This window comes from Arvicola amphibius, chromosome 8 (assembly GCF_903992535.2).
Source record: "Arvicola amphibius chromosome 8, mArvAmp1.2, whole genome shotgun sequence".
Taxonomy (NCBI): domain Eukaryota; kingdom Metazoa; phylum Chordata; class Mammalia; order Rodentia; family Cricetidae; genus Arvicola; species Arvicola amphibius.
Window position 1 is genome coordinate 52,088,487 of NC_052054.1, and position 71,497 is coordinate 52,159,983.

Genomic DNA, 71,497 nt, shown 5'->3' on the forward strand with positions numbered 1-71,497 from the left:
TTCAGGAGCTGTCCTGGCTTTGGTCCCATTTTTTACCATAATTAGTCATGATCCTACTTAATTGTCTCAGACCGTCAGAGTCAGGGACTCCTAACTTGCCGCTTTGCTGTTACTGGGTGATCCTTATCCAAGGCGTATGTTATGAAGGAAGTGGACTGATTAAGTATCGGCCCAGGCCTGTTGTCAGAGATCACTTGTTCATTTCTGGCAGCCCAGACTCCTGAAATAATCACACAGAAACTATATTATTTAAAATACTGCCTGGCCAATGACTCTAGTATATTTCTAAAAAAATCTCTTACACCTTAATTTATCCCATTTCTATTAATTTATGTTTACCACGAGGCTCATGGCCTACCATCAAAGTTCCGGTGCGTCTGTCTCTGGTGGTGGCTACATGGCATCACCCTGACTCTGCCTTCTTTCTCCCAGCATTCAGTTTAGTTCCCCCCCCCCCAAGCTCTACTCTCCCCTATCAGGCCAAGCCAGTTTCTTTATTCATTAACCAATAAAAGCAACACATATACAGAAGGCCTTCCTATATCACAAGCCATCACTGTTTCATATGTAATTTTGTAATACCCAGTTTGCAGAGATATTCCATCAGAGCACTGCCCAGGCAGGTTGGTGCTGTGGTTGAGAATGCCCCGTACAGACTCAAGTCCTTCAGAAGGCTTAGTGCACCTCATTCCTGAATTCTCATCTGTAATGAATATATCCAGAAAGAAATGTCATAACAATCTCTCATCTTCACACCTGCTCTTTGTTTTGGAGCCATTTTTGTCAATATCATTATCGTGAGCTGCCACGTGCATGCTGGGAATCAAACCCTGGTTTCGAGAAGAGCAGTCAGTGTTCTTAACTGCTGTGCCATTTCTTCAGCCCCGGATCCTAAATGCTTACATCAAGATCCTTCTAGATCTCTGGACAAGGTCCTTCATAGAAAGACCAGCCTTTGTTCATCCACCAACTTAACCACTGTCTTTGCTCTTTGCCTTCTTTCTACTGTGTTGGTCCCATGTGGGGAACTAGGTATGCTTCCAAGACTAGGCTTCAAGGAGGGTCTGGGCCTGGAGACCACTTGGCTCCAGGGAGGCAGAACACTTCCCTGCCAAGGGTTCAAGTTACCCAATTTAATGACTTCTTCTACAGAGACGAAGCTGCACACACACAAACACTATAAAAGCTGGGGCATGGGGAAAGAGTCTCCTCCTTTTCCCACCTGCGTCCTCCCACATCTCTTCCAGCCACCGGTTAACCCTGTCTATGTTTCTAAGGAGAAGCATACTGTTAGTAGATTCCTCCTTAGGAAGTCTGACCCGTGTCGGGTCCTGAATGAAGTTTGTGCTAGGCTTTTTCCTTCTTCCACCCAAGTGTGGGAAAACAGCTATTCTTAGGGAAGATGCTTAAGTTTTGTGTAATTTCTTATACGTAGATCTGTGCCCATTTGTTCGTCTAACACATATTTATCGAGCACCTACTACGTGTTAAAGTGGTTCCTGTCATGGAGATTATATCTTACAGAAGTGAGATCAGGTGCTACATGTTGTATTACCTGTGTATCAGGACAGAAGTGAGATCAGGTGCTACATGTTGTATTACCTGTGTATCAGGACAGAAGTGAGATCAGGTGCTACATGTTGTATTACCTGTGTATCAGGACAGAAGTGAGATCAGGTGCTACATGTTGTATTACCTGTGTATCAGGACAGAAGTGAGATCAGGTGCTACATGTTGTATTACCTGTGTATCAGGACAGAAGTGAGATCAGGTGCTACATGTTGTATTACCTGTGTATCAGGACAGAAGTGAGATCAGGTGCTACATGTTGTATTACCTGTGTATCAGGTTGAAGAAAATTTAAAAGAGGCCAGGCAGCAATGATGACTAGTGTTAGAGGAGCAAAGGCAACATCTAAACAGTGGAGCGACTGAAGAGCCAAGAAGTTTCAGGTAGAAGGAGGAATGAGGGTGAAAGTCCAGAGTTTTGGGTGAGGGCTGTGGGTGAGGCCCGTGAGGAGGCCGGGTGGCCAGAGTGAGGCAGAGTGTAGATGAGCCAGAGAAGCACTGGAGGGGGGATAGGGGTGGAGGAGGAAGGGAGGGAGAAGAGATTCTAAGGGCCAGAGGTGTGTGTGTGGGACCTTATCAAAACAGTATTGTCTGGGTGTGACAAGACCATTGACCACTACACCCAACAACTAACGGTGGCTGCGGTTCCCCATACAAGCACAGAGGGGGAGTTCACCAGTTCGTTTCCGTTTGAAATTATCCATGTGTCTATATCTGAGTGTGTGCACCTAAGTGCAGGTGCCTGTAGAGGCCAGAAGAGGGCAACCAATCCCTGGAGCTAAAGTTATAGCCTCCAGTAGCGGTTGCTCCAAGCAAGCGCTCTAACTGCTGGGCCATCTTTCCGGGCTCTCAAGTTCTATTTTAAAGGTTGAGCAACAAGAATGTTCTTCAGGAAAAAAAGGTTATGGAGTGTGAAAGCAAAAGGGATTAAATTCCAAGTGGGCCTGCAGTCCTAACACCAACACAGTGCTGGTGTTGGGGGTGAGGGGCGGGCAGGGTAGGCAGAGGCACTTAAAACCCACTATACGGTGGATTCTTAAGCAAGACAGCTTAGGAAGCAAAAACGTGTCCTGCTGATGCTCTTGAAGATGGGATGCTCTTGAAGACTCTAGTCAGGCTGGTGCTTCCTGGATCATGGGGATATGCGAGGAGCGTGGAGGGTGTGGGAAACTATCCGGCAAAGTTGAAGGCATGTACGATGGAGCATCAGGGTGTGTGCCCCGCGCCGCCATCCCAAGACTCGTGGGCTTCTGGGAAGGAAGGTGGGGGTGGGGTGGTGCAGGGGCGTCCTGTGGGCAGGGCCGGTGGGGCGCTCGCAGCCCAGGGCATTCCTATCCTCGAAGGGGACATGGAGTCGTGCAATGTGGAACTGATTTTTGACCACGTGGGACACTTTGGCAAGTAGGGAGGCGAAGGATTTGGGGCCAGAGCAGGGGCGGCTGCAGAGGTGTCTGTTTCTGTCGGTTGGGATGGGGTTCTACAGCTTCTCCACGCCCTCTTTGCCCAGCGCTTGCAGAGGCCTGGCCCACAGCCCATGGCCTGGCTTGTCCTCTTGGCTTCTGGCCACAGGAGGTGCTAGAGTCCGCTTGGACTTGGGGGGTACAGATAATTAGATGTTCCCCTATGGGGAAGTTGGGACTTGGGGTGCTCTCTAGACCATCAGCTGGAAAATCACGATTGGGAGGCATGGTTTAGTAGAAACCCTGCCAGCCCAACTAGCTTCTCCTACCGTGTTCAAGATGACTGTTTCTGCCCCAGTAGGTTCTCCCTCTGGGCCTGGTCGGGTCTCTGGGCTGGTTGCTACACATATACCCGACATGTGCCAAGTACTCTGTGTAAGGAGCTTATACACAGTTCTTAATTTAATACTCACTGCAAAAGACGTGTTAGCATCTTTGAATGACTGGGAAATAGAGGCTGAGCCGTCTCTCCAGCTCCTCCATCTTGCTTCTTAAGACAGGGTCTCAGCTGGGCGGTGGTGGCGCACGCCTTTAATCCCAGCACTCGGGAGGCAGAGGCAGGCGGATCTCTGTGAGTTCGAGACCAGCCTGGTCTACAAGAGCTAGTTCCAGGACAGGCTCCAAAGCCGCAGAGAAACCCTGTCTCGAAAAACCAAAAAAAAAAAAAAAAAGACAGGGTCTCTCACAGGATGAGGAGCTCACTGAGAGGCTGCCCGTGGTCAGCAAAGCCTCAGGGTCTTCCCGATCACCACAGCAACATCCACAGCAACATCTGTATTATACCTACTGGCTGCCTCACTTGACTTTTTAAGTGAGTGCTGGGGATCTCAACTTGGGTCCTTGGTGTGGGGTGTTCTTATGTATATGTGTTGCTTTTATTGGATAACGAAGAAAGAAGCTTCTTGGGCCTATGACAGGGCAGAGCAGAGCAAGGCAGGAATTCCAAACAGAGATAGAGGAGAAAAGAAGGTGGAGTAAGGGAGACACCATATAGCTGCCAAAGGAGACAGATGCCCTGGAACCTTACTGACAAACCATGAGCCTCATGGTAAAATATAAAATAATAGAAATGGGTTAGTTTAAGATGTAAGAGCTAGCTAAAAATACGCGTAAGCTATTGGCCTAATAGTATTGCAGTTAATACGTTTCTGTGTGATTATTTTGGGTCTGGGTGGCTGGGAAACGAAGGAGCAGTCTCTGCCTACAGGTCCTTCAGCTTGTGTGGCAAGGTATTTTACCGATGGAACCATCTCTGATTCCACTAAATTTATGTTTAATGGTCACATGAATGAGAGCAGTATAAATCTTTCTAGGGCAGCATATCATTATTTATAGATAGAAGAGGAGGCTGTGTGTGACTGTTTAGTTTCCTACAGAAAACTAGTGAACACACTATGTGACAAGCCCTGATTTCCCCTCTTGTCTCAGTGGGTGTTGCTAGGGAAAGCACTATGTAAATCTCTGTTGAGACAGACATGGAGTATGAGGTCTCAGGTAGAGCCACTCCAATAGGATGAGATTGGTTAGACACAAGCCCAAAGGTCTCAGGTAAACAGTATATCTAGTTTTCTCTTATTGTTATGATAAAAAATACTGACTAAAACCAGCCTGGGGAGGAACAGCTTTATTGGGCATAAATATCTTGCTTGGGTCATAGTCCACTGAGGGAAGCCAAGAACTCAAGGCTGGAACCCTGAGGCAGGAGCTGATGCAGGGGCTATGGAGAGATGTTGCTTACTGGCTTGCTCCTCATGACTTGCCTGGTCTGCTTTCTTACACACCCCAGGACCACCAGCCCAGGGATGGCATTGCCCACAGTGAGGTAGGCCCTACCAAATCAAGAAAACCCACCACATAGATGTGCCTACAGGCGAATTCGTTGGAAGCATTTTCTCCATTGAGTTTCCCTCTTTTCAAATGACTCTTGTGTCAAGTTGACAGAAACAGTAACAGGGACACTGTTCATGGCTCTCTTTGAATTTCAAGCCCAGAGTCTGCATCTCCCAGGCTGCCAGTGCCTGCCGCTGTAACTTAACCAGCCATTCACCGAGAAACTCTTAAGCTTTCAATGTTCTGTTGGGGACCAGCCACGACAAAATACCTCTCGCCAGGGTAAAGGCTTGGGGATTAGAAATATAGTAAAGAGCATGAAGATGTGAATGAAAATAATAAAACAGAGAAACATAGGATAGTATCAGGAGGGAACTCCAGTGAATACTGAAAATTCACCTGTGTTTAATTTCCAACTGACCCTAAAAGGTAGGAATAAGACAAAAGACTGTATTAACATGATACAAGGAAATGAACAGATCAATTGAAAGTCATGGACCACATTCACAGTTAAACATTCTGTTGCTAGAACAAAAACAAGTCTTGCTTAGACCAAAACTGTAGGGAAACCACTCTTTGGAATGGTGTGGAATCCCAAGTTATCTCCATAAAGGGAAGTGGAACTTAGTTGAATCCTTAGATTCTTGTTTGAGGTAGGAACAATCTACTTCTCTATTCCTGGAGCCCAAAGTCTAGCTATTAGCCACACCTGCTGACAATAACCTTGTGTTTGAGGCTGAAGCACAATAATCTTGAAGGAACTAGAGGCTAGTTTGTACTCTCTGGCCTTTGGTCAACATGGAAATAGGCTCACATTTTTGGGACTCCACAATGTTCTGCGGTTAGAGGCAGAATGAACAATCTTAAATTTGGGGCCATGGATGTTGATCTCTGGTCACAGTGCGAGAAGGCTTTATTACCTTCAAGGGTAAATAAATGGTCACACCCAGTGCTCGAATCACAGGTTGAAGAGAAGAGATACGCTCATGTTTGGTTTAGAAAAATTAGTACATATGACGCTTTTAAAAGTTAAACTGGCTTTCCAATCTTTTCTGTGACTTATTTGCTGGACAAAGGTTGATTGGTCCATAAACTTGAGCTAGTTAGCAAGCTTGTATGTTGGAATGACCTAATGAGATGAGGGTGGAACTAAAATTTAGTGCATTACTTGAAATATATACATATGTAATACATATTTCACTTGTATGAGAGAGAACCACCTACAATTATTTTTGTATTTACCCATCTATACGTGTATAAGTGTATTAAGGTTGACCAGATGGAGTCCCTCTATACTTATTTGTGTGCTTGTCCCATCCATAGGCCAGCTATAACAACCAGCCCTCTCTTTTCTTTACAGGTTCCAGATAATCCTGTATCTGATATGTGCCTACCAGAACGTCTCCTGTGGCATCCACTACTTGGCTTCTGTGTTCATGTTGAGTATCCCTGAGCATGCCTGCAAGCCCCCAGGCAATATTCGGAGGGCTTTTTCCCATAACTTATCTGCTTGGAGGTTGGAGGACATACTGGCCCTGCGGTCCCCAGACCAGAAAGATCACATTACAGTGGAATTGCAGAGTGGGGAGATCTGGGAGCTCACAAGATGTAACAGGACCTGGAGGGAGAACAAGTCACACTTGGTTGGCGAGTCCGGTGGCTATGGGCTCCAGAGCCCTTGCTCTGATGGCTATGTGTATGACCAGAGCAGATGGAGAAATTCTTTGGTAGAAGACTTGAACCTGGTCTGCGAGCGGAAATGGTATGCATACATGATCCAGCCCTTGTTCATATCTGCCGTGCTGCTGGGATCAATTACTTTTGGCTACCTTTCTGACAGGTAAAAATGAAATATTTAGCACTGTTGCACGGTGTAGGATTCAGTTTTCTGTCTGGGTTTCCTGGTGGGACAGAGCATCATGTCCAGAGCTCCAGTTCTTTTCACATGCCCTGTCTAAAGTGCACCCTCCAGCTGGCCCATCACTTAGGAGTGCAGAGTAGCGCGGGGTTAGATGACTCACTGAGCGGCCTGCCTGGGAATGGATGCCGCTTGTGCTGCCAATCAGCTGTGCTTGCTGGGAAAACTGGCTCACTCACCTGTTTCAGAATCCTAGTTTATAAGCTGAGCTCCCCTCCCCACCCCAGTCATTCTCCCTGAAGCTTTCTTGAAAAGAGAAATACAGAAGAAACTACTTGATGGATAATGGCTATTTCTTTATTTTTCCCTTAAATAGACTTGGTTTTAAAGAGCTGGCCTGGCCTTAGGTCCTAATATCTATAAATGTGAAAATCTGGCCGCCAGGTTTGTTGTAGTCTCTTTGTGCTGTCTTAGCAAGAATGTCATATACTGGTAATTTATAAACAGCAGGGATTTATTTCTCACTCTGGGGACTGGGACGTCTGAGATAAAAGTGTTAGCAACACGAGGACTGCTCTCTGCTTCCACGATGGTGTCTCGTCACTGCAGCCTCCAGAGATATAGTGTCCTCACACAGAAGAAGCAACGTGAGGACTGGAGAATTGTCCCGTCAGTCTTGAGCCCTTTTATAAGGAGGACGGAGTCTTCATGACATGATCATCTCTGGCATTTTGGGGGACTGTATTTCACCATTAATTTTGGAGGGCATACTATCTTGCAAAGCACAGAGCAGCCATATTTATAAGCATCCACACTAAAATAAATGTAGAACTCTAAAATAAAGCAAACTTCATCTTGGAGATACAGACCCTGCTGCATGCCGTATGTGCCTCTGTCTAAACAGAGAAGGATATTTGGTCTTGGCAGCTGTGAGTTTACAAGCATGTTTGGGGCCCTGGGGACTTAGAGACAGCAGCTTAGATCAGCAACCCTTGGCTCTAGGGGATAGCAGCCTAAGACAGCTGTGAAATCCATGTGAAGAGAAATGTCGGGGCTCTGTTGTGGCCAGGGCCATTCCTATGACTATGAATGCTCATAGGTGCTGAGTGTTGCTGTTTTCATCTGGCAGATGGGTGTACAAATTATCTTCTCAGCATTTTCTGTTGAAATGTGCTCAGCGCTCGAGGCTGAAACGAAACATATTTCAAGCAGGGGCAGTCTGTGCACCGAGTCAATGTGCTGAAATACCTTTGCTCCATATAATGGATGCCTAAAAGCCCGCATCAGAGAATGAAAGATGTGAACTCAAAGCAAATCGAGTTCTTTCCTTTGTGTCTGGTAGATGCAAGGAAGGTTTGGATGGCAGAAGAGACAGGTGGATACAGAAACGACCAGATACAGAAGCAGGGCCAGCAGAGTTTACTTTCTAGAGATGTGGGTGGTGCAGTGGTGTGAGGTGAGAGAGACCAGCTAGAACCAGTGACGTAAGCGACGGAGGGTTGAGGGAAAGCAGGGGAAGTGGACAGGGAAAGATGAAGGCATATCTGGGAGGCATTTTATTTATTTATTTATTATGTATACAATGTTCTGTCTGTGTGTATGTCTGCAGGCCAGAAGAGGGCACCAGACCTTATTACAGATGGTGGTGAGCCACCATGTGGTCGCTGGGAATTGAACTCAGGACCTTTTGGAAGAGCAGGCAATGCTCTTAACCACTGAGCCATCTCTCCAACCCCTGGGAGGCATTTCGAAACTGAAAATTGTAGTGATGAATATGCAGGGAGTAGGGGAGGCTGGTGTGTATGTGCACGTACATGCATGCATTCCATGCATGTGTGCGTGTGTATGCATGTATTAAGGTTTAGAAGCCTGGGTAGCAGGTGATGTTGCCAGAAAATACCAGGAGAGAGAGAAAGAGAGAGAAGGGCATGTCTGGATACTTTCAACAAGCATGCACTTTCTCTGGATTATGGAAAGGACAGGGATGGGATATTCAAAATTAATACCACCTTTAGAGTGGGGAGGGCAACGAAGGTCGAAGATAGGAAGACAGGCAGCAGTTGGTGGTGCGGTCGGTCTGTTACTGATGATGAAGTAAATGCAAGGTGGCTGTAGATGCCTTGGGTTCGAGAGAAGGTTATCATTCAGGGTGATGAGATTCAAACTGTAGGGAAGGGGCTAGAAGAGGAAAAGAAGAACCAGGTAGATGGGGTGAAGAGGAAGGTGCTGACTGCGCAGGCGGGTGGGCAGGACAGGAAGCTGAGGGTCGTGCTCTTTGATGGTCTGTGGTCATTCAGAGGTGGCTGTGCTCCTGCAGAGAGTGAAGACATCCGTGTGGTGGAAGGGCTTCCCAGCAGCAGTTAACAATGCTTTTCAGTGGTGTTCAGGTCTCAGACGGCACTGGGAAGCACCCCACCCATGACTACGGGCAGTCGTCCCTGCTGATGTGTGTGGACACCGAGAAGCCCGAGGAAAGCTGTGCAGGAGACTTTGTGTCAACTTCACACAAGCCACAGTAGTCTGAAAGGAGGGAACCTCAGCTGAGAAAATGCCTCCGTAAGATCTGGCTGTAGGGCATTTTCTTAGTGATCGATAGGGGAAGGCCCAGCTGATTGTGGATGTACCACCCCTGGGCTGGTGGTCCTGGGTTCTATAAAATGCAGACTGAGCAAGTCATGGGAAGCAAACCAGTAGCAGCACTCCTCCATGGCCTCTGCATCAGCTCCTGCCTCTAGGATCCTGCCCTGCTTGAGTTCCTGGTGGGTAATGATGAGCTGCGCTGTGGAGGTGTGATCTGGACAAACCCTTTCCTCCCCAGCTTGCTTTTTGGTCATGGTGTTTCATTATAACAATAGACACTCTAACTAAGACAAATTGGCACCAAGATGGTGGCATATTCCTGTAACAGGCCTGACCACGGTTTTGGTCAGATTGCAGAAGGACTTTGGAACTTTAGGATAGAAAAGCCATTGAGTGTGCAATGCTTGGCGAGCTGTTCTGTGGGATTTTGGAAGAAAAGAATGTTGAGGGCAGTGCTGAGGACGGAGGTTTGGCTTGTGACATTTCAGAGGAAAGTTCAAAGTTCAAAGACTCTACTGGGGCCTTTTGTTGTTTTGAATTAAGATTCCGTGGTTCTGATTAGCCGTGACTGAAGAGCCAGCCGTGATTAACAACCAGAAGCACTAAAGTGAGACCTTTGCTTTTTGCTGGGATGCTCGCTGCTGGTCAGCTGGAGCTGAGGAATTAACGGAGTTTAAGAAGAGACCAGCATCTTTGAGGTAGAATCTGTAAAGTGTTTCATGAGAGTCAGCACACAGAAGCTACGTTCTAGACGCAGCCAAGGTTGTACCTTGTGCTGGCAGCCAAACTTGGTAAGGCACGAAGGGGTCCTGGAGAACAACCGAAGTTCAGTACGAGGAGAGGCCAGGAGAGGCCACTGGTGAAGGTACAGCCTCGGTGGCAGCTGAAGGCCCAGGCCGAAGGGATCACGCCGAGAAGATGAGGCTTGGCACCGTGAAGAAAGCCTGTGAGAGGCTATTGGTGAGCCTGCAGCCCAGTTGCCGCAGAAGAGCCAGCATTTTGGAGATGCCAGCATCATGGGATGGCCACCAAGAAGAGCAGCAGCGATGGGAGCAAAGTCAGCTGGAGGCTGGAAGACAGGCAGTGTGTGCTGCAGAGGGCAGTGTGTGCTGCAGAGGGCAGAGCTGGAGAAATGACTCAAGCTCCCCGGAGGAGGCCAGAACCCCCGTAATTGGACATCTGAGTATCTCTTGGAGTTTGCTTTTGCTTTGATTTGATTATGACTGTGTTCTGGCTCTTCCCTCTTGAAGCATTTACTTTTGATTTTGCAGGAGCTCACAGCTGAGAGACTTTGAATTAAAAAGCTTTGGATTTTTAAAGAAACTGAAGTTTTGGAACATTTTATATTGTGATATTCATACTAATGTGAGAACTTGGGGACAGACAAGAAAGGAAAGGTTGTGGCTTAACAGTGATGAGTTTGTGTGTCGAGTTGGCAAGGGGTCGATTGTCCTGGCTAGTTTTATTTCAGCTTGACACAAGCTACATTTATCTAAAGGGAAGGAACCTCAATTGAGAAAATGCCTTCCTAATATCGATCCGACTGCGGGACATTTTCTTAGTTAGTGATTGATGTAAGAGGGCCCATTGTGGGTAGTGAGTGCCATCCTTGGGATGGTGGTCCTGGGTTCTATAAGAAAGCAGGCTGGGAAATCCACAAGGAGCAAGCGAGTTAGTAGCACCCCTCTATGGCCACTACGTCAGTTCCTGTTTCCAGGTTCTGGTCCTGCTGGCGTTCCTGTCCTGACTTCCGGGGATGTGAGAGTATAAGCCGTATAAACCCTTTCCTCCCAACTTGCTTTTAGTTATGGTGTCACAGCAATAGAATCCTTAACTAAGACAAAGGCCACGACCATGACAATTTCCTGTTTGTTTACCTTTCATTTGCTGTCTCAAGTAAACCTACTGGCCAGAATATGTAATCCATATTTGTATCTATTTCCTTAAAATGATTTGCCAAAGATCACACACAGGCAAAAGTATATTTTCAAATCATATCTCTGCCAAGGATTTTGTATCCACAATATAGATAATTCTTTTCTTCGGTGGTGGGTTTGAAACATAGCCCTTGCTGTCTTGGGATACATTATGTAGACCAGGCTGGTTTCAAACTCACAGAGATCCACATGCCTCTGTCTTCTAAGTACTGGGGTTAGAGATATGTGCCACCACACTCAGAAAATATACATGACTCTTAAAATTCAACATAAAAAATTAATTTAAAGCCATGCAAGGACTCTGATTGATGTTTCTCTAAGAATAAGTGCAGATGGCCAATTGACACTTGAGAAGGTTCTCGTCATTGTGGATCACTAGAAAAATGTAACTCAAGGCCATGGTGAGATATTGGTTCATACTCACTGCTGTGGCCACAGGGAACCCACAGGCATCGGTGAGGGTGCTGGCAGGGCAGGAAAACCAGGGCAGTCATCTCGGAAAAGATTTTGGCAGTGCTACACAAAAGTCAGATGGAGTGGTGAAAACAAAGTCCTCGCAAAATCTTGGACATGAATGCTCAGGACAGCATTGAAAGAGTCAAGTGTGTGCTCACTGAGGGGTAGAAAACCCGAGGGAATATTACTCAGCTTTGAAAAAGGAGTGAAGTGCTGAGTCATGATAAAAAAGGACTGAAGTTCTGAGTCATGCCAAAAAGGAGTGAAGAACTGAGTCATGCCAAAAAAGGACTAAAGTGCTGAGTCATGCCGAAAAAGGAGTGAAGAGCTGAGTCATGATAAAAAAAGGAGTGAAGAGCTGAGTCATGCCAAAAAAGGAGTGAAGAACTGAGTCATGCCAAAAAAGGACTAAAGTGCTGAGTCATGCCGAAAAAGGAGTGAAGAGCTGAGTCATGCCAAAAAAAGGAGTGAAGAGCTGAGTCATGCCAAAAAAAGGAGTGAAGAGCTGAGTCATGCTGCGACAGGTGAATCAGGAGACCATGACACCGAGTAAAAGAGGACAGACAAAGGCCACATATTGTTTACTCCATTTATATGAAATTTCCCAAAACAGCAAATAAGAGAAAATGGTGGTCTCCGAAGGCTTGGAAGACAGGGAATGGGGTTGGTGTCTCCTAGGAGCACAGGGAATGGGAGGGGCATTCCTCAGATCACATCTCCTTGGAAGATGATGTATAGGTTTCAGAATAAAACAGAGACTGTGGTTGTCCAACTTTGCAAATCTACTAAAAGCCCCATGTTTACCTGGGAAGGCTTTATTTTAAGGTATTTGAATCATATGGAAATGTCAGAGTTTTTCTTTTTCACCCCTAAAAATCCTTCTCCCAATTATAATACCACTCCAGAGTAGAAGCTAGCATGATGTCAGTTTTGTTTGGAAAGATTTATTTATTTTAATTTTCTGTGTATGAGTGTTTCACCTGCATGAGCATATGCACAACATGCATGTGTGGTGCCACAGAGCCCAGAAGAGGGTGTCAGGTGTCCTGGGACTGGAGTTACCGACAGCTGTGAACCACCATGCCGGTCCTGGGAAGTGAATCCAGGTCCCCCACAAGAGCAGCCAGGGCTCTTAACCACGGAGCCATCTCTCAGGCCCCAGGGACCAGGTTTTAAGGTGGTTATCTGCTGCAGCCTTGGTTGGCCAAATCAGCTAGCGGGGAAAACAAACAAGCAGGGTAGAGGGCTGGGAAGGGGCGAAATTTCCCTTGGTTCTAAGTACAAGGCCCAGAGTGGTTCCATGGTGCATCTCAGCAGCTTAGCTGGAGGCCTCCCCACCGAAAGGCCGGTTTCCTGAAGATGCGTGTTGATTCAAGATTTGTTTAAAGCAAACAGCGAACAGAAATCAAATGCATGATGTCAATGCTCGTCTTTCAGGGACCCTTCAGGCAACTTAGACTGTGAAAGCCACGCCGGTATTCCCACTGTGCTCTCGTTTTTCAGGTTTGGAAGACGGATGTCTCTGTGGTGCACGAGCATCGGTGTGTTCTTTTTTGGAATAGCGTCCATCTTTATATTTGATTATTTCAGCTTCATGGCGGTACGCTTTTTCCTTACCATGGTGAGTTGTACTTATTGAATAGTAAGTTTAATGCCTTTAGGGTTATTTGTCTGTTAAGAATCTACTGAAGAAGATCATGGGCTGACCAATCTTCATCCACTGCAGAAGACTTTCTGTGAATATTAATGCCTTCTGTATAGAATGGCACTCATGAAAAATGTTGCTGCTTATTTAGGAATAAATCTTTTTTTTGTTTGATTCTGCTTGGCATGTGGCCTGTGTTAAGAAAGCAATATTTAATTCCTAAGTGAGTGTATTGGACTAGTTGGAACCTGTGTGCACACACCAGACAGGTGAAGGGTACTATCAAAGTCATTCATGTAATGACCGCAGAATGAGGAGGAGACAGGAAGCCTGTGCTGGTTATGGAGAACAGGGGAGAGCTGAAGGTAGGTGTGGATTTGACAGCTTTTCCCATCTGAGCACAGGTTATAGTCTATAAACATTAGATGATTAAACCTGTCTCACTGGATTGCCGATGGACTCAGTGGGATGGAATGTAAGTATCCACAGAGATGGAAGCTGACACAGGGCAGGTGGCTACATGGTAATGTCCTCGGAAGTATGTCAGCGAGCGAAGATACTTTTCCATGCTGGCTGAGTGTAGTGATGTGGTGAGCAGGCCTGCTTTTTATCCCATCTGGCTCCCACATAGCTAGCTTATGCCCCAAAATAACAACATACAAATTGTGTTCATTTAAACACTGCTTGGCCCATTAGCTCTAGCCTCTTAATGGCTAATTCTCACATCTTGATTAACCCATTTCTAATAATCTGTGTAGCACCACAAAGTGGTGGCTTACTGGGAAAGATTCAGCATGTCTGACCTGGTAGCTGGCTTCATGGTGATTGCCTCACTTCCCTTCTTCCCTGTTCTGTTCTGTCTACTCCACCCACCTATGTTCTGACCTATCAGGCCAAGCACTTTCTTCATTAATTTACCATTGAAACAATAGATAGATAGAAACACTTCTACATCATTTCCCCTTTTTCTGTTTAAACAAAAAGGAAGGCTTTAACTTTAACATAGTAAAATTACATATAACAAAATAGTTATCAAGCAAGAATTACAGTTACAATATTTATATTTACTTTTTAAATCAAAACTAAGGAAAACAATAACTATCTATATATTCTTCAACTCCATCAAAGAATCCAGAAGGATATAATATTACCTAAGTAAACAAGAAATAAGTAACTTCCAAAACTCTAGAAATGACAGAGACATCTCGCTGCCTGGACAGTCACCAAAAGTTCCTCTGTACCGTTGGGGCATCCATCTTCAGCCTACAGGCCCATAGTTTCCAGCAGACATTTCCATGAAGCAGGACATTTCAAAAGTGGTTCAGTCAGTATCTGCTGTATTCTGCAGAATGTTTTGAAAACTCTTTCATGAATCAGGAACCCCGAAAGATCATCTCACCTTTAGACAAGTTCAGCAGTCCTCTCTCTGTGGGTTCCCTGTGTCCAGTTTATGCAACAGTCCAGGCAAGAGCAGTTTCTTGCCCAAATGGCTATCAAACTCCATAAGGAGCCTCTTCGATGCCCATCTTCCTCTTGAAGTAGCTGCTGCTGCCAGGAGCAGACATGTCTCATTGTCATGAAAAGCCCTAAGTTATTAAAACATTTAAAATGCCATATTCTGTAGTCTTTGGAAGATATGAAGAATGCCTATCTAACTGAAATATATCTCTATATATCTAGAAAATCTAACTAACATGACTACAAGCTTGACTATTATCGATGATTATCCATTAACAACCTATATTTCTAATTAAACATTACATTTTTAAATGAACTACACAATCACAATACCTTAATCAAGATCAGAAATACATATACATATAACAAAATTGACCTTAAATTTAAATCACTAAAGCAAAATCCATATCAATGCAAATTATTCATATCTATATCATATCCCCCTTTAAATGTAAAAGAACATTTATAAACCATTTTTGGGAATATGGGCGCAGTTATTTCTCTCCAAACTGCTTCATGCTGTATGGGGGTGCTGTTAATCAGATCTTTCTTGGTGTAACCTGTGTGCTAGATTCATCTCAGTCAGTGTTGGGGAGGCTGACCAATCCCTTGTCTGAGGGGCGTGACCCCTCCAAGGCACAAAATACCTTTAAAAGAACTGTTTGGGTAAGCTCCGCCCTCTTGGTTCCCTGCTCTTCGCTGGAACCCTGGCTCTGTAAGTTTGCCTCATTTCCTTCCTTTATTAAAGCTGATTATTTCGGACAAGGCTAGTTTGATTATTTCCCATTGCCGACCACCACGCTTCATTTTGGCGTCCAACTGGGGCATTTGAGAGCCTTCAGCTCCTGATGCCAGCCACAGGGCGTTGGGCTTTTGTTTGACTCAGCTGTCGCCCCAGTGAGCTTGGGCAGCCACTGTTTAACAACTGCTGAGTGGCTTTTCCACCCTCCCCGCCATTGCGCAGCTTTTGCGCTGTGGGGATCCAACATTGATTCTAATTCAGCGGATTGCCAGCTCGCAGTTTTTTTCCCCAGGAGCTGCTTGTGTCTCATCTGCCTGCGAGTGCACAGGCTGAGGACAGAGCCCAGGCTCCAGCTGCGCCAGGTCCCGTGGTCCCACTGAGCGCCTGCCCAGAGCTTTGGGCCCCCCCCCCCCCACCTTGCCAGCCGCGCAGATTGCAGATTACACCCTCTCAGCGCAGTTCCCTCCCCTGCAGGTCTGTAAGCGTGCCCGTGCACCGCCTCAGTTCCCGGTGCTATCTTTGACTTTTTCAGCCACGCGGATCCAGGTGCACCCCGCCATCTACTGGCAGACAATGGTTATTACAGGTAAAATTTCTTTCGATTAAAAATAAATATATAAATACATAAAAATAAATACAGATCTGATTGAAAATGCCTGATAATATCACCGTTGAAAAATTTTATAGCTTGTTTGATTGCACAATGTCTGAATTATGGAGTGATGTAAATGCGGTTTCCTTTGGTTGGATATTTACAGGGCTTGGTGTCTTTCTTATTTTTATTTTTTTGTTATAATGTGGTTGGACAATAGAAAAATGATAGAGTCCTTACAGGCAGAAGTTGAAAAATTAAGGAAGGGCACGACTGTTTTGAGAGGCAACTTCCAAATGGTTGAGGCAATTTCAAAAACAATTCAGATTGACTATAACCACATCAAGAAACAGTTTGAAGTTCTCGAGGAAAGGAATAGATCTTTGTCTGATATGACTCTGTCAACTGAGCAAAATCTGCAACAGGTTCAGTCTGATATTCAGAAAAAATTCATTGCTGTGGAAGAGGGAACAGCTGATTTGAACCATAAATTTCAGTCCCTGTCTGTAGGAACTGAAACATTATCTGAGAAGATTCGAACCATTGAATGTATTAATAAGACTTTATCAAAGGGCTATGAAAGATTAATGGACAGAATTTCAATAGAAGACGGCACAATTCATGCCATGAAAATTCTGTCCAAGGATGAGATATTATCTGTATTGGACAAACTTCATATCTTAGAATCCTCTATGAAGGCCTTGGAACATAATTCTGGACAAGAGATTCAGGCCTTGCAGAAGGCAATGGTAAACAGATTTGAAAAGATTGAGGACATTATAGACTCTGATGAACAGGAGCAAATGGTACAAAGGAAAATCTTAACCCCATCAGTGAATAGAACTCTCCAGGATAATTTCCATAAAGCTCTACCTGCCTTTCCAGTAATAGCAACAGAGAAGGTGACTGGTTCTAAAAACCCTAGGGTCATCAAGGAATATACATGGGAACCCGTCCATATAAATGATCTCAAAGAAGTTAAAGAAGCCGTTATGAATTTTGGGCTACATTCATCCTTTGTTAGAGAGATGCTCAAAACTTGGTCTATAAGCAACAAGGAAATGCCCCACGATTGGGTACAATTAGTATCTGCTGTTCTAAAGAGCAGATCGCAATTAAATTGGAAGTGTATGTTCAGACAAGAGGCTAGACTTTTAGAACAGTAGGAAAGAGCAAAGGGAACTGACATTACCCTAGATCAAATTCTAGGTGAAGGACTTTTTCTCTGATCCTCTAGAACAAGCTAATTATGATGAACACACCTTATCCATATGTACTACAGCAGCCTTAAAGGCTTGGGACAGGGTTCAAGACCCAGGACAGAGAATAGAATCATATATCAGAGTTAAACAGGGTCAGAGAGACCCATTTAGTGACTTTTTACAAAGACTAACTAAAGCTGTACAAATAGGGATATCTGACCCAGAAGCAAGGCGTATAATAATTGAGTCTTTGGCTTATGAGAATGCCAATGTGGAGTGCAAAAGGATTTTGGGGCCTTTAAAGATCAGATCAGCACCCTTGGATGAATGGGTCTTGCATACAATGACTGTTGATACGTTTGACTATGGCACTGAAGCATGGGTAGAAGAAGCAATTTCCAATGGTAAAAGAAGGCATCAAAATACCAAATGTTTTAATTGTGGCAAAATGGGACATATGAAAAGGAATTGTAGACAAAGGATTTCCAGAAATAATAATATTGCTTCTTGTAATTTTATATTATCTATTCCCATTGTATATAGTTGTATTTGGTTTTGAATCTGTCTTATTTAGACAAAAGGGGGAGATGTTGGGGAGGCTGACCAATCCCTTGTCTAAGGGGCGTGACCCCTCCGAGGCACAAACTACCTTTAAAAGAACTGTGTTTGGGTAAACTCTGCCCTCTTGGTTCCCTGCTCTTCGCTGGAACCCTGGCTCTGTAAGTTTGCCTCATTTCCTTCCTTTATTAAAGCTGATTATTTCAGACAAGGCTAGTTTGGTTATTTCCCATTGCCGGCTGACCATCACGCTTCAAGTCAGCAGTTGAGCAAAGTAATTGCTTGAGGGTGTTCACAGCAACCTTTCAGGAGGGCATGGTCTATCGTACCATATTGGGATAGAAGCAATCCTCTTCTATTTCACAGAGGTCTCATCCTCTGTGAAAACAAAAGAAGAAACTCTTTTCCAAAGCCTGATATCCTTAGATCCAAATTCTGAAGTCAAGGTATTTTCAAAATATCTATCTTGGATTAGTTCAGCAGCATTTATAAACAAATATTTTTTAGCAGCTGTTGCTCCTTCCTCAGCATTCAAACAATTCAAAGAGAGCATAATAACATACAGTATCAAGATTCTCCGTGCATTTTCTATCTTTGCACGGCTTTATTTTAACCTCTATTTCATTTATTTTTACTTTTATTTTTTGAGACAGGTTCTCTGTATATCTTTGTCCTGGAATAACTCTGTTGACCATGCTGTCCTTGAACTCACAGAGATCCATCTGCCTCTGCCTCCCCAGTGCTGGGATTAAAGGTGTGTACTGCCACCTCTCTCTCTCTCTCTCTCTCTCTCTCTCTCTCTCTGTCTCTTTCTTTCTTCCTTTCCTTCTTTCTTTCTTTCCTTCTTTCTCTTTCTTTCTTTCTTTCTTTCTTTCTTTCTTTCTTTATTTCTTTCTTTCTTTCTTTCTTTCTTTTTTACTTTTAAGAACTTTAACCTTTAGCCTGCATATATTTTTAACACACTGTAAACCATTTAGACGTTTTCATTTTTGAATCTCTCTTTACTGTATCTCTTTTTTTCTGACCACATGAGCCTTTAAATTACCAAACAATATTGGTAGGACTAAAGCCGTGACTTTGGCGGCTGGATCCAGCCCATTCCTTAGCTTTCCAGCCTCATGTCAGAGGTACCCGCAGGAGCCATGTTTATCGCCACAACTCTATGGCATTTCAAGGTCCCTGCCAGCAAGCAAGCTACAGCATTCTGCTCACAGACCACAGCCAGTCAGACTGCCTGCCTGAAAGAGTCATAGTTTTCCCTGGCAGGACGGACCAGAACAACGGAATTTTAAAGCAGCACAGCTTTTTTCCTGCTGTGGCTGAAAACCGAAAAGCATGCAGTTAATTTTCATCAACAGCATTTAAGTGTTTCATGGCAGGACCTCTTAAAAGAGCTGCAGGGTTTTGCAGCTAAAGCTGAGCCAGGAAGCCTCTCTTAGATGAGAGTGTTTGCTTGCCTCTAGCAAGCAGAGCAGACCCAAGAGACTGCTGCTACCAAGAAAACATGCTTTACTCTATTCTTTCCCAAGTTTTCTCAAGCTTTCTGTGGATTCAGTTATCCATGTGGGCGCCATTCTGTAGTGATGAGCTGTGGGCCGGCCTGTTTTTCATCCCGACCGGATCCCACACGGCTAGTTTTACACCTGAAATAACAACACACAAACTGTATTCATTTAAACACTGCTTGGCCCAATAGCTCTAGCCTCTTACTGGCTAATTCTCACATCTTGCTTTAACCCGTATTTAGTAATCTGTGTAGAACCACGAGGTGGTGGTTTACTGGGAAAGATTCAGCATGTCTGACCTGGTGGCTGGCTCCATGGCATCTGACCCAGAGAGGAGAGGCATGGCGATTGCCTCACTTCCCTTCTTCCCAGCATTCTGTTCTGTGTACTCCACCCACCTATGTTCTGACCTATCAGGCCAAGCAGTTTCTTTATTAATTAACCAATGAAACAACAGGTAGATAGAAACACTCCTACATCAGCTGAGACTTCTAGACAGGTTTCCTGCAGCAGCAGCACTGATTTTTCTAAAAGATTTTATTTTTAAAATTATGTGTCATGTGAGAATGAGTGCACATTTATTTTTTTATTTTTTTATTTTTGTCTCAAGACAGGGTTTCTTTCTGTGACAGCCCTGGCTGTCCTGGAACTCATTTTGTAGACCAGGCTGTCCTCGAACTCAGAGATCCTTTTGCCTCTGCTTCCCGAGTGTGGGGATTAAAGGCATGTGCCACCATTGCTTGACCAAGTGCACAATTCTTTTATGTCAAATAAATAAAATTTGCACACGAAAGCACACAAACTATAAATGTCTCGGGTCAGTGAGATAACTTAGCTCATCCTGTGGATCTACCCCACCTCCTATGGCTGGGGGAGTCACCAACCCTTCAGGAGACTCTCTGCCACCACTTTCCTAGCCCAACATAGCCCCTAACTGTGTTCTAGCACTGATCCTCATACCCATAAGTCTGTGTGTCTCTCACCCCTCATCAAAGAAGCCTCTCTCTGCAGCAGATACAGACCGCCACAGACACCTCACTCCTGGTCACAATGCAGAAAACAACTGACCACGGAGTGCCTAGCAATACATGATACACCTACAACACCATCAGGGAATATCACCAAAGAGGGGCGGAAAGCCTGGAAGAGCCAGAGGACAGGAAGTCGGCTTTGAGATAGTCTTCTCTACCCAAAGGGGAGGTGTACCCATGAAACCCTGATGGCCTGGCCACCTAAACAGTCTTGCACAGTGACAGCAGCAGTTGACATTGCGGTGTCGATGGAAATAGCCCAGGCCCCCATCCCTAGATGAATGATTGAAGGAAATGAAATGGCTACTGAGGGGCGGGGGTGGGGGGGGGATGACCGTGCTCTTGAAGAATGAGCCTTCCTGGGAGGTTATCAAATCCAAAGGGGTCAACCTTAAGCACATATGGATGCCAGCAACATCAAATTAACTCATCAGATTGTGTGTGTGTATGTGTGTGTGTGCGCGCACGCGCACGCACGAGTGTGAGTGTCTATGTGTGTGTAAAACAATAATTGAAGATGAGATCGTGAATTTGAGAGGGGGGCATGGGAAAGGCTGGAGGGTGAGAGGAACAAATAACATAGTACCTATGTATGAAATTCTCACACATAGAGGATTAGGAGGGACCTTTGGGAAAATCAGCGCTGCTCTAGGATAATTTGGCAATAAATCAGTAACTGTTCTAGTTTCATCTCTATTGCTGTGAAGAAATGCCTCCTGCCCCAAAGCAGCTTTAAGGAAGAAAGGATTTATTTAGCTTACGATTTCAGAATAGAACCCACCATTTTGGGGAAATCAAGGCAGGGGCTTGAAGTAGCTTGTTGCATCCATAGTCAAAAGTTGAGACTTAATGTGTGTATGGACTGGAGAGATGGCTCAGCAGTTAAGAGCACTGACTACTCTTCAGAGGACTTAGGTTCAATTCCCAGCACCCACAAGTCATCTCACAACTGTCTAACTACAGTTCTAGGGATCTGGCACAATCTTTTGACCTCCTTGGGCAGTGGGCATGCACTTTGGCTTACAGACATATAGACAGGCAGAATACCCATGTACATAGAACAGCAGCAATAACGAGAGCGATACTTACATGTCTTAGTTTTCCTGCTCCTCTTCCACTCAGTCCAGTCCACCAGCTGGGGGAGTGGTGCTGCCACTTTTAGGCTGGGTCTTCCCATGTCAATGAACGTAATCGAGATAATCTGCCAGGTTTGTCTGCAGGCCAACCTACTCCAGAGAATCCCTCAATGAGACCCTCTTCCCATGTGATGCTAGGTCATGTCCAATGGACAATTAAAACTGACAGGAAGCAATGCACACTTGCGTTCATTTCCCTCTGATCCTGGCTGGAGGAGATGTGGCTAACTGAAGTTCTTGCACCTCGTTTGTCCAGTTAAAACAGACTGGAACCTCGAATTGTAAGCGAAACGAAGTCTTTTCTACTCTAAAACATCCAAACCCAAACCAAACCAAAATCCTAGCAATTCCATTAATTTTACTTTTTGTTGTTATAGTCCAACATGAAATAACTATAAGAAAAGTTCATCTCTGCAACCACTCCTAACTAATAAATTATTTTGTGTTTTTTTCTGCTACTGAGGCTTACTATGCAGTCCTAGCTGGCCTTGAACTCAGAGATCTGCCTCTCTCTGCCTCCCCACGAAAGGCATGTGACTCTGTGACCATCTAGAACTGATCATTTGATTCGATCTTTGTTCATCCCAAGAACATGGAGGACACTGCTTTTATAATCTGAGTTTTGTTAAATTAAAGTTAGGCATATTTTAGCCAGGGGTGGTAGTGCAGGCTATACTCGCAGCACTGGGCAGGAAGATCACAAGTTGGAGGCTAACCTGGGCTATGTGGTGATAAACAAAACAATGGCAAAACAACATTATTTTCAAAATAAAAATATTAACAAGTTTCTATTGAGGTAAGTTATATCTAAGTACGGTTGTCCTTTACAAGATCAAAACTTTGGTCATTAAACAGTGATTCGTTCATAAGCACGACATTTTGCCTTTGCGATGCAGGCTTACTAGACACTATCTCCAGTGGCACAGGACAACTTTTGTGCTTTTGTAGCTCTTCTTGTTTCACGTGTGCAGTATCCTCCAAGTTAATTCATCTTTAGTATAAACCAGATTTAATTTGCATTTAAGACTGTCCAGTGGTTCTCTGTCTATCCGCAGATGTGTGTATTCATCTGAGGATAGGCATCTGGATGGCTTCTGTATTTCAGCCACTGTGAATTTGTTGCTGGTGTCATGGGTGCATGAACACTTCTCTAGGATCTTGCTTCTCTTTCATTTATTGGAGGGGGTTATATACTAAGGAGTGGGATTATGGGATCTTGTGATATTTTTAATTTTTTAAGGAATTGCCATGCCACTTTCCACAGAGGCCATTTTACATTCCTGTCAACAGCGCACAATGATTCCAATCTTTCTACATCCTTTGCATTTCTTTCTTGTTTTTTTAGTAGGTATCTCTGAAAAAATATTTATTTTTATTTTATGTGTCTGAATGTTTTGTTCGTCTGTGCACCACATGTGTACAATGCCCTCAGAGGCCAGAAGAGAGCATTAGATCCCCTCAATCTGGAGTTACAGATGCTTGTGAGCTGCCATGTGGATAGCGGGAGTCAAACCCCAGTCTTCTGGAAGAGAAGCCAGTGCTCTTAACCAGTGAGCCATTTCTCCAGCCCCCGAGCCCTGTCTCAGAGGATGTGAGCCTGTGTCACCACAGATGTGGCCTGCATCTATTTAACAGTGTTGTCAAATACCTTCGTATGTGCTTTTGGCCACTTTGATAGCATTTGTGAAATGCCCACTCAAAAGTCATTTGTCTGTTTTTCAACTGAATTGGTCTTCTGAGTGCTTTGTTTTACTGTAGGAGTTCTCTGTAAAATCTTTTACCAGACACATGTATTTTTCTCTAATTCCATAGGAGGTCTTTTTACTCTGTTGACAGTGTTGGTAGTATTTTTTTAAGTACAGAAGTTTTGATTTGATCAAGTCCAATTTGTTTACTGTTGTTGCCTATCAAAATAAAGCTTTAACCAAGTCTAGTTTTCTTCCCACGAGTTCCCATAAAATCTTGTCCCTATTTTAAGATTAGCGTATAACAACAGCATACTGATACATTGGTATGTGCTTTCAGAAGAAAGTGAGAAATAAGTCCACCTTATACTGGAACTCTTATTAAACAATGTGGCATTTAATATGTTTATCATAAATAGCCTTTCAAATTTGCTGATGAGGTAGCGAGGGATGCTCATAAAGAAGAAAAGGTATTTCTTTCTAAAATGAGTTTGCGAAGAACTCAGACCTTTTAGTCATTGTAACTGTACCCTAATTACTGTCTCCTTGTCTCTCAGGCTGCAAGTGGCTATTTTGTGGTGGTCATTGTCTATGTGATGGAGATCATCGGCAAGAAGTCTCGCACATGGGCATCCGTGCATCTGAATACTTTCTTTGCTATTGGAGTAATGCTGGTGGCTTTGGTAAGCTCCTTGGTCAACACCTGGTGGCTTTATCAGGTCATCCTGTGCACAGTGACCGCCCCTTTCATCCTGTGTTGTTGGATGCTCCCAGAGACCCCTCTTTGGCTGATCTCAGAGGGAAGATACAAAGAAGCACAAGGGGTCATCAATACCATGGCCGTGTGGAATAAATCCAGCCCCTGTGACCTGGCAGAACTTTTATCACTGGACATGAGAAGTTCCTGTGATCAAAGCTGTACAGGCATCAGGAAACTCAGCCTAGCAGATCTCTTCCATGACTGGGATGTTTCAAAAAGGACTCTCATTGTTTGGCTGGTTTGGTTCACAACAAATTTCGGATACTACATATTTTTCACGGAGGCTGTTCGGGCAAAGGAAAATCAGCAACTGTACCTCTTCCTAGTGGGTGAGTGGGAAATAGATGTTCCTTACAGCCACAAAAGTCAAGTTTCTGGCGTGTTTTTATGATCTTCTAAAGCCACAGTGCTGAAAGAATAACACGGGTGGCCGCATTAGTGTGATATCTTTCAGCGTCATTATACTATAGGATGAGAGTCATATTTGTCTGGAAAAAAGGATGAGTAACAAGGGCTTAGTTCCTTTTTTTTTTAATTCCCCGTTTTCATTCCTGGCTTGCTTCCTTCATCTCTAACTTGTAGCTCTTTCCAGAGGAAAAAATCGAGAATGTTTGGCTTGAGCAGACTCAGCCCTCTTTCTTGCATCTCAACCTACATGCACATAAATGCTCCATGGCTTGGCCTGAAGACATCTTTACTACCCACCGTTCTGGGTCAGTTGCCTTTCTTTTGATCTCATATGCCTTGAGCCCATTCACATGCCCTTAAATTGTAAAAAGAACTCCATTGCAAGCAACTATTATTGTTGTCATGTTTATTAATTTTAGTAAAAGCTAGAATGACTTTAGATAAGGCAGATCGTAGCTCCAAGGATAGCCAAATGTTACCTAAATGGACAGGGTGGGGAGACATAGACAGACGTTAGAAATTTGTGTTTCTCCATCTGGTCTGCATTGGTTGTTTCTGTGTGGGCTGCTGCATTTTATATTATCCTCAGAAAAATATTGCTTTTACATTTTTATACGTATATATTGTACTTTTTCCATCCAAGTACCCTGATGATAATATTTTGTTTATTATCATTCAGCAAGAATTATGAGAAAATTATTTTAAGAAGCACATGTTTTTGGGCAATGTAAGAAAAGCCCATCAAGCTGGGTGGTGGTGGCACATGCCTTTAATCCCAGCACTCGGGAGGCAGAGGCAGGAGAATCTCTTGTGAGTTCGAGGCCAGCCTGGTCTACAAGAGCTAGTTCCAGGACAGGCTCCAAAACTACAGAGAAACCTTGTCTTGGAAAAACAAAACCAAACAAAAAAGAAAAAGAAAAAGAAAAAGAAAAGCCCACCCCTATTCTGTCCATCAGTTTGAGAAATGATGTAGCTTTTCTGGAATGGCAGCAAACGGCAGCAGAGGCAGGGGGAGTGCAGTGTCCATGGAGGGGTTAGGAAGCTTCGTGGTACAGCTGTATCCAAGAGTTTCACGCTTTGGATCTAAGAGGCAAGCTTTGGTCCTATAAGGTAAGGGATTTTTGCATGAATGGATCTATACATTTTATGGACTCGGGCTTTTTTTTTTTCACTCTAGCTAAGTAAAGAGAGATCAGAGACAAAGACCCTGCTGCAAGGAGATTATTAGATTTTAAACGGCTTTATCTTAGGTTTAAAATCTAGTAAACTGGGATTCATTCGGGTTATAGCTCAGTTGGTAGAGTCCTTACCTCGCATACATGGAGCCTGGGTTCCGTGCCCAGCATTACATCAGTAAGGGTCTGGAAGTTTGCACCTGGAATTTCATCACTCGGGAGGTGAAGGCAGGGGATCAAAAGTTCAAGGTCATCCTTGTCCTTGGCTAAACAGTGAGTTTGAGGCTAACCTGGGGATGCGTGAGACCCTATCTTTATATATATATATAGTAGTTGCTATTAATGTATTCAGTTCTTACTTCAGTTAATAGCTTACTACTTTAATTTTGCCAAAAATTTAAATCACATTTTTTTAAGTTTAGAAGATTATTGTTCCACAAAAAAATAGTTTTGAAGTGAGAGACAGCAGTGTCTAAATGTAAAGGGGGGTCGCATCTTGACCTCTATTATGACCGACTGGCTGTAATGTAATGCCAACCAACGTTCTTTTCAGACGAGGAGAGCTGTTGAAGCAGGTTTGTCTAAGGTGGACTGGTTTGATTTCCCCCATCTCATGACAATAACTATGTCAAACTGGCCTTGTGTTACTTTTCAGAGTAGAGGCTGATGGCAGGAATCAGGGTGTTTGAACTAAGTTGTCTCTGGGCAGCACACAGGGTCCCAGTGAGCTCAGCTCCTAGGACAGCATGAAAGGCTTCGGTGGATTTTGTCAGCCTAGGGTTTCACAGGAAACACTTTTTTTTTTTTTTTTTTTTTTTTTGCCCAAGTGAGGAAGAATGTTTAACATTGTGTCAATGCTCATTAGTGCCGGGAGGCAGGGCATGGGCTGCCGGCTCCTCTGGGTGGTGGGCCGATGTGGGGGCGACTGCGGGTCTGGGCAGCAGTCTCACACAGGGTTCTTCGGTTCAACAACAGGTGCTACGGAAATTCCCGTCTACTTCTTTATATGCGTCTGTTTGGACAGGATGGGAAGAAGATACACTGTGGTCTCCTGCCTCCTGCTGGCATCCTTATTCACTGCCCTGTACGTGGCCATGCCCCTGGTGAGTCACTCTGTTTGTTTATGGAATGGCTGTGGCAGTTTCACGGAAAGACTTCATACTTTAAGTATGAGGATCAATTCAGCCATGTAGACAGAAGAAATAGTATTTAAAGGTGTCTTCTTAAAAAACACAGTCTTTGTCTTCATATAAACACTGTGTTTGAACCCTCACACTAAAGAGGATGCGTGTGGTATTTTAGAAAGGCAACAGTTCCTGGGAGAGAGGTTGATTCCATCTGCCAGGGACTCTGGAACTTTCTTTACTGTGGCTCAGGCTGGTCTCAGACTCAGCATAGAGCCAAGGAAGACCTTGAACTCCTCCCCCTCCTGTCTCGGGATTTGAGGCTTACACCATTGTGCCCAGATATATCTAGTGCTTGAGACTGACCCTCAGGGCCTCACGCAAGCCCAGGAAGTCCTCTGCCAACTGAGCTCTTCTCCCCTCAGGCCACCAAATGGCCCTCCGCTGAGTCACTCAGCAAGGGTGGGTCCAGCAAGAATCCTGCAGCATGAGATGAAGACAGTGAGCCAAGGTTCTGTGAATGAAATGCAAAGCAAAAAGGACTAGGGCAAGGGAATGACTGCATACTTATAGGAAGTGTGAATCAGAGAGGGAGGAAGGGGCCTAGGGCCATAGGCCTCTCAGAGCTGACACAGGGTTAGCGATAAGCTAAGGAGAGCATTGTAAGAGCCCGCACTTGCTTACCAGGCCAACGCCACCTGATACGGCAGCGAGGAATTGAATCAGGTCAGATTGGAGGGCCATAGCATGACCGAGGCTGTGACAATTTTATTGAGAGCAATCGACATTTTAAACCCTTTTCAGAAACAGAACATATTGGCGATTGCCAGGATCAATACAGTTGTAGCTGCCAGGATACGATGAACTTTGCAAGTCACACAGGGTACACAAGATTAATGTCAAAGACCAATTGTCCTGTCAAGTTTCCAGGCTTCTCTGACTACTAAGGGAACATACTGAGAAACACAAAGCTGCCTGGGTGCTTCACTGCCTGAGGGAGTACACTGAGACACACTCTACCCCAAGAGCCATGGACTCTAACCTGAAAACCCATGAGGCATGCCTCCCAAGGCATCTAGGTCAGGCCAACCCCGTGGTTCCCTGCAGAGCACCACCACCTCAAGTAAGGGGGCTGGCACAGAATCCCATCTGGGTGTGAGGCCCATTAGAATGGATGAACCTGACGATAGATGAAGAAAATGACAGAGCCCCACATTGGAGCACCGGACTGAGCTCCCAAGGTCCTGATGAGGAGCAGAAGGAAAGAGAACATGAGAAAGAAAGTCAGGACCGTGAGGGAACCTCCAGCTGGCGACAGATGGGGAAGGTGACTGAGCCCCACATTGGAGCACTGGACTGAGCTCCCAAGGTCCTGATGAGGAGCAGAAGGAGCGAGAACATGAGGGAGAAAGTCAGGAACGAGAGGGGTGCGTTCACTCATGGAGACGGTGGGACAGAACTAATGGGAGATCACCAACTCCAGTTGGAATGGGACTGATGGATCATGCGACCAAACCCGTCTCTCTGAATGTGGCCAACAGCGGGGGCTGACTGAGAAGCAAAGGACAATGGCTCTGGGCTCTGATTCTTCTGCATGGACGGGCTCTGTGGGAGCCTTCTCAGCTTGGTCGATCACCTTCCTGGACCTGGGGGGAGTTGGGAGGACCTTGGTCTTAGCATAGAATGGGGAACCCTGATGGCTCCTTGGCCTTGAGAGGGAGGGAGGGGAGGTATGGGTGGAGGGGAGGGGAGGGAAGGGGGAGAAGGAGGGGAGGGAAGGGGGAGGAGGAAGAGAGGGAGGGGGAGGAGGAGGGGAGGAGATGGAAATTTTTAAATATAAAAAAAATAAACCATGAGAAAAAAAAAGAAAAAAAAAAAAGAATGGATGAACCTCAAGGCTATAACTGGGCTTCCGGGTGGGAGGTGGGGCATTAGACAGAAACAGTACAGTGTATGTGCATCTAAACATGGTAGGACCTTAAAGGGAAGGAGAAACTTCTGGAGAAAGGGGCTTCATTAATTGTGAGAATGAGAGAGAGAGACAGACAGAGAGGAAGAGAGATAGTGGCCATGAGAGAAATGATAGGGTGCGGGGAGACAAGAGGAGTCTCCAGCTCTTCAGAGCACTTCCTTGACCCATGTCTCTCCTCCCCCCCCCCCCCCCCCGCCCCCAAGAAATCTCTGGACCAATCTCCTGAACAAAGGAGAAAGGAGGTAGCAGGAAGTTTCCCATCATGTGATTTAGTTCAGCAATAATGTCTGTGCCAAAGGGTATGGGGGAGCCAAGACCCAGGAATGGAGAGCTGCCAAGTGACAGCACAGACTAACTTAAATCTGTCCCAGAGAGAGCTGCAGGAGGGTGTGGCTTAGTCTAAACATACAGGCCAGTTTCCTGAGAGTCAGAAACCTGAATACAGGAGCCGTGGGGACATCTAAATGACCTGATGAGTCAAATATTCAGATCATTTCTGCTGCCTTTCCCATAGCCGACCAATGATTTCAAGTGTAACATACATCAGTCATCTGAGAAACTTGGATTTGAATAATTATATTTTATTACTTAAAAATTACATAAATGTGTGTGTATATGTGCCTATGTGTAGCCCATGTGCATGGTGCCTGTGGGACCTAGAGGCACTGGATCCCTCTGTAGCCAAAGTTATAGGCAGTCCTGAGCCATCCGATAGTGCCGGGTCTTGAACTTGGGTCCTCTACAAGAGCAGTACCCATTTCTAGCCACGGAGCCATCCCTTCCACTCCCTACCCCAAACCATGGCTTTTAAAATGCCGTTTAATGAGAGGGGCTCCTTGGCATGATGGGAGAAGCTTTTCCACCCCATATTTCGGTGAAGCACAGCACATACAATAACCATGGCATCTGGAAGACCCTGGCCCAGTGCTAGGGGAGCCTGAATTTTAACCCCAATTTGGAAACTGTGATCACCACAACTATATTTTAAAATAGTTTGTATCATTTTCTTCAGAAAATATTGAATGATAGTGCAGCAATGTTTAGAGCAAAGCATTTTAACTTTTGCATATTGCTTGAAGGTTAGTTTAAGCCGTAGGTGACATTCTTTAATGGCAACACGACCTAATTATCAGGGCCAATGAGCCAAATGTTTCACATCCCTGAATTTACAAGTGATTGTCACACAGTTATTATGAGTAAAACTACTCAGACGGGGAAGCCTCTGCTGGCGTGAGAGAGCTTTATCCATCCCTTTGCAAAGGTGGCTGAGCTGGCTTGGGGGCAGCCGCTTTTGGATCTAGCAGATTCTTAAAAACTTTCCATTTCTTAGTAGTAGGGAAGAAAAGAGAGTGACTACTGAAAACTTCTAGAAATAAAACAGTAACTCGTAAATTTAAATATATTTCCTTTAAGAGAATTTCTCCCTCAAAGATAATGTCAACATAGTAAAAATAATGATTTTATTTATTTATGCCAATTGGGGCTGTAGCTTAGTGGTACTGTGCTTGCTTGGCATGTGGTCCAGCACTGGGCAAGCAGAAACAAAACAGGAACCAATTCATTTAACAAATATTGCCCACAGTAACAGTGACACTAGCAGTCTTAGAGGCACCCCAAACCTTACGACGTAACATAATATGAATTATGTATATCCTCAGAGGAAGTTCATGTGGTGTATCAGTACTGCTGTTATTATTATTATTATTATTGTATTTCCCGTGTAAGGGTGTTTTGTCTGTGTGTTTGTCTGTGTACCATGCATGTGTCTGGTGTGCTGGGACGCTAAAACAGAGTCTGGATCCCAATAATTGGAATTACAAATGGCGGTAGCTGCCATGTGGGTGCTGGGAACCAAACCCAGGCCCTCTTGAGGAGGGGTAAGTGTAAGTTGTCCCCATCGCTCATCTGTCGTGTGGCAGCATGGAGGGAGGGAGATGCCCCCATCAATGTCTGAGGCAGGTGGGAGAGCTGGCCCTGAGGTCACAAGAGTGGGAGAGCTGTTCCTGCATCCTCTCCCATCTTTCCTCCCCCCTCCATCTCCCTCTTAGGCACATACTTAGCTATTTTGTTTCAAATAAAAATTTGAAGGGCTATAATATTGTGAAACAAAACAAAACAAAACAAAACAAAACAACAACAACAACAACGAAGACCCAAAAGAGTTCTCCAGCCTCAGGGCTACCATTGTGAACACAGGAACCCTTAGGTTAGAGTACTTGACATCTACCTACCAGATAAAGGAGAGTGCAGACCGTGGACATCCTCATGAGCCACCCTGGAAGTGGAACCCATTGGAGACGGCAGAGAATGGGTCGGAGACCCTGAGTGAGAGCTGTGGACGGGTGCAGCAGCTGATGCTCACGAACAGTTGTGTATGGAGATAACTTCCAAACCTGGTGTGCTTTCCCCAAATGCACACAGTGCTCTGAGGGCGCCTTCCAATCTGCTGCTCAGTGACTGGTGCTGGTACCAGCAATCCATACCATTCAGGTGACTCTCACCCCAAAGCCTTCTTCCTGACAGGCTTCCAGTCCCTCCAGGGTTGGGGGAGGGCGCCGTTTCCCCAAAGGTTCACGATAGAAAGCTTTTGCAGTCTATGAGTTGAGTTTACAAAATAAATCCAAATAGGCCAATTAAAACTCTTTGTTGTTACAAAACATATGGGTGGAACAAGAAAGTTTTAGGTCATTTTGATGGTGACATATTTCCCTTGTGTGCCTTCAGAGTCACAAGACTTTGAGGACAGCGGCGGTTTTGGTTCTCAAAACTACTGCAGGGTCAACATTTGCCTTCATTTTCATCTACACAGCGGAGTTGTATCCCACAATCGTAAGGTAAGGGGTCGTGGGTTTTGTTGGAGTCCCGTTGCTTTTCACTTTGGCATTTCATCATATTTGTCTTTAAGTACAGACGCTCTTTCCATGGGTGGTCCCCCATCTTTAAATACAGTTGTATTCTCTCCATGGATGGTCCACCAGAGCGCTGAGCTATGGGAACATTACACAATGGTGGTAATTTTGACTTCGAGGCATTGTTTAAAACTCATTAGCAAGGAAATGAAGGGATTAATATGATGTAACACCGGAATCTCAAATAAAATAGGTGTCTGCTGTCTCTGGCTGTTTTTCTCAGATGTGCCTCTCGGTGTTCTGATGGTGGTCATATGAACTTGCTAGGGTGTGGATGGCTAAACAGTAGACACTTTCTCATGGTTCAGTAGGCACAAAGTCTCCGGTCAAAGTGTCCAAATACTGGAGGCCACTCTTGGCTTATCACAGGCATCTTATCACCATGTCTTCACAAGGTCTGAGCTCTGTGGCCACTCTGGGTGGCTCTCTGCCTTCTAATGGGGTACCAGTTCTATTGAATTAGAATCCCTTATTTCAACGTAACCTCTTCTTCAATCACCTCGTCTCCAAAGTCTAAGACATTGTGTGGGGAAGAGTAAGAACTTCAGCGCCTGCATGTTTAGCCCCTGACAGCATATCCTCATCAGGATATACCTCATCAGGAACATCCCCACACTATAAGAACCTCTGAAGCATCTGATACACAATATCAGTTCTGGGTCTCCATAGTATACCTGTAGCCCCTTCAGGAGGAGAGCAGGATGCTAACCAAGTTCGAGGGTGATTCTGAGTTGTCACTGGCTGTCTTGGAGACTGTCTCGGCAATCCAGGAGTCCAGGACCCTTCCAGATTTTGGAAGACTCTTCCTGCCATTCCCCATGAAAATGACACAGGTCCTTTGGAAGCTCTGGTCAGGTGCTGGAGTCTCCATTTGTCTCCGCTCCCTTTGTTCTGGGTTGTTGCATGTCTCAGGTTTTCAATGGCTTCGACAAAACACCATGACCAAAAAGCGACTGAAGAGGAAAGGGTATGTTTGGCTTCTGCTTTCACAGCACTGTTCATCATAGAAGGAAGTCAGAACAAGAACACAAACAGGACAGGATCCTCGAGGCAGGAGCTGATGTAGAGGCCATGGAGGGGTGCTGCTTACTGGCTTGTTTCCTCTGCTCAGCTGCTTTCTTATAAAACCTAAGAGCACCAGCCCAGAGTTCTTTCAGTGTCTGCTGAGAGAATGTGTATAATATGCAAAAAGACAGTTATCCAAACAAACCATGTTGGTTGGCTTTGCCATTAAGTATATGATGGTATTTTTTATATTATTTTTAGTTAGTTCGTTAATTTATAGCCACAGATACATGCCTCAAAAATAAGCCTGCCAAAGAAGGAAAATAGGAAGAAAGGAAGGAAGGGAAGAAGGAAGTGTAGTGATATTTTGTTTATGTTTTAACAAATAAAGCTTGCCTGAAGATCAGAGCACAGAGCTAAGCCACTAAAGGCCAGGGAGTGGTGGCATGCACCTTTAATCGCAAGACTCGTTAGACAGAGGTAGACAGATCTCTGTTAGTTCAAGGCCACTCTGGGCTACATGAGATTGAACAGGTATAAAAGAGAAACAGAGCTCACAGAAAGATGATCCCAGCACTTGGGATAAGACACCTTTAATTCTAGAACTAGGGAGGTGGAGACAGGAGTGGTGTGGCTGGGTGGAGAGAGGAAGATAAGGCAGAAGGAGACAGGAGCTAAGGGCAATCTGAGGTTTGGTGGAGACAGTTGCAGTCTGAGGTTTGGTGAAGACAGATAGAGTGTGGAGATAGTCTGAGGAAAGGATCACCCTTCCAGTTTGAGCATTGGTAGAGGTAAAAGAAATCTCTAGTGACTGGCCTCTCTGCTTCTCTTAGCTTCAGCACTAAACCCTATATCTGACTCTGGGTTTTTATTACTAATACCAATTAGAATTTGTGCTACAAGGAAGGGAGGGAGGGAGAAAGTTAGGAGAGCCAGGTATGTGAATATTTAATACAAGTCATCTTTAACAATTCTGTAGGCTTCCCGAACATCTTAAGATTATTTGTGAAACTACTTACGTGTGAATTCTCAGAAGAGTGTCACACTTTAATAAATTAGTTATTTACCGATGTGCATGACCTAGAAAAGATGAAGTGCCACTGAACTTTTGTTGGCAGTGGTCCTTTGAGACAGATTCTCACATTGTGCCCCAGGGTGGGCTAAACTTGTGGCAATCCTCCTGCTTCAGCTTCCTCACCAAATGCTGGGACTGCAAACATGAACAGCTATGCCCAGCAGTACCAATGACTCAAAAGATTCATGTGGAAAGCCATCTTCATTGGGCTGGTGATGTGGCTCAGTGGCAGAGCATCTGTGTTAGATTCAGTTCAAAGCTTTCCCCAGTGACACCCTTCATCTAGCAAGGCTCCACCTCCTCAGTCCCCTATCTTCCTAAACAGTGTCGCAAGCTGGAGACTGAGAGTTCAAACAGAAGAATCCACAGGAGATACTTCCTATTGAGACTATAACATTCCTTCCCGGCCACAAAATGTTTATGGCCTTCTCATGATGTTTAGCCAAACCTGAAAAGTCCTTGTAGTCTTTAATAGTCCCAACAGTGCTTTAAAGTCCAAAATCTCTTAACTGTGACACACTGTAAAAACAAACAAACAAGACCAAATTGTCTACTCCCGGTATATGGTGGCATAAAGCATACATTTCCATCCCCAAAGGGAGAAATGGAGGCATAGTGAATTGAAAGATTGGACCAAAGCTAGCCTGAAATTCAGCTGGACAAACACCAAATCCTGTAGCTTCCTGCCCAGTTTCTAGAGACTCATTTTCAACAGCTTAGGTGGCTCCACCCATTCAGCATTGTGGCCGGCAATACCCCTCTCTTTTTCTTGTGCTGGTTCCACCCTTGTATGCAGCACTCCTTGGCAGATACCCCACAGCTCTGGCATCTCACAATCTTGCATCTTTCATGATTCAAAAAATCAGAGTCATGGAAACAGCACTGACAAGTTCTGCTTCCAGCTGCGGATGGAGGCTGGCTCCTGCAGACCACGGTTCCAGCCCCTTGCACGTGCTCAAGCTGGTTGAAAACTTCCCTGACAGTTGCTACTTTCCAGGAGCAGAAATGCCCTGGGGCTCCTTGTCCACAAGCCTGGGACGGGAGCCTTGCCCTCTAGGTAACTTTTCCTGTTCTAGCGAAGAGCAGGCAGCATCTCTTTAATACAGCCTCTTTCTCAGAACATGCCCTGGCCACAGTGTAAGCTTCCTAGAGTTACTTTCCTCTCTAAGCTGCACATGTTTTGATTATTTTCTGCCCTACTTATTGCTCATTTTAACTACAGATCTGCAGAAGAGTAACCAATAATAACCTTCCACTGACTCAATGTTATGCGGTCATGGAATTAGTCCATTATTTTTACATCTGGTCTCATGTAAATTCTTAGAACATGAACAGAATGCAGCTAGATCCTGTGCTAAAATAGCGCATGAAGCTAGTTCTCAGCTCAATTAATTCTCACTCCCCTCTCAATTCCTGAGCTGGGCATCCTTCTCAGTTAGGGTTTCTATCACTGTGACGAAACAGTATGACCAAAAAGCAAGCTGGGGAGGAAAGAGTTTATTTGGCTTACACTTCAGCATTGCTGTTCATCACTGAAGGAACTCAAACAGGGCAGGGTCCTGGAAACAGGAGCCGATGCAGAGGCCATGGAGGGGAGCTGCTTCCCGGCTTGCTTCCCATGGCCTGCTCAGCCTGCTTCTTAAAGAACCCAGGACCACCAGCCCAGGGATGGCACCACCCACCATGGGCTGGTCCCTCCCCTATTGATCACTGTTGGAGCCACAAGTATTATACAGTAAATGTACAGGGGACAGATTCTTAGACAGATCTACAGGTGTACAACTTATGGGGTATAACTTATGGAGAACCCATAAATTCAGCAGAACTGCAGGAACACTTGTCTTTTGCATAAATCACTGTGAATTCTGCAAAAAAAAAAATCATGTGAAATCATGGCATTTTTCCCATCAAAATGACTTTCATTCCCCAAATACCACAGCAGTGTAACTTCCTCCTGCACAAGCCATGAAGTGGCCTTCCATGAGGCCTTAGAATGATAGTATTTTCTCTTTGTTCTAACAGCCAAATTTACATAAATCCAACCCCCCACATTTACCTTTGCTAACAGACCATATAGGAATTTCAAAAAGATAGGTGGACAGGTGCCAGACCAACAGGTCTGGGCCTGGGGGAGTCCAGGGTTCAGGGATGTTTAGTAACTTTATCTAATGCCTGGGAATGTCAGGTATTAGCTCTTGGATGCTGGCTCTTCATGACTGTTGTCACCTGCTCCCAGATCACTGCTTTGTCAGGTTCTACCTGCTTTTTTATGATTCCAAAATATATATTTATATTGTTGTTTTTCCTATGGAATTGTTTTGACCATGCCTGTAAAAACTAAAAACCTGGTGGAGGTCATCCCTTCTCCTTCTCTGTTATAGTGGCATTTCATTTGTATTTTAATAAATAAAGCTCACCTGAAGATCAGAGAGTAAAACAACCCCACTGCCCAGCCTTACAGAGGAGGAAGTGTAATACACACCTTTAATCCAAGAAGCCACACTGGTTTGAAATAGAAACTGGGTGGTGCATGCCTTTAATCCAAGTGGTGCCTGCATTTAATCCCAGCCCTAGAGAGGAATGTAAGATGGGAGGAAACAGCTGCCAGACACAGTCTCATTTTGAGATTCTTTGAGGCAGGATCACCATTTCAGACTGAGGTTGAGGTAAGAGCCAACTGGCTGCTTTGCTTTTCAGATCTTCAGGTTGAACCCCAATTTCTCTCTCTGAGCTTCATTTGGTGGCCAACATTTGGGGCACTAATTTATGAAAAAGCTGTTCATTTAAGACTTTTTAGCCACCAGCCCAGGCCAGAGCTGGTATTGCAGTTTCAGCTCTGGGAACTGAAACCCAAACCTAGCCACCTGAATTTGGGAGGAAGATTAGTGCTCCTAGCTCCCATCCACCGTGGCGTAGCTTCCTCTCCTGCTGTACCTGTCCTTGCTGCCACCCCATAGGACACCCACATGACTTCCTGCAGCCTCTATGGCTCCTGTAGTCCCATGACTTGCCCCAGCCCCATGTGTGGCTCTCATGTGGCTACCACAGCTTCCCCTGACTATTGTAATACATGTGCAACTGGTTGCTACACGGCTGCCCTGTCCAATTCTTTTTAACAAAATTCTGTTCAGTTTGGTTTTTAGTTCTGCTTAGAAAATCTGCAGGTTTTTCTGGCCGACATCTTTATTATACCGTAAAAGTCCCAACTAAACCAGTGTTTTAACAGAAGTAAGTCATCCTGTAACTATAATTTTTTTTGCAATTTGTAAACTACTCCTAAAATAATTATAGATATGTCCCCATCCAAGAATTTAATAACCTTTTTGTTTCTATTATGGTTGGAATTCTGGGAGGTATATGACCTGCCTGGGACTTACACATTCTTAGCCATAGCTGCTATCATTTTGATAATTCTTATTGTATTGTTACAGAAATGATTTGATAACAGAGTCAAGAATGAGAAACTTTTAGAAATGATACAGACTTTATAGACTAGTAATGAGAAGTTGGATGAAAGGATTCATACCATTGAAAATGATAACCATAGTTTGACAAATAAAATTCAATCCATATCAGTGGATTATGAAACCTTATAGAATGGTACTGAGAGATTATCCAAAAGGAGTCATATTGTTGAAATTGACAATGAAAATCTGTGGAAAAGTTACAACAAGCTAGCAGACAGAACATCCCTCCTGAAAGGCAATCTACATGCCATTCTCTCTAAGGGTGGAAAAATGTAAAAAGTTGGACACGTGTGCAGAATGAGAACCAGAAATTAATTGATTTGATGAAATCATTAGAAATATCCACAGGTCAAGAGACTCAGATTTTATAAAAGACGGTGATAAAAAGATTTGAATCAATTGAGGAACTTGTCAGAACAGATAAGCAAAGAGAGGTGGCACAGGCAAAAGGCAATAGTAAAGACTGAGCATTACCAGTACCTCTCAGAGTCAGAGATGACTTACCAAGAGCTTTGGTTACTTATCCTGTTATTACCTCTGAAAAGCCACCAAATACTCAACACCCAAAAGGATATACAGAATGTAAATGGAAACCTATATGTATGATCTAAAAGATGTTAAGCAAGCAGTAGTCTCTTATAGCATGCATTCACCATATGTGAGGGAGTTGGTAAAGACATAGACTTCAAGAAAAAAGGTTACTCCACATGATTGGATCCAACTAGTCTCAGCTGTACTAGGCCATGGTCCAAAGCTTCAGTGGAAGAGTTTTTGGAAAGAAGAGGCTGAGGTCCTTGAAAATCAAGGTAGAGTCAGAGGTTTCAAGACTTCCCAAGACCAAATTCTTAGTGAGGGCCTTTACTCTAATCCAGATAATCAAGCTACATACAATGAACACATATTGTCCCTATGCCATACAGCAGCCTTGAATGCCTGGCACAAGATTCAAGAACTAGGAAAAATAATTGAATTGTATACTAAGGTTATACAAGGCCCAAGAGAACTATTTAGTTACTTTTTGCAAAGGTTAACTAAAGCTGTACAAATGGGGGTAGCAGATCCAGAAGTTAAATGAGCCCTTATTAAATTTCTAGCTTTTGAAAATGCTAATTTAGGATGCAAAAAGATACTTGGGCTCTTAAATGTCAGATCAGCACCAATGGACCAATGGATCCTACACACAGACAATGTTGAGTCCTTTGACTATAACAAGGAAACTTGGGTAGGAGAAGCAATTTCCAAAATAACAAAGAGACATCAAAATACAAAATGCGTTAATTGTGGGAGAATAGGCCATAAGAGAAGGGATTATAGGCAGGGCATTCCTAGAGACAATGTTTCTTCTGGGAATCTCCCAAATGGAAGGCCTCAACCTCTGGGTTATGCAGAAGATGTGGCAAAGGCTGGAACTGGACCAATGAATGTAAAGGAAAAAGAAACAAACAAGGTAACCAGTTATCAGAAAACTCCTTGAAGGACCCCCTCACAGGCCTCCACGTCGAATGTGCTCCAATCATTCCCAGTCATTGTAGAGGACACGCCTCCCCAGGAAAATTAGAAATCCCAATATCTGTTATAAAAGAACTGTGCTACTCTGAATGACAGAATAACCATGGAAGATGAATGAAAATTCCAACAGAAAATAGTAAATTTATATTTTTGGTAGACTTCTATAAATGATCAAAGACCAAAGCTGAGAGTACAAATAAATAACATTATAATGGAAGGATTATTAGACACAGGTGCAGATGTGGCTATTATTATTACAGAATCATGGCATCTGAATTGGCCTCTTCAGGATGCAGATGTTCAATTCTTAGGAATTGGAACCCTATCTAAGGTAAAACAAAGCATGGGATGTGTTGAATGCATAGGGACAGAAGGACAGAGAGGAAGGCTGAGGCCATATGTGGTTAATATAGCAGTGAATCTATGGGGTAGTGATCGGTTACAACAATGGTATACCCAGATAAACATTCCTGCAGTCTCAGAAACATACAGCAACTCGTGTTTTTGGGAAGGATAATATAAGATACTATAAAAAATAGATACTGACCATTTAGGCAGTACAAAATCGCAGAACAATAACCAGCAAACTCTCAGAGGTACCAACAGCTCTACCTTTAAAATAGGTAACAGAAAAACCTGTATGGATTAAACAATGGCCTTCAACAATAGAGAAACTGCAGGTTTTAGAATAGCTGGTACAGGAGCAACAAGATTCTCAGCCTATTGAGGAACCAACCAGCCCTTGGAATTCTCCTGTATTTGTTGCTAAAAAGAAATCTGGAAAATGGAAAGCAGATCTAAGAGCTTGTTAATAAGGTGATTCAACCAATTAGTCCTCTACAATTTGGAATTCCTTTGCTTTCCTTATTGCCTAAAAAATGGCCTCTTATAGTAACTGATTTGAAAGATTGCTTCTTCACTATACCTTTACAAGAAAAGGACAGAGAAAAATCTGCCTTCACAGTGCCTACTTAAGAATTCTCAGTCTGCTAAAAGATATCAATGGAAGATTCTCCCACAGAGAATGTTAAATAGTCCCACCCTACACCAATATTTTGTGAGTCAGCCATTGGAAATGATACATAAGCAATCACTGAATCTATAGTTTACTATTACATGAATAACATTTTGTTATCTGATTCAAATGTAGATACTTTAGAAAGAATGTTTGAAGAAGTAAAGAAAAATTTGCCTCATTGGGGATTACAAATTGTTCCTGAAAAAAATACAAAGAGGAGATTCTATCAATAATCTAGGTTATAAAATAGGTTTACAGAAAATTAGAACACAAAAAGTGCAAATTAGAAGAGATCTATTGCAGACTCTTAATGACATCCAAAGTTTGATATTTCCAATCTGTGGCTCACTTCTAGAATAAAACTTCATCAAATAATTCATTTAATCAAAACCTTAGATGGTGACAAAGACTTAAATAGTCCCAGGGAATTACCAACTGAAGCTGAGAGAGAACTGGCTTTGATTGAAAAGAAATTATCTGAGGCACATGTGAATCATGTGGGTCAGAATCTTAACTGCATCATGGTCATATTACTCTCCAAACATTCCCCTATAGGAACTTTAATGCAAAGGGAAGATAGTATCTCAGAATGGATCTTTTTACCATATAAACTGAGCAAAAACTTAAAAATTTATGTGGAAAAGGTCTCTAAATTAATTATAAAAGGAAAATTGAGACTTTGTCAATTAGCAGAAATAGACCCAGCAGAAATTATAGTACCTTTTCTACATTGTCCTCTTGAGTTATATCCTGAGTCAAAGAGGAACCTGTACATCAGCCCTTACAACTTCAGATTATAAATGTAGCTCCAGGGGATCCAACACCTGCCTTCTTCAAGAAATAAAATCTCAAAGGTTTGTTTGACATTAATAGAGCAGTCTATGGACAAATATTTTGTTCTTTCAAGTTACCATACCCTCCTCTAAACAAATCTGTCTGGTCCTTGACATTAATCTGGGTCTGTATTCCTATGGGCCTCATTTAAACAGCAGATTAAAGATGGTTTATACCTTTCTTACATGTATGCTTGATAGGGAAAGCCTTGTTAACCAATAATCTTTAAGAGGTGGGTCTAAGTTAAGGTGTGGCTTTGCTGGGACCCAGGTAAAAAGGTGTGTACCTCTGTGTGCACCCTCTCTGCACCTTTTCCTGTATGACATTGCTGTGCTTGGATTTATTGTTCCCTGTTTAGTGAGTTTTCCCCTTATAATAAATAAAATATAATTGTTTTATCCTTAGCTAGCCTGGTTATTTGCACACATGCTCATATACACAATCGTTCACAGAATGAAGGGAGAAGTCATAGCTGACTTGGGAAACATCTGACTTATTTCTGAATTTTATTGTTTTTCCTCATTGTGGGGGAGTGAGAAGGGGGTGGCAGGTGGTGAATCTGTCATCCTCAGCACCCTTTTGCTTTGCTTGTCCACTGTTGCTACCAGTGTCTTAATTCTTCTGGTGTTTTCAGGTGTTTGGCTGTGGGGAGCAGCAGCACGGTGGCACGAATAGCAAGCATCATCATCCCTTTCATCAACCAATACTGGATCGTCCTACCACAGGTCCTTATCACCGTCTAGACACTGGGATAATCGAGAGGCAGGGCAGCCAATAGACACTGGGATAGCAGAGAGGTAGGGCAGCCAACAGACACTGGATAACAGAGAGACAGGGCAGCCAATAGACTCTGGGATAGCAGAGAGGCAGGGCAGCCAATAGACACTGGGATAGCAGAGAGACAAGGCAGCCAATTCTGCCATTTATGGTTTTGTTCTTGGAGCCCAATATAACCATTATATAATGGAGTTTTGTTGAAACAGGAGAGCTCATTCGTGGGTAAGTAGGGAAGTGGGGATGGCTGACTGTCTTCAGTCCCTCTGAGTTATTATTCATCCCACTCTGCCCCTAGCCTGGAGTCACCAGCACTTCGGAGGGAGGAGCTCTGCTTTGTGTCAGCTCTCAGGCTTCTCCCCACCTAGCTCAAGCCTTGCCTCTGCACTCCCACAGTGGGTCTCTTGCTCTGGAAAAATCTTAGAGGCTGCCTCCTCCCTCAGAGAGTCTGTGGTGCCTTGGGAGGCTGTTCATGGACGAGGCTACCCTCATGAGTTCTTGTGGCCCTGGCAGTGTGAGCTGTTGGCTTGGGTTTGGAGAGGGAGAACAGCTATGTTCAGAGCCACACAGAGGAACAGAGAGGATCATACACTGGTGCCCCTGGCCCTTCCAATCAGGAGGAATATGGAGCTGGGGAGGACGAGAGCAGGTATGGTGGTGCACGGCACTGCATTACAGGGACTTGGGACCCTCAGCATAACGGTCTCTTTCCCCCAGATACTCTTTGCAGTTTCCCGTCTACACACCACCACCTTTTAAAGCACCGCTTCTTTTTCTGCCTGCTCCTTTCTCCAGGATTGCAACGAGCCTCTGATACATTCTACTAAGTTCTCTCCTCTCTTCCAAGCTGCAGACGCATGTTGCTGCTAGCCTTGTGACTATTCTGTCTGGATATCATTGGAGCTGATCAGCAATTTAAAGTCCATCCTCCTGTCTTACACTTTTAGTAAAGGGTAGTGAGTGACCTCAAGCACACTTGGACATGGCCTTTTAGTTATCCCATTGTGTGTGTGTGTGTGTGTGTGTGACGAGCACACATGCAGGTGCATGTGAACTTTGTGCGTGTGTGTGTATGTGTGGTGTACATGCATATGTGTGCAGAGGCCAGAGGTCACCCTCACGTGTTCCTCGGGAGTCACTCATCTTTGAGGCAGTATCACCCAATTACCCGGGCATTACCAAGTAGTTTAGGTTGGATGGGCAGCAGCTCCCATGGATCTGTTCAACTCTGCCTCCCCAGTGCTGGGAAGACAAACACGCCCTAATACTTCTAGCCTTTCCATGTGGGTTCTCAGGAGCAAATTGAAGTCTGTGTGTGTGCAGAGAACATTTTGTTGACTGTGCTTTCTCTTCAGCTCCATACTAATGTACTTTTGTAAGAAACATTAGTGTGACCTCAGAAGACAACGGTGTGGAGTCCCACTTGTATCGTCTTGTACGCACAAGTGGAATGTGGATTTTTCTCTGGGAATCAATGGCCTTTTGGAGTGTCACCCACCTCCTGGGAGCAAATGCTCAGTCCAGTCTGCTTCTGGTACTGGAGCCCAGCCTCTTTCACCAGACGACTCTGAGGTTGAGAAATAGCTTTGGTCAGTGTGGCTTGCCTTTCTTCTACTCTGGATACATGGGCAGTGGCTCTTGGTTGGGGACTATCCTGTACTTAAATATTAAAGGAAAGTGGTGGGCACAGAAAACATGATAAGGGAGGTGAGTTACCTATAAGCTCCAGATTGTGCAGAGTGAGAAGCATTTGCTAGGGTACAAAATAAATCACGAAGACGATCAGATGAGTTAAGTGGAATTGGTCATCCCCGCCAATAATTGCCTCATCTAGTGGTGAAACGATGAGAAGTCCGCCATGTTGGTGAAAATCGATGCCCACAATTACAGTGATACAGGAGACACCACACTAAGTACCGCGCTCCTAGTGATCAAAGTGATTTTGAAGTCATTGATAGCTTGCCAGAACAGACTAGAATAAAGTTACCTATGCAAGTTTCAAGTGCAATAAGACCCGGGAGGACTTGCTTATAGAAAAATAAAGAATATGGCCACCTGGTGTGCAGAGGTGTTCAGGGAGCGTCCACTACCCATGTTAAGGCCTGGGGTTTTGTGAAAGCATCTCCTTTAAGCTAACACTTTGTATCTTAACTTATCTTGAACTGGGTGGTGGGCCCCCAAAGAGTAAAAGATTTAAAAAAATAACCATCTTTATAGGTCCCATAGGCTCTTATATTTGAATGCTTGATCATCAGGGAGTGGTACTATTTGAAGGATTAGGGGTGTGGCCTTGTTAGAGAAAGCATGTCCCTGGGGCTGGGTTTTGAGGTTTCAGAAGCTCAAGCCAAGCTCCATGTCTCACTCTTCCTGTTGCTTCACATAAAGATCTGGGTGTAGAACTTCCTGCTTTATAGCCCTATGTCTGCCTGTGATGTAGAACTCTTCCTGCTTCTACAGCCCTATGTCTGCCTGTGTGCCACCTGCTCCCCACCATGATGATAATGGACTAAGTCTCCAAAACTGTAAGAAGCCCATATCAAACACTTTTTCTTATAGGGGTTGCCATTGTGATAGTGTCTCTTCATAGCAATGGAACAGTGACTAAGACAGAAGTGGGTACCAGGGAGTTTGGGTATTGTTGTGACAGGCCTGATCATGATGCTTTTTGGCAGAATGTGGACTTTGGATTAGGAATGCAGTTGGACACTTTAAGTAGGGCTTAATGGGCCATACTAATAGGAGTGTGGAAGACAATGTTGCTGAGAGCAATGTGTAGTTGGTTTTTTTTTATTCTTTTCTCTTTGCTCTTTTGGGGGCCCATCACCAAGCTCCAAATAATCACTTGGAAGCTTATTCTTTTTCATGAATGCCTGGCCATAGCTTGGCTTATTTCTAGCCAGTTTTGCTTAAATTATCCTGTCTATCTTTTGCCTCTGGGCTTTTATTTTTCTCTAGTCTATATACCTTTATTTACTTTTTACTCTGTAGCCTACTGTATAACTGGGTGACTGGCCCCTTGATGTCCTCCTATTTATTCTCTCTGCCTGCCATCTCTGCCTATCCTTTCTTCCTGCTGAGCTATTGGCTGTTCAGCTCTTTATTAGACCCATCAGGTGTTTTAGACAGGCAAAGCAACACAGCTTCATAGAAAAAAAATGTAAAAGTAAGCAACACAACTCTGCATCATTAAATATTCCACAGCAAAAACAAATGCAACACATCTTAAAATAGTATTCCACAACAGCAATGCATATTATAATGGCCCAGCTCAAGAGGTTTCAGATGGGAAGAAAATTAGCGAGTGGTTTCTCTTCTTGTGATATTTTGGTGAAGAATGTGGCTGCCTGAGGATAAATGGGAGAATTTGGATTAATGGTGTTGGCAGAGGAGATTTCAAGACAGCCTCGTATTGACTGTGTCTCATGGTTGTTAGTGACCATTCTTAAGTAGATCTATAAAGAAAAGGAGCAAACTGAGCAAGGGAAAATACAAAATGTACAGTTTGAGGAGAAAAGGAGCACCAGGAAGGGTAATGGAGCTAAAGTCCAGTACTCAAAGAGATAAAAAATTTAAAGAAAAGCCCAACGCTAAATGGAATAAAGGGAGTGGTGACTTTAGAGCAAGACCCCACCCAGCTAAGCTTCCAACTTGTGAAAAGGAATTAAATGAAAGTTTAAAAAGTGAAGGAAATTGTCTAAAATAGAAACTGATGAAAATGTATTTGAATGAGGTGAAGCTGTGAAGGTGAATCCTTGATTGTGTTGGAAATGCCAGAGCCATAGAATACCTTCCAAGGAAAGCTGCTAACAGGGAATAGAACCAGCCCAAGAGGAAGGTGCATTACAGTGAGCAAAGTTAGAAGGGGGTGAAGTTCCAAAGAACTTTTTTACATCAGACATGGAGATGCAGAATGTGGCGTTTGCCCAGCTGGTTTCCAGTCTTGCTCTGGTCCAGTATTTCCTCACTATGATCCCTCTCCTCCGTTTTAGAATGATAATGTATATCCTGTGCCATTAAATGTTAAAAGTATGTGATCTTCTTGGTTTTGATGTGTGTGAGGTTACAGATTGCCACGAGTATCAGAAGAAACTTTGAGTGTTGAGACTGGGATCCACAATGGGAACTTTTACAATTAGACTGAATGAGTTTTTATATTATGGCATGGTTACAAGTAGAGGCAAGATGTCTTGTGCACACAAATTAGCACTGGAGAAGCCGGGAAGGTTAAACACACAGCTCACCTCTTCAGTGGAGTAGGATGGAGCTGATCTTCCTGGAATGCCAGGAATGCTGTGGTTTTACAACCTGCTGATCCTTTGCTGTCTGATGGGACAGGCTCTGCCCATATCTTCCAGAATTTATGGTTTAACTTATCCTAGACCCTTTCCCCTAAATCTTGAGCATTGCTTTCAGACTATAAAACCCATACTTACGAGTGATGTAACCTGTGCTTTACAAAAGCCAAGGTGACCTATATGTTATCTTTGGGCCAGGCCAGTCCTGACTCCCACAGGCATTCTGTTTACTTCGGTTATTATCCCTACACTCTTATCTTGAGCATATGTGCTTTGCTGAGAATGTCAATGTAAACATTTCTTAAGCATTGTTGCACTCATGGGGATGAGTTAATTGTTATCTGAATACTTTTTTTTCCCTCAAAATTGTGGCTGTACTTAAATATGGCTAAAATGATCTGGGCAAGGCTCTAGAGTCTAGATCCAGTGCTGGCTACAATAAAATTGGGCTGAGCCGAGTTTCATTCTTACCTTACTCTGATCCTTTCTCCCTGCCCGCTGTAAAGCCTTTAGGAGAGCTGTCACAGCTACAGGTCTATGGGGGCCAGAAAGTAGGATGGGGAGGGTTGAATAAGAAGAACTCCCTAAGTCTCATCGATTGATTGCTTAGTCATCAGGGAGTGGCAATACTTGAGAAGGTTTAGGAGGTGTGTCCTTGATGGAATAGGTATGGCCTTGCTGGAGGAGGTGTGTCACCAGAAACTGTAAACGAGCCCCAATTAAATGCTTTCTCTTGTAAGAGTTGCCTTGGTAACGAACAGTGTCTCCTTTCGGCAATAGACACTGACTAAGACATGGAGCTGAGACTCCAGCCTACACACTGTGTCTCTGTTACATTAAGTCAACCAAACAAGAGATTGGTGATAAAGGAAATGTGGCTGCAATCAGTTCCCCCTTCCCTTCCTGCCCTGAGGGTCAGTTCCCTTCTCCTAGATAGTGTCTGGCTGCAGGGACTAATCCATGCTTAGGGGAGCCTCTTGCGAATGTGCCTTTGTGGGTACAGTAGATTCTGCCTGCTCTGTGGAATGAGTTTTACAGCACAATTACTTTCCCATTCAGTTTGTTCATTGATGTAAAATTGGTTGGGGAGCCAGTGTTTTCACTAAAACACCAGCTCAGAAGCTTTTATTTTCTCCTTTGAAGGGGATCACTTGTTTTGGTGCTTGTGTTATTGGCCATTACTTAATCAAATAAAGGGTGACCAATGAATTCATTTTTCTGTGCTCATAGGCTCACTTGGCAAGTTGTTGCTGTTGTTGTTTTTAAGGGAGGAAAGAATTACTTCAGCTCACATCTTCAGAGGGTTCAGTCTGTGGTCGTTTGGTCCCATGCACTTTGGTATTATGTGGTGGAGGAGGTGGGCAGGGAGCAGAGAAAGCAGCAATTGTATCTTCAGTGTTGATGTTAAATTAACCACCCTGCTAGGTAAAACAGAGCAAGAACGAAAGAGACAGCCTATATCCCAAGATTTCGAGTCGGTGGAGACTGCAGAAGAGCTAAGATTGCCTGCCAGAGATATAGCTAGAGCATGGGGCATGGGAGTGAGCCGCTAACCCAGGCTAGGTTCAGAGAGGCTTCCTGCAGAAAGGGACGTTGTCTGTATACAGGAACGCACATACACGCGCACACCAGGCACAGGGAACAGAAAAGCAGAAGTTTTGAGGGAAAGGCGCACTGGGCATAGATACTGTGGCTAATAACTTGTACAGAGCCTGGGAAGATATCAAATAGTCCAGAAGAGTACGAAAGTCATATATCCACCATTTCTGGTGGTTCTTGGTGACCTGGTGTGTGTCTGAGGCCAGGAGGAGTCACTGTAAGGGCTGGAAGGATCCCAGGAGAAGAGCCAGTATGGAAGAAAGACCTGTCAATGTGATGTGGGCAGGATGTCTGTCCCAGGAGAGGGGCAGAAGGACAGACAGGAGCAGTGACTGAGCTCCACGGGGCAGGAGGGGAGGGGAGGACCACAGCTAGGACAGAGCGGGACAACAATCTCTCTCTGAATGCCTGGGGAGATCAGTGTGTGGGGGGAAGGGCTGACGAGCTGCAGAGGCCCAGGACCAGGAGAGTTGAGAAGGGGGACTCAGGAGGACCTGGGGACGGGTGGGCAAGGGGAGTCAAACACATGTGCTGCTTGATAGGATGTCACAGCAGAACTGACAGAGCTTGAGAGTGTTTGTCATGAGACAGTAATAACGACAGCTGTGTGTATGGGTTGTTTATGACGAGCCGGGCGTGTTCTCAGCGTTACTTACATCAATATCTTAGCAGTTCTTGTGGGCAGGTGCTACCTTCTCTGTGTGTGTGCTGTGTATGTGTTCCTGGGAGCGCATGCACAGGAGGTTGGATGTGTGGAGGCCAGCGGTTGTCACCAAGTGCCTTCCTCAACTGTTCTCCACCCTCTAAAGACGTTGTTTGTGGTTGTATGATGTATGCAGACGGGCACGTGCACCACAGCCAGTGTGCAGGAGTCAAAGGGCAGCTCTGTAGGGCCAGTTCTCTCCTCCCGCCTTTACGTGGGTTCTGGAAATTGGGTTCAGGTTGTCAGCCTGGTGCGGCAAGCAGCTTTACCTGCGGATCCACTTTGCTGGCCCTCGGCATTGTGTTTTGAGACAGGGTCTCTCTCACTGAACTAGAGATAACTGACTTACCTAGGCTGGGGCAGCAATCCAGGGGTCCAGCTTTCTCCAGTTCCGTAGGGCTGGAATGATGGGCGCCTGCTTTTTCTGTGCACTGAGGATCTGTCCTCCAGTCCTCACGCAGCAGGTACTTCATTGACTGAGCTATTTCATCAGCCCCAGTGGATGCTGTTCTTAGTCCCACCTTACAGACAAGGAAACCGAGGAGCCAGGATATTAAGTCGCTTACACAAGATCCCAGAGGTACCAAGTGACAGGAACCCAAGCAGAGTGGGTAACAGCCACCAGGAAGGAAAAGGTCACATGGAGGTGGGAAGGAGGAAGAACTACTGGAGGGTGACAAAGGTGGCCGAGGGGTAAGTGAGGGACTAAAGAGTCTGACTAGAATGGAGGGATTTGTCCGACCAGGAGGCTGGAGAGGTAGGAGCCTGCTGGGGTAGCGTGAGTTGTTTGGGGCAGCAGGGTGGAGGAAGAATTGGGGACTTGGGGGCTTGTCTACTGTCTGGCCAGGAATTATTGTTACATGGCATGGTGAGGAAGTTTGCCTGGGATCCCGGAATTCTGGAGGTGTAGGCAGGAGGATTGTGGATTTGGGACTAGCCTAGACTGAACAGTGAGATACCATCTCAAAAACATTGAACCTTTCCGGGAAACCGGCTGCACACTTCCCACAGTGCCATGCATGCGGCAATTCATTTTCATTATCTCTGTTTTCTCTCCCCCTAATCTCTGGAGGTTCTAACTCATTGCAAGTTTCATGTATTTATTTGTCCCTCTCCCTCGTCATTTACTGGTGATGGCTAACAAGACTCTATTTTATGCTCACCTTCCATCTTGGTACCCACTACCTGTTTGCTGGTCCCTGGAAGACAAATTCCCAGGAACCCTGACTCAGTGACCTGCACCCAGAGATGTTTGGCCGTGACCATTTACTTGTTATGTTATGGCTGACTGCTTTTTGGCTCTGTAGCCTGCTTATTCAGACATTCAGGTTGCCTGACTACCTAATCTTGGCAGAGTAAAACAGCTTTTGGCTTGCTTGAGTGGATACGCAAGGTGTTTTTGTGTTTGTCACCTTTAAAAACCCTTCTCCCACCCCCCTTCTCTTGGCAATCTTGTTTGGCTCAGAGATTGTTATCCTGCTAGCAGTAATCAATAAATTAATTATAATTGGATTGAGTCTGTGGTCTTTTCCCAGAGGTCAGGAACTCCCAAACCCTGGATGATACGGCAGGGCCGATGAACTCGGGGCTCAGCACTCTGGGGTCTAGAAAAAAATGCAGGGACTTGTTTTTTCCTCCGCCACAGCTCCTAAGGCAGAGCCTGCAAGGGAACTAATGCAAGTGGGAGCTGGTGCTTCTTGGCCAGAAACCCTCCGTGGTTTGTGAATGACTGAACTTAGATTAAGTCTTGATGATGCCAAAATAAACTCCCACCCAAGCACAAGTAACCTAAAGACCTCAGCAAGGGCCCAGAGACACTAACTTAATGTCAGCCCCAGACACTGTTGCCCCCCTGAGAAAAGGGTCCAGTAAGTTCTTATTCTCTGAAGGGTCCATTTCTTTTTTGTGTGTCACTTACTATCGTTGTTATTTATTTATTTATTTATTTAGTAACATTTCTTCTAGATTTTGTTTGGGATCCTGGCAGTACTGAGTGGACTGTTGTCGCTGAACCTCCCGGAAACCCTCAACAAACCCTTGGCATCTACCTGGGAGAAGACTAAACAGCAGGCACCAGAAAACAAGGACGGCTCAGGCAAAGCCCCTCCCACAGCCAAGAAGGGCGGTTCAGGTGAAGCCCCGCCCACAACTGAGAAAACTGAGATGAAAAACACGAAAGTGATTAACCCGGGGAAATCCTGATGGTGATCAATAAGTCTTACATGGCACCCAGCACTTGGGATGTTGACATCGGCGACTTTCTGTTAGAGAGGTCTTGGGTATCTGCATAAAATATGTTGTGAGAAAGTTTGAAACAATTGTTTTGTAAAAGTCAGTGAAATATAAACCGGTAGGAGAATTCTAGTTCTTTGAAGCCGTGGATTGTTGCTTATTTGTTCCTCATTGACTTTTCTTTGTGTTGGTTTCCCTACCCACCCCTTGCCATCACACAGGTTTGAGAGATCATGGAGTAGGCATCTCCATGGGTACTAGTTCTCCCAAACCCAAGGACCACCAGCTAGGAAGGGGGTATGTGTGAATTTTTGTTTCTTCTTCTTGCCCCATCCTGGCCTCTTCTGTCTTCTTTCTTTTCTTTTTGTTTTTTTAAAAACAGAGTATCACACAGCAACCCAACTGGTTCCAAGCTCCCGATTGCCTCAGCCTCTTGAGGCAATCAGCTGGCGTTTTGAGTATGACATGCTACACACCAGGCTTTATGAGTTTTTTTTAAACAAAACCATTTAAATTCTGATATTCTTTCCTTGTTTGTGATTCTCCCTCACAAAAGCCTTGTTAAAGGATGTTTGCTTTCATAATGAAACCGTAAGGAGCCAGAAATACAAAAGGATGACCTGCTTTCCAGCACACTTGAAGGTGCAACGTTTGGGCCAGTTATATCTGCCAGGGACCTAGATTTTTTTGTCCAATATTTTAGTTTTCTTCCCAGAGTTACAAAATTCTCTCTGGAGGTTTACTTGACAGTATGGAGAAATGGTGGTGTGCACACGTACGCATTGTGCAGTCAGCCCAGCATTCAGGGAGATTGACTGTAGGGTCCATTTGGCTCTGTTGCCAATATTAGCTTGGGTGTCTTCCTGTTCTCTTAAGAGATCACATATGGGGACTGGAGAAATGACTCAGGAGTTAAAAGTTCTTAATGCTCTTGCAGAAGACCTGGGTTTGGTTCCCAGCACTCGCAATGTTGCAAACAACCCTCTGGAACTCAGGTTCCACAGGACCCAATACCCTCTTCCCATCTCCATGGGCACTACATGCAAGTGGTGTGTGGACAGATGTGGAGGCCAGACAGCCATACACATGAAATAAAGATCAATAAATCTTAAAAAGATTTCTCATTATAATATAACTTTTAGTTTATTTTTTTTATTTTCATTTACTAAAAATTGTCTCTTCAGCCTCACTTTATTCTAAGATCTGTTACAAACAGCTTAACATCTTGAACATTGCAATTACTAATGCTTTTGTAACCTTATCTGTTAATGCATTTCAGATTTACCGAGCATTTCTCTTGGGCATGGGTGTTTTTCTGATTATGATTTCATCATAAGTTTACTCTTTGTTTCCTTTGGAAGTTTGCTTTTGAGTATCACTTTGTGTTTGAGAACTGATGAAGGACTATGCATGCAGAGCTAAGTCTGAGAAGCAACTATGTGGAATTATAAAGAATTGCTAAGGGAAATAAAGGAGCCATTTGACCTGAATTATTTAACCATTTTATGTTAATCCAGTTCCCGGGATAACTGTTTAGTTCCTCATCTGGACTTTACACTTGTAAAATAAAAGGTAAACAAAACAAAAGGCTCCTTCTCCTGTGAAATAGGCAAGATGAAACAAACGGGACAGGAAGAGAAAAGAACGTCCCAGGGTTTCCACTGCTGTGATAAAAATGCCATGGCCAGAAGTAACCTAGGAAGAAAGGGTTTGTTTCAGCTCACAGTGCCCATCACTGAGGGAAGTCAGGACAGACACTCAAGCAAGGCAGGAACTGGGAGGCAGGAGCTGATGCAGGGACCATGGAGGATGGCGGGAACTGGGAGGCAGGAGCTGATGCAGGGACCATGGAGGATGGCGGGAACTGGGAGGCAGGAGCTGATGCAGGGACCATGGAAGATGGCGGGAACTGGGAGGCAGGAGCTGATCCAGGGACCATGGAAGATGGCGGGAACTGGGAGGCAGGAGCTGATGCATGGACCGGGGAGGATGCTGCTCCCTAAAGGCCTCGTTTTCACTCAGCCTTTTCTGGAAAGACCTCATCTCCAGCTGTAGTTACATTCTGGGGACTTTGGATTCCAACACAGGGATTAGGGACATTTCTTTACATTTTTCTTGCCCGTTGTCTCAGTCGGCCTGGGCTGCAATTCAAAATGTAAACTGGTTGGCTGAACCATCAGTGAGATATTTACCACTGTTCTGAAAGGTATGAAGCCCAAGATGAAGATGCTGACAGAGCATGCATTATGAAGTCTCCTTCCGTATCCTACAGATGAATGACATTTCGCTGTCTACTCTGGAGAATGTGAGAGCCACCACTATCTGTTTTTACAAAGTGCCCATACTCATGACCTCACGAACCCCAGTAACCTCCCATGTTCCCGGTCATGTTGGGAGTTAGGGCTTCGGCAATGCATTATGAGGGACACAGATATTCAGGCCAGGGCATCATCTGTTCTCTGTGCCAACCAGTATCTAGTCCAGATGATGCAAAGCAACCTGGAAACCACTTAAGATCTTTCTAGCAGAGAAGGGCTGAATGCATGAAGCAGTTACAAAGTGTAGAGAGGACAGACAGAATACACGGGAGTAGGAAAAGCTGCCTGGAGACCAAGAAAGCTTCTCACAACTGGGCTGGAGCCCGCTAGCCTGTTCTGCTTTTACTGCCATTGCTGGAAACACACTTCTGTTTCTGACCTGAAACCCAGGGGGCCACACCACCCTGCTGCTAAGAAAGCTGCAATCACGCTTTCAGCTTGAATGAAGTTGAAGTTTTCAGATTAATTTAGGGAAAATGGAATCTTGTTCTGCCTTTAATTCTTCTATTAATGATGTTGTGTTATCTCTGTGTCTTAGGGTTGCTCTTACTCTGATGAGATATCATGACTGAAGGCACGATGGGGAAGAAAGGGTTTATCTGCCTTGTGTTTCTGTATCACTGTTGTCCATCAAAGGAAGTCAGGACAGGGCAAGAACCTGGAAGCAGAAGCTGATGCTGAGGCTGTGGAGGTGCTTCTTACTGGCTTGCTTCCCAGGGATTGCTCAGGTTTCCTTCCTTCCTTCCTTCCTTCCTTCCTTCCTTCCTTCCTTCCTTCTTTCCTTCCTCCCTTCCTTCCTTCTTTCCTTCCATCCATCCTTCCTTTCCTTCCTTCTGTTTTTCTGTCTTGTTTTTTGAGACAAGGTTTCTCTGTCAGAAGAAAAGTCCAAAGACAGCTTTGGAGCCTGTTCTGGAACTTGCTCTGTAGACCAGGCTGGCCTCGAACTCACAGAGATCCACCTGCCTCTGCCTCCCAAGAGCTGGGATTAAAGGCGTGTGCCACTACTGCCCGCCCAGGCCGGTTTCTTATAGAACCTAGGACCACTTGCCCTGACGGTCCTAGTTTAGATGAGGAATAGATGGCACCACCCCCAGTGAGCTGGGCCCTCCCTCATCAATCACTGTGTTAATCACTAATTAATAAAATGCCTTACAGTTTGACCCTACAGAGGCATTTTCTCAATTGCGGTTCCCTCCTTTCAGATGACTCCAGCTTGGGTCACACTGTTGGCATGGGTTATCTTTTAATGCCTCTTATGAAATACAATTTCATTCCAAAAGGTCTTGCATATATTTTGGCTATATATGTTATATGAAATTCATATATGTACATATATATATATATGAATTATATATTATTGTGTGAGAATGTCATACATACTTAGGCTATGTTTTGATCAGATCCACTCATGCCCTCCAACTCTTCCCCTATGCCCTGCCCAGCTTTTCTTCTCGACTTCACTTCTTTTATTAGGCCCACTGAGTTCACATAGTGCTCCTGGTCTGTGGGTATGTACATGGATATAGGACCACCTACTGGAGCATGGGTAACTTGTCAGGGCCCGCATTCCTGAGGAAAATGTGCTCGCCCTCCCACTGCAATGTCAACAGCTCCTCAGCAAGTGGTGGAGCTTCAAAAGCTTCCCTCCCATCCATGCTGGGAGTTTTGGGTCACTGGATCTTGCTCAAATCTGTGTATGCAGTTACAGTCATTTGAGATGGTGTCTGCAAAGGCCCTGTGGCCATGTCCAGAAAACACTGCTTATCAGTGGGCACCCACTACCTCTGGCTCTTACGATCTTTCTTCACTCTCCAGATGAGCCCTAAGCCTTGTGCGTGTGGGGGGGGGGATGTGATATACATGTCCCAGTTAGGGCTGAGCACTCTCTAGCCCCCTTTTCTCCACATGTTCAGCAGTTGTGAATATTTTTATTAATTGCCATACACTGCGAAGAGAAGTATTACTGGTAAGGGCTGAGAGATGTACTAGTCTATGGCTATAAAGATAAGAACACAAGGAACAGTTTAATACCATTTCCATTAGTAGATTAACAGTAGGAGGGTGTCTACTAGCGTCGAGGATCGACACAGCCATGGGTTCTTGGCCCGGTTAACAGTAGCAGGTGTGAGTTCCATCTTGTGTAATGGGATTAAATGTAATCATCGAGTGGTTGGTTGCATTCATAACGTTTGTGCTACTATTGCCAATAGGCGTATCCTTCCAGGCCAGTGTCATTGGAGCTTGCAGGGTTCACAGCTGGGTAGGACTATTGGTTATTTTTCTCCCCCAGTGATGAGCACAGCCCACTCCAGTAGCAAGAAAGCTAGGCAGTGGGGATGAAGCTTCCAAGTTGGTACCAGCTTAATCTCTCAATTTCCTATGACTCAGTTATGTGGTGTCTTTAGCAATAGAGCCTTACTATAAAGCTCTGAAGGATACCGAAGAGCAAGAGGGCTCTGCCCCTTGGCTGGGCAAGACAGTGGAACTGGCCCTGGTGGTGTGAGTGTGAGCCGGACTGAGGGCCTGAGAAAAGAACTGGTCCGCAACTTGTGACAGGCTATCTTGCTGCAGGCTGCAATGGGTGGATTGGTCCAGGCAGTACTGGAGAGCGTGCCCAGGGTGTGTGTGAGAGGGGATGGGGGAAGTAAGGGTAGGGAGCATAGACAATAGGGGAAAGTTGTCATCCAGGTCCAGGACTGGGGCTGTGGATGGCCCACCCCAACATCCATCAAGGCAGACGGATGATGCATCTGTGGGAGCCGTTGGAGCAGGAGAGGGGTGGGAACCTTTAGATTCAGGGCTGTGGAGTCTCCATGACACGGGAGGTCCAGGGAGCCAGGGCTGTGGTGTCTCCATGACACGGGAGGTCCAGGGGCCCAGAGAGCAGGGCTGTGCTGTCTCCATGACACAGGAGGTCCTGGGAACCAGGGCTGTGGGGTCTCCATGACATGGGAGGTCCAAGGGCCCAGACAGCCAGGCGAGAGCTCACTGCTGATGGTGTGGTGGAGGAGAGAGACCTCAAGGCAGACAGATGATGCATGGCAGTCGACTCTTGCAGGTCAAGATGGAAGGACTAAAGAAAGAAGTCACACCACAGCTTCCATGATGAAATTCTTATTTTTTTCTTTCTTCTTTTGCTTTGTTGGTCTGGTAACCCTTAACAGGGACCGGGCTTTTTGTTTACCAGCCTATGGTATCTGAGAGGGGCATTATCTACCCGTTAGGGTGAAACACAGCTGTTTCCCTCTGTTAATGAATTGCATTTATGTATTTCATGAAGCATCTACAGTAGTCAGTTTCCATATGGCTTTTTCCAAGGTCTCTAGTTGTGAGTTTCCTCTCATGGCCCCTCTGTATTCCCTGTCCTCCAGCCTGCCACCTCACTAAACCTCCGTTTCTCCTCTTTCCTTCTTCATGCCATCTGTATTCTGTCCCCCGCCCCTTGAAATGTCCCCAATGGCTCCTAACTTTCTCAACCTCTAAGACTACATCAATGTAGATACATCTAAAGATTAAAAGACAGGATGCACTTCAAGCTGTAGGCACAGATGAGGACTCTATGAATCTGACTCCAGTATCTCAGGGATGAATAGCAACAGTTGGTGAATGGGAGCTTATGAGACCAAAGAGCTTCTGTATAGCAAAGGGCACCACGTTTAAGTGAAGAGGCAGACTGAAGGGTGGGAAAAATGTTTAGCAGCCTTATTTCTGATAGTGTTAGTGACTAGAACATGCAAAAAACTTTAATACCAAAAAGGCAGCCCAATTTTAAAAATGGGGCACGTAACTAAATAGAGAGTCCCAAAAGAAGTACAGTCAGCTCAAAACTATTTTTAAAAATATTCAACATTCATATCCATAAGGGAAGTGAAAAATTAAAACCACTTTGAGATTTCATCTTACCCCAATCAGAATGGCTAAAAATAAAAGAAAAAGAAAAACAAAACAACCCTACCCCCCCTAAACAAAACAAAATAAAACACGAATAGCAAATGTTAGCACAGATATGGGGAAAGGGAGACACAGTTTCCACCACTGGTGGGAGTGCAAACTGGTGGCTGCTCTGGAAATCAGCATGGTGGGGGGTCCTCAGAAAGCTAGTATAGATCTAACATAGGGTCCAGCAGTTCCACTCTGGGCATACCCTCAGAGACGTCTGTATCTACTATGGAGGTACTACCCTCGGTCACTGTGCCTCCCGTCATGATAGTCAGGGGATAGCCTGGATGTTCAGCCGCTGATGCAAGGATAATGAAATGTGGCAGCTGTGCACATTGGAATTTTATTCATCTCTCAAAAAATAAAATTTGCAGGTAAAGTAATGGAGCTGAAAACAATAATATTTGGTTATATTTATTCTTAGATGTAAATTTTTGTTACAATTAAAATTGTCCAGGTTTCTAATATTGGCTTTTCTAACTGCACATGACTGACAGAAAATTGTTTAATTTTTATTTATTTATTTATTTTGTCTCTTAAGGAAGAGTTTAATGTAGTTCAGGCTGGCTTCAAACTCACTAAGTAGCTGAGGATAACCTTGAACTCATGATCATGCCTCCATCTCCCACATACTAGATTACAGGCATATACAACCATGCTTGGAGGGAATGAGATCAATTTTTATATGTTAAACTTGTACTTAATAGCCTTGCTAAGTATTTTTAATTAAGAAGGATGATAACTTTATTTAATAGGAGAGAATTTAGGTCTTTCATTACAGAAGTTCACAAATATTCATCAGACATTAAATCTCCATTTTTTTACTTTGCTACATGGGCATTTCTTTCTTCCCTCCCTCCCTCCCTCTCTCCCTCCCTCCCTCCCTCCCTTCCTCCCTCCCTCCCTCCCTCCCTTCTTTCCTTTTTCTCTCCACCTCTCTCTCTTCTTTTCTTTTTATGTGAGTTTTTTAAGATAGGTTTTTTCTTTTTTCTTTTTTTTCTGTTCATCCCCAGCTGCCCCTGGAACTCAATCTGTAGACCAGGATGACCTTGAACTCTGAGACCCATGTGCCTCTGCCTGCCAAGTGCTGGAATTAAAGACATGTGCTTGGCAGGCATTTCTTAAATTCTGATTTAATATTTGGAAAATAAAAATGTACTGTTTCTGTAATACTTGATAGCTAATCATAGCACATCACCTCCATTGCTTTTGTAAGTATGTCAGGGAACAAATACTTTAACTCTTTGACTTTGGCCGTGCACCTGTGAAATGTCCATAGTAGGTCTTACCATGCCCGCCCCCCCGCCCCCCCACCCCCACGCAGGGTTCTTCTGACCCTCACCACCATTGGTTTTCTCAGCAGTTTATCAGATGAGCCATTATTCAAGGCACATTGCTACTCCTCTGTATAATAAAGGTCTTCAGTGTTGCCTTAAAGGAAAATAGAGCCCCAGCTAGGAGAGGGGGAGGTACCTTCCACAGCTTTTATTGACATGGAGTCCCAGCACTTCCACAGACTTCCACAGATCTTCCATGTGCCTCCTCTCTCTCCTCAGGGTCTCCCTCGCTCTCCTCAGTAGCTCCCTTGTTTTCCTCAGTAGCTCCTTCTCTATTCTCAGGTAACCCCCCTCTCTCCTCAGGTGTCTCTCTCTCTCTCTCTCTCTCTCTCTCTCTCTCTCTCTCTCTCTCTCTCTCTCTCTCTCTCTCTCTCTCCCTCCCTCCCTCCCCCTCAGGTGTTGACTGAAGTTTCTGTCCTGCCTGGTTCCTGCAGTCTATAAGTCCCAAAGAAACACACAGAGGTCTGTATTAGTTATAAACTGATTGGCCTATTAGCTCAGTTTTCTTATTAACTCTTATAACTTATATTAGCCCATAATTCTTGTCTGTGTTAGTCATGTGGCTTAGTACCTTTTTTGGCCAGGCCGTCACATCTTGCTTGTTCTGTGTCTGGCTTCCTCTCCGTCTGGGTGATGACTGCAGACTGAAACTTCCCTTTTCCCAGAATTCTCATTGCCCTGCCTCTACTTCCTGCCTGGTCATATCACCTATACTTCCTGCCTGGCTACTGGCCAATCAGTGTTTATTTAAAATACAAGTGACAGGGTATAGACCATTGTCCCACAGCACTCCCTCACCTTTTTTTTTAAACTCTGATTTGAATCTCCTTGTTTAGCTTTTCTCCTGACCATTATCCATAACAACTTGTAACCAACATTCTAAACAATGGCAAACATCCATAATCCATTTTTGGGGGGGGGGAATGTGGGCATAATTTTCCAGGCTACTTACTGCTGATTGGGGGCACTGATAATCTTATGGGGACCTAAAGAAAATTTAGAATTATGATCAAGTCCTGACTGGAGTATCCTGTGTGGCTTGATCATCTCAGGCAGCAGTCTTTGAACTGTTCTGGATGTAGAACTCTGACATCTGGACCATTCCTCCTATTGGAGATTTCTCAGGTGATATTCCTTGGTCAAATCTGATTTTTCTTAGCCCAGAATGAATCCACAGTCCTTCATTTCCTGTGGAAACAAAAGCAAAACATCCAAAGTAACATATCTTTTGACTTAAATTTTAAAGTCAAAGCATTTTCAAAATACATATATTAGATTAATTCAGCAGCATTTATAATCAAATATCTTTTAGCAGCTGTTCCTCCTTCCTCAGTAATCAAGCAATTTAAATACAATACAATAACATACAGTATCCAGACTCTCTGTGCAGTTTTCATTTTTACCTGGCTTTATTTCAACCTCTATTTCTTTTATTTTTATTTTTAATTTTTGGCTTTTTGAGATAGGATTTCTCTGTGTATCTTTGGCTGTTCTGGAACTCACTCTGTAGACTAGGCTGTCCTTGAAGATTAAAGGTGTGTGCCACCACACCCTGAACTCACATAGATCCATCTGTCTCTGCCTCCCAAGTGCTGGGATTAAAGGTGTGTGCCACTACACTCAAATACTCTTTTTCATTTTTATTTTAAGGACTTTATCCTTTTTTCTTTTCTTTCCCAATCCTACATATTTTTAAACACACTGTAAACCATCTAGAGGTTTTCTTCATCTGAATCTATCTTTACTGTATATCTCTCTTTTTCTGAACACATGAGTCTTTAATTTGCTAAGCGAAATAGCTAGGATTAAAGCCGTGGCTTTGATGGCTGGATCAACCCATTCCTTAGCTTTCTGAGAATCTAGCCTCAAGGCAGAGGTACTGACTGGAGACAAATTTATTGCCACAACTCTATGGAGTTTCAAGGTCCCTGACACCACCAAAAATCATGTGGTCAGCTTTTCATCAACACTATTTAAGTGTTTTGTGGCAGGATCTCTTAAAAGAGCTGCAAGGTTTTGCAGCTAAAGCTGAGTCAGGAAGCCTCTCTTAAAAGAGAGCCCTTACCTCCAGTAATCAGAGCCCACCCGAGAAAGTGCTGCTATCAAGAAGCCATGCTTAACTCTATTCTTTTCTATCTAGAATAACTTCCCAAGCTCTCTTAGGCTTTTAAGCAGATTTGGTCAGCCCCACATTGGCATGCCATTCTGTTTTTTTTTAAAGGGGAGAAGTGCTCTGGGACAATGGTCTGTACCCTGTCATTTGTATTTTAAATAAACACTGATTGGCCAGTAGCCAGGCAGGAAGTAGAGGTGGGTGACCAGGCAGGAAGTAGAGGCAGGGCAACAAGAATTCTGGGAAGAGGGAAGTTTCAGTCTGCAGTTGTCACCCAGACAGAAAGGAAGCCATACACAGAACAAATAAGATGTGACTGCCTCACTGAAAAGCCACATGGCTAACACAGACAAGAATTATGGGCTAATATAAGTTATGAGTTAATAAGAAGCTTTAGCTAATGGACCAATTAGTTTATAATTAATGCGGACCTCTGTGTGTTTCTTTGGGACTGAATGACTATAGGACTGGGTGGGACAGAAACCTCAGCTTCCTTCTTTCCTCAGTAGCTCCCTCTCTTTCCTCAGAAGCTCCCTCTCTTTCCTCAGTAGCTCCCTCTCTTTCCTCAGTAACTCCCTCTTCCTCTGTACCTCTCTTTCCTCCATATTTCTCTCTCTTTCCTCAGTATCCCTATCTCTCTTTTCTCAGTAGGTCTCTCTTTGTTGCACAATACTCTCTCTGTGGTTAACCATGTAGGTTTCTGGCCTCTGCCCCTGGTTATACCATCCACCACCTGATATATCTCTTTCCTTTTCTTTGTTCATTTGGTCTTGGTGGTCTTTGGGGTCTTTGTACATTTCTTCTCCTCCCCTGAGCTTGCGCAACATCCATTTTTGTGCTGTTTATTAGAGGCCTGTCTTTTTTTTTTTCTTTTTTCTTTTTTTGGTTTTTCGAGACAGGGTTTCTCTGCAGCTTTTTTAGAGCCTGTCCTGGAACTAGCTCTTGTAGACCAGGCTGGCCTTAGAGGCCTGTCTTAATCCATCTGATACTAGAGAGACAAACAGCATCTCGATTCTTTAAAACTCTTTTAAAGTCTTTGCAATGTCCCTCAACTGAGGAACTAAACAGCAAGCATTTCCTGATTCTATCATCATGGCTATCACATGGGGTACCACACAGTCTGCATTTGGTTTTTATTCTCAGTTCCTGATAACTCCTAAAACTCCTTAGAACCTGGAGTGATAGGAACGTCTTTTGCATAGGGATGTACTGACTTGTGAATAAGGGCTTCCTTCATCAAAGAGCCTGGTCATGGAAAAGACCAAGGTATGATCAAAAGGCAGAGGCTCTCAGCATCCTTCATCACTCTCCAGGTAAGGGAGAATTGATCCTCAATGACCAAAGCTGTAGCCAGTCACATCTAGGGAAGAAAGTCTACATAAGATCTGAAGGGATAGGGTCAGCAGCTTCCTTCTGGCTCCTCCCCTACAGCCTCTGTACCAGACCGAGCAATCCAGAGTCCTGTGAGGTGCTGCAGCGAATCAGTTAGTCCTGGTGTGGGCACTGCAAGACCCTAGGTTTGTGGTGAAGCACAGGGCACTGCCTGAGGTTTGAGACTGTCATCTGAAGTTTGTCAAGGGGCAAGTCTTAAGGACTGAGCCCTCAACCCATGGCATCTGGTAGGTAGACATCTCCAGGTCGAAGGTGCCAGAATGGAACTGAACTAGATGAGAATTCTGCTGAACTGGATGGGGTGCCTGATGGAGAATCTGTTGTATCCGTTGCCAGGTGTGTGTGTGTGTGTGTGTGTGTGTGTGTGTGTGTGTGTGTAAGAAAAAGCAGAAGTGTTCCATAGTAAGTGACGGCGAATATGGGTACAGAAAGGGAACACACAGTCTTTTCCTCTCTGACACCTGAACTGCCGTATTTAGAGTCTTACTTAGAGGAGCCCAGCAGAGGCACATAGCAACTTGCAAAGGGACGCTCCTTTCCCGCCATTTTCAGGTAGGGAAACAGACTCAGAAGTCAGCTGCTTGGCTCAAGATAAGAGTGAGGACCCTGCTGGTTGAGAGCACGAGCCTGGAGTCTACTACCCAGATTGGCCTTTATCGTACAGGAGACCCCGGGCCTCTGCTCATTGCCCTGGATCTTCAGTGTATACATCTATAGAACGAGGAGGGTGCAATAGTGTCTATCCCATCTCAGGATAGCAGTGTTACCCGGTGGCACAGGCACGGGCAGTGCTAAATTTCCTATTAATATACCAATGTTGTTATTCTTAAATACGATTTGGGCTGGAGAGATGGCTCAGCCGTTAAGAACACTGGCTGCTCTTCCCATGGACAAGAGCTCTGTTGCCAGCACCTACGTAGGCTCACAACCAGCCCCAGGGAATCTGATGCCCTCTTCTGCCCTCAGTGCCCTGCGCTGGTGTACACATACCCCACAGACCACAGCAATTTAAATATGACATAAATCTTTAGAATATATCATCAAAACCGTGATACATCAGACTGCCTCTCTAGAAACAAACGACTTTGAAGTGATGATCACTGCATTGCACCGTTGACACTCAGCAGGTACTGCCTCCCTTCTATAAATATTTGGTTCCCCCTAACTTCTTTTCTAAGTGTTTCATCTGCCGTCAGGCTGGCATTGCAACTATCAGCAGCATTTCCCCGCCTTGCACCCTGATGGTCCCACCGTCTGCAGCTGCCCACCAGAGCCAGGTACCTAGCGGCAGATGGCAGACAACTCCGGACAGCGCAATGGGGAAACAGGGGTTTGGTTCTAGCTGGAACATTTTGGAAGGCAGACAGGCCACTGTTGTTTAGCATACAAACAGATCAGCTGGAGAAGCTCCAGCAGTGGCAAGCTGAAGTGCTTGGAAGGCAGACAGAGACAGGCCATGGGGGACGAACCTTCCTTAGCAGGCTTGGCAGGGATGTGGCTCCATGGAGCTTGCATGTTCCTCTCTCCTGGCCAGAGGCAGCTGCAGTGGAATGGGCCAATGGAGAGTGAGCATAGGGAGAAAGTGCTTAATCATTTCCCCAATGGGAAGGAGTCTTGTTTTCTCTGTCTCTTAGGAAACCAGGCTGACTGGTCACTGGAAAACGAGTGTTGGTGCCAGGGCCTCCGGGAGATACAAGGCAGCCTTCTCAGAGGTATTCGAATCCCCACTTTTGGCTCAGGGGTCGTTTTGTCTGCACTCTGGGAGTTTGGGGGGGTATGGCTTGGTGGGATTGGAGCCAGAAAGCGACAAGTCCCACCATGCCACGATCCTTCCTCTCTTTCTGGCTCTACTTTCCCTACCTGGGAGCTGGTTTATTCTTAGTCACAGATGGCTTTTGCCCTTGTGCCCTTACTAAAGCTGTGGATTAAGCTGCTGGGCAGGCAGAGCCACTGTGGAATAGCGGGGCTAGTGAGGACTTGGCTGTCTGTCTTCTATTACACCCCCGGGCTCCAGGACTTCCCTCCTCGGGTCTCCAGCCTTCTCCGCCAGACTGTCCTGTGCCTGGAACACTTCTCGTTTTCCCCTCAGCTCTGGTGGTCTAGTGTCTCAGTTCGCTTGCCCAGAAACACAGATCCAGCTCAGTAGTAGAAACAGCACACACTAAAGCTCCCTGGAAGGTTTCAGAGGCTCACAGTGGGAGTCCTGTGGAGTAAGGGAGGAAGCAGAGAACCCCCCTGCCCCCGAGTCAGAACTCACGGCCTCTGCCATGGTTGTTTCCACCTGACCTAATGCCCTGGCCACTGCTCTTTGCAAGAAGGGATTGTGCCAAGGGCAGATTTTTATGCTGACAGCCCAAACAGCTGGTTAGGTATTAATACTTTGCCCCCCAAAGGGGCAGTGACTAACTGGAATAATTGTTTCCCTCCGTCCCTCCCTCCCTCCCTCCCTCCCTCCCTCCCTCCCTCCCTCTCTCTCTCTTCCTCCCTCTCTCTCTCTCTCCTTAATTTGGAATTGAGCCTGACGGAGGGAGCTGGTCAGGGAGCAGATATAGCAAGAGAAAGAAGTGAAGGCAGGTAGGGGCTGCCAGGGGAGGGTACTGAAACCTTTGCTGCCCTCTTCACCTCTTCACCTCCCACACAGATGTCAGATTTTGGGCCCCCACCACAGGCACCTGGAACCGATGTTTTCCCCATGCCCTCCCACAAGAGGCCTATTTGGGAGAGAGCCTCCATGGCCTCTCATTTACCACTTCTGGAGCTAATAAGAATGCATTTGGTCTCATCTTCATGAGGGCATGGGCGCCGGAAGACCACGGGCCATTCCTTCATGTTATAGAACCATCCAGGGCACAGTCCAGTCAGGGGCACAGCGGCACAGCTTCCCTTAGTTTGAAAATACGCTGTCCAGGTGGGGCAGTTCAGACCCAGAGTTCCGAGAGCAGGAAGAGACAGTGATGGGGGGTGAGGAGGCGGGGAAGAGGGGGTTGATTTCCAGAGCTGTGAAGAAGGGAAAACGGTGATGGTTTCGGTCAATCGAGCTCTTCGTGATGCTGTTCTTCCAAACAGATGTGCACAAATGCTCCCACTGGTGCCTCTGTGTCTGCTCCCCAGTGGGTCCTAGGAGCAGAGGTCACAGCTCAGCACCTTCCCAGGCCTTGATTACCTCACCAGCACTCCCTAGGATGTGCCCGTGGCGGCAAAGTTCACGCAAGCGCACAGTGACTAGAAAGCTGCTTCCAAACGCAGCCGTGCGGTGGTGAGCGTGGCGGCAGAGCTAGGCTGGTTTTGTCTTGGTCACTAATGCCTGTAGAGACCTCGTGGCTCACACTGTTATTTCACGGAGTGAGAGTTTAAATATTTGCTGGCCTTCATCCACGGGAGCACCGGAAGGAAGTCTTACTCCAAGAGGGCTGCCTGATATAAGGAAAGAATTGTAGCCTGGACTTTATTTGGGCAGAGTGAATCCCTAAGCAAGGTGGACAGTTTGCAATTCTCTCCTCTCAGGCTATGGACCCCGTGCGCATCGCAGTCATCGGCGCTGGTGTGATAGGGCTGTCAACTGCCGTGTGCATATCCCAGGTGGTCCCCGGATGTTCCATTACTGTCATCTCAGACAAGTTCTCTCCCGATACCACCAGCAATGTAGCAGCTGGAATACTTATTCCTCACACGTATCCAGGTGAGAGAGGGATCTATTTGCAAGATGCTAATTTTACACTAGGTGCCTTTCTTGTGATTCTCGCTCAGAATTCCCTTGCTTATACCAGGCCCTAGTGAGTGAGCCTAAAGGCTGCCTGGTGTACCCAGGGCATCTTGACACCCAAATCACAGATTCCTCTGCTCTCTCTGTGGCTGAGTGCCTTGGTGTCCTAAACCAGCTCCTTCATCTTTCTGCCGTTGCTAGTGGAAGGCTTTGCTCTGTTCCCCAGATTTCTGCATGAGACGTGATTCGCAGCAGCACTGGTAATAAATACTGCTCCGTGCCAATCCGGTAGGCTCTTGTTAGGATCAGATGAGCTAATATTCACAGAGTTCCAAGCAGTGCCCTGCATAGAGCCATCACCCACCTGCATTTGCAATTATTCCTGCCACTCTGGCTGCTATAGTTTTATTTGACTGGCACTTGAATATGCATTAGGTCACCATGCTTGCTCAATCCACAGTTGAACTGGAATTGTCTGTTATTTGGGGATGAATTCTGTAGCATATGGTTCTTAGCCACTATTCTGTTTTTAGGGTTCAGGGGCAGGAACATGGGAATGCGTATTAAATTAGTTCTTCCCACTGACATAGGTCGTTGTAGGGCAGTCCATGAGGTCTAACAGAATTCTGCAGTGCAATTGTTACTTCTTCTTTATCTCTAAACAAGCAGCCTGTCTGCAATTTTGGAAGAGAGTGTTGCACTCATATAGACACATTTTCATTGATGACAATGAAATATTTATTTATTCAATATTAAAGGGATAGCCATTGGTTTTATAACCAGTGGTTTATTTAAAAGTCTTGCTACTAATATGTCTTTATTGACTTGGGGGCCCTGCTGGTCACCCTCCATGTTTCTAGCCCACTTGTAAGGAGTCTCTCAGTTCTTCCTATTGTCCCAACAATGTCCTTGGTGGGATTTCCTAGTCATACACTCATTCCTGCTCTGACTGGCATCTTGGGAACATTCCTTGTATGCTTCTGGCTCCTGTGTCAGGCTGCCATGCCTAGTCTATTTCCCTCCATCAATAAATCACGACAAGAGTGGGCCAGATAGACAGATAGACATTAGCGTTGAAAACTCTGTGTATCCTGTCTGACTGCTCCTCCCTGAGTACGTTAGTATCACGATCATTTCCTCTCTGCCACCCTTTGCTTTTCCCCGTGACTCCGCAGACTCGCCTGTGCCCACGCAGAAGCAGTGGTTTGCAGAGACCTTCCAGCACCTGTCCACAATTGCCAAGTCTGCAGAAGCCGCGGATGCGGGCGTTCACCTGGTGTCTGGGTAAGAAAAGGAATCTGGAGTCGTAGAATTAGAACAACACAGACAGATAGCAGAGATCAGCAGGACATATTTGTAAGAGGGAGGACTTAGAAACGGCTTCAGAAAACTTGAGAAACCCTACTTAACAGAATTAGTTGGCTTTTTGAAACAATAAATAACGATTGCAGTTTCTTATCACAAATATTTTCTTGAGTTTCTTCAAGGAATGTGAAATGGCTTGAAATATGGAGAAAAACAAGCAAAGATCTCAAATAGTGAATAAACCTGAGTTTGGGTGTGTGGAGGATGGAGCAGCTGATGGAAAGCGAAGCCGTGTGACATGGAAGGGGCCAGGAGACATTAGGCAGAGGGCTGTCTGATTTACTTGAGAATCATTAGAAAATAAAATGTCCCTCAAAAGTAAGTTTTGTAGTTGGAGGGCTAGTGTTGGGATTGAACCCAGGGCCTTGTGCATGCCAGGCAAATGCTCTGCAGCCGAGCCATATTACCAGTCCTAAAGTCATCTCTCCAAGTGCCATTTGGAAAATAGAGCTCCTGCAATGTTCAATATCTTTCTGTTTGATTGTTAATATTTGATAGAGAGGAAATGCATCCTTAAGAGAGGTTTGAGAATATAAATAGCACTTAAAAACATGATAATTTCACTCTACATCCTCTTAAATAGAGATAACTGAATATTTTAGCATCTTTAATGTAGGTCTCTATGTCATCAAGTGATAAAAGATGTTTGGCCCCTGCGCTATCCCATGTGTTGACACAGCCTTCTGGAGAGTAGGTATATGCTTATCTTTGATGATGTTTCCAGCTGTTATTTTGTCTTTCTGCCATCAAGACTATTTTAAAGGTACCTGTCTTGGAGCTGAAGAGATGGCTCAGTTGTTAGCACATTTTCTGTTCTTACAGAGGACCTGGGTTCAGCTGCCAGAACCCACTTGCTGGAACTCTGGTTTCAGGAGATCTGGTGCCCCTCTGGCCTCTGTGGACTCTTGCCTGCATGTAGTATACACAAAGGCATGCAGGCATACATGCATATACATATAATAAATAAGAACATTTTCCATAAGACAGGTAAGAAAAGTTCTAGGCTCCATGACACCTTTTCTAAGTGCATACTTCTATCAGAATGATTTCTGCTCTTTTTCTTTTTGCCTTCTGTGTTGGTTTGAATAAAAATAGCCCCCAGAGGCTCATAGGGAATGGCACTATTAGGAGGTGTGGCCTTATTGGAGTAGGTGTGGCCTTGTGGGAGGAAGCGTGTCACTGTGGGTGGGGCTTTGAGGTCTCAGAAGTTCAAGCCAGGTCTAGTGTGATCTGCTGCCTGAGGATCTGAATATAGAACTCTCAGCTCCTTCTCCAGTACCGTGCCTGCCTGCACGCTGCCATGCTTTCCACCATGACGACAATGGACTAAACCTCTGAACTGTAAGCCAGCCCCAATTAAATGCTTTTCTTCATAAGAGTTGCCATGATCATGGTGTCTCTTCACAGCAATAGAAACCCTAAGTAAGATACCTTCCCTCACCATATAATCATGAGGATGGATGGTGATATCCTTACTTTTTCAAAGTCCCTACCTAAAGTAACATGTTTTGCTTAATCATCAAGCTGTGAAGTTTGTTTTTTTTTAAAATGGCAGTTGTATTTCTCCAAGGTTAGTTGCTGAGCCATATTGAAGCATAGTGTTCACTGTGTTATGGTCATGCTGAACATGTTCCAAAACCAAGGGGAATTCATCAACATTTAGAAACAGAAATGTCCCAATAGTCTTCCACTTCAAAATTAAGGTTTTATAAATGTCTTGTGTACCTTTGATATAACTTTAATTTTCAGTTCATTCCTTCAAAAAGACTTTTGGTAGCATTCTCTGTACCTGGTCATCTAGGTCTTAGGGATATGACAGTGAAGACTTTTACATATAGTAATTGCTTAATAAATATGTGTTAAGTGAATTTTATAAAAGATAGACACAGTCCTGTTCTCAAGTGACCTGTGGGGAATGTTGTAAATCTCAAAAGTTACTAATGGGGTACCCACTACCAGAGGCTGGAGTGCAGACAGCTATGGACACATATGTCAGGAGAAGGAACTTGCTCCAGGAAATCCTCAGGAGCTGTATAGGAAACCCTCAAGATGAGTGTAAGTCAACACAGGTAAAGGGACAGAGAGAGGGTGGGTTCAGAGGAGACAGGCCCCAGGGATGTGGGATGATGAAGGACTCAAATAAATCCACAGGATTGAAAAGCCACAGGGGGTATTTTGTACAGCGAGATAACTGTTCCTATCTGCATGGCAAAGGCATTTTATCTGTAGCACAGAGACTAAATTGGGGGAAGAGAGATGAGACAGGATAGTATGGAGATAGAGTAGTGGATTTAGATGGGACTTAGGAATTAAGTCAGGTGAATGCTTTTAAGCACTTGGGATGTAGAGGCAGGTGGATCTCTGTGAGTTCTATGCCAGCCTGGTCTACAGATTTCCAGGACAGCCTGGGCTACAAAGAGAAATCTTGTCTCATAAACTGAAAAAGAAAAGTTATTGGTGTGGGGAAATAGGGATTAAGGAAGATTCTTATTATATCGGGGCTGGATGGTTAACGTTTTAGAATTGGATACTGCGAGAGGGAAGGGAAGGTGGCAAAGTTGTGGTGGTGGGCACGCAGCCCAGGCAGGGTATGCATAATGATTAGGAAGAAGACTCGTCATGCCCAAGTGGCACGTCTACCTTCTCGGGGTTTGCTTTGGTTGAACTGTTCTACTTAGAGACACAGACTCTGGTATGTTCACAACCACATGTTTAACTTTCAGATTTATATCTTGATGTTTTAGAGTAAAGGTGATTGCCAACTGCTGATGGAAATGGCCCAGTACTTGAAAAGTCCAAATGTGTAGCTGCTATTGACAGTCTGTTACCGGCTTCTTCTCCTTTTAATATCTAAGTTTTAAAATTGTTTTATTAATTCTTTGAAAATGTCATGCTATATACTTTGATGAGATTCATTCAGTGTTACAGGCTTCTTGTTGACCACCAATACCACTGTAGACTGATCAACCCCCACTGTACTGTGGTCTCCCCACCCCAGTAGGTTCTTCTTGTGACTACTGACTTCATAGAAGTTACACACCTGCTTCCTTCCAATTATCCAGGTGTGGTGATGCACACCTTTAATCCCAGCACTCAGGAGGCTGAGGCAGAAGGATCACTATGAGTTGAAGGCCAGCCTGGATTATATAGTGAATTCCAGGACAGCCAAGGTTACATAGTGAGACTCTGTCTCAAAATCAGTTAATCAATCAATCAATCAAACAAACAAACAAAATCCAACCAATTAAGATGTCATGTTCAAAAACAAGGCTAACTGTAGGCAGAGCTGCTGTTTCATTTCTTGGCTGCCCAGACCTGAAATAATCACACAGAAACTGTATTAATTACAACACTGCTTGGCCTATTAGGTTATGCATATTTCTAGCTAGCTCTTATATCTTAAATTAACCCATCTCTATTAATCTGTGTATCACCATGAGATTGTGACCTACCAGCAAGGCTCTGACAGACTCCGCGGGTGTCTTTCTACTTCGGTGGTTACATGGCTTCACTCTCCCGACTCTCCCTACTCTCTCTCTAAATCTCTTCTCAGATTTCCCACCTTGCTTTACTCTTTTAAGCCATTGGCTGAAAGCAGCTTTTTAATTAACCAATGGCAATAAAACATATTCACAGAATACAGAGGGGAATTTCACATCAGCTAACCTTTGAATTTCTTATATTTTCCCTTTCTTTTATACATGAAGTATTGTGCAAAAAAAAACTCTCCTCTAAAATAAATAGTCAACATGTAAAAAAGAAAATCATGGCAAAAACATTTCAGAGAAAAATAAATTAACTTGAAGATTTTACAAGGCATGCTATTTGGTTTTGCCATGCTGGGGATTGAAAATCTGGCCTGGTGCATGCCTGCTGGGAGCTCCACCACCCAGTAAAGCCCCAGCCTGAGAGCACTTTACAAATGCCTGCCTGCCTCCATCAGCTGAGAGGGTCTGAACTCAGCCGTGTAGGTGCCTGAACCCAAGGGGATGGAAGAGTTGATCTTTTCCTTTGTGTTTACAGGAAGTGAAGTTTTAAAATGCATGAGGGAACTTTATATGCACTTTTTGGAAAATACAAGGTTTCAAAAAATTTAAGGAGCCCCTCTTCCTTCCCGCACCTCAGGTGGCAGGTATTTCGGAGTGTCCCCACTGAAGAGGTGCCTTTCTGGGCTGATGTCGTTCTGGGATTTCGAAAGATGACCAAGGCAGAGCTGAAGCGATTCCCTCAATATGAATTTGGTCAGGCTTTTACAACCCTGAAGTGTGAGACCGCTGCCTACCTCCCATGGCTTGAGAAAAGGTTGGTTGAAATGTCCCTGTTTTCCTGTTTGACATGGTGATAAATTATTGCACAGATGTTCATAAAACACACAGCAGGCTCTCTGGGGCTCCTAAGGGCTCTCTTGGACTGTCTTGCTGCTCACAAATGGCCAGGACTCTGTGGAAGCCTCTGGAGAGTGTCCATGTGGCAAGGACTCATGGTAACTTTGTGCCTCATTTGTCCCCACTCCCTTGGAGAAAAGCCAGTTTCTGAGAAATCTTAGTTTCTTTGTTCAGAAAAGGGAGGCTTTGAAACAATACATTTACAACTTTACTTCTTTGGAAGAGAAAACCTTATGTTTATCATAACATTTTTTTTAGTTTTTTTCTCTTTTTTAGTAAAATAGCTTCATTATTATTATTTTGTTATTATTATTACTATGATCATTATTAATTTGGTTATGAATAAGCATATTGAAATTGAGGGCTTATCTAAAGTATGTAATTGCTTCCTTAAAATTCAGTTCTTAAACCTTTCATTTTGGCTTGGTTTTTAGCACTTCCTCTTCCTAGCTTTTTAGGGTACACAGCGAGAGTGTTTTGACTTGAAAGGCATCAATGCATTTCTTGATGGTTTGCTCATCCATTGTATGAGGTTGGGGGCTTGGGAAACATAAGCTCCCTCAATCCCCAAATCTGGGAACTGGGTCAATAACCCTTATCTGAAATGTTTATCACCAGAGGGATTTTGAAATTAACTTTTCTTTCTGTTTTGCTTTTTAATCTACTTAATGAGCTGGCATCTGGCCAGATGGCTAATATGGTGGATGACGAAGGCTACCTGACCCCTTTTCTTCTATGAAAGACTTTGTGGAACAGGGGCAGGGCCTTGTTGCAGCCCAAAAGGAACCCTTTAGGCTGGTGCAAAAATGGGGTAATGTCACTGTGAGGGAATGGGACATTTAG

At 44.6% G+C, this 71,497-nt stretch overlaps 2 protein-coding genes across 4 annotated transcripts in view; both read left to right on the plus strand.

The window, feature by feature from the left end:
- The first annotated feature begins 2,916 nt into the window (after positions 1-2,916).
- Positions 2,917-52,105, plus strand: Slc22a16 (solute carrier family 22 member 16). Its single transcript, XM_038340843.2, has 10 exons — positions 2,917-2,969; positions 6,219-6,698; positions 13,193-13,310; positions 23,801-24,332; positions 26,562-26,689; positions 31,407-31,516; positions 41,134-41,224; positions 49,836-50,048; positions 51,040-51,151; positions 51,888-52,105. Exons 1-10 carry the CDS (start codon positions 2,917-2,919, stop codon positions 52,103-52,105), a joined length of 2,055 nt encoding a protein of 684 aa, XP_038196771.2.
- A 10,693-nt stretch (positions 52,106-62,798) lies between these two features.
- Ddo (D-aspartate oxidase) overlaps positions 62,799-71,497 on the plus strand; it is a 19,262-nt gene continuing 10,563 nt past the window's right edge. The window contains exons 1-5 of one of the 3 annotated variants that reach the window (XM_038339422.1): positions 62,823-62,913; positions 63,719-63,775; positions 64,706-64,880; positions 66,080-66,188; positions 70,395-70,571. In XM_038339422.1, the coding sequence (XP_038195350.1) occupies positions 64,709-64,880; positions 66,080-66,188; positions 70,395-70,571 (458 nt within the window). In that variant the 5' untranslated portion in view covers positions 62,823-62,913; positions 63,719-63,775; positions 64,706-64,708. Of the gene's footprint in view, positions 62,914-63,718; positions 63,776-64,705; positions 64,881-66,079; positions 66,189-70,394; positions 70,572-71,497 lie in introns of those variants that run through there. The other 2 variants (XM_038339421.1, XM_038339423.1) reach the window with 2 other exon arrangements.

Excerpts from the sequence above, each read along its gene's own strand:
- Slc22a16 (XM_038340843.2), top strand. The coding sequence starts at position 2,917 with ATGGAGTCGTGCAATGTGGAACTGATTTTTGACCACGTGGGACACTTT. Across the intron at positions 2,970-6,218 it reads CACGTGGGACACTTTGGCAA|GTTCCAGATAATCCTGTATC; the intron begins GTAGGGAGGCGA and ends TTTTCTTTACAG. Across the intron at positions 13,311-23,800 it reads TACGCTTTTTCCTTACCATG|GCTGCAAGTGGCTATTTTGT; the intron begins GTGAGTTGTACT and ends CTTGTCTCTCAG.